At 31.9% G+C, this 70,633-nt stretch overlaps 9 protein-coding genes across 13 annotated transcripts in view; 4 read left to right on the top strand and 5 right to left on the bottom strand.

Moving 5' to 3' along the window:
- Nucleotides 1–2,409, bottom strand: part of LOC145951887 (cationic amino acid transporter 5-like) — a 2,873-nt gene extending 464 nt beyond the window's left edge. The window contains exon 1 of the mRNA XM_083064061.1: nt 1–2,409. This exon is cut by the window's left edge and continues 464 nt beyond it. Within this exon, the coding sequence (XP_082920187.1) occupies nt 1–1,413 (1,413 nt within the window). The 5' untranslated portion in view covers nt 1,414–2,409.
- Nucleotides 2,410–3,517: 1,108 nt separating this feature from the next.
- LOC145951825 (uncharacterized) lies at nt 3,518–6,494 on the bottom strand. The gene is made up of 5 exons (XM_083063911.1): nt 5,250–6,494; nt 5,104–5,168; nt 4,855–4,957; nt 4,337–4,447; nt 3,518–4,259 (listed from the first exon to the last, which is right to left on the bottom strand). The coding sequence occupies exons 1-5, from the start codon at nt 5,355–5,357 to the stop codon at nt 4,128–4,130; spliced, it is 519 nt and encodes a 172-aa protein (XP_082920037.1). The 5' UTR covers nt 5,358–6,494; the 3' UTR covers nt 3,518–4,127.
- A 3,631-nt stretch (nt 6,495–10,125) lies between these two features.
- On the top strand, nt 10,126–12,910 carry LOC109794948 (pentatricopeptide repeat-containing protein At3g57430, chloroplastic). Its single transcript, XM_020354363.2, has one exon. It carries the CDS (start codon nt 10,213–10,215, stop codon nt 12,847–12,849), a length of 2,637 nt encoding a protein of 878 aa, XP_020209952.2. The 5' UTR covers nt 10,126–10,212; the 3' UTR covers nt 12,850–12,910.
- Nucleotides 12,911–14,531: 1,621 nt separating this feature from the next.
- Nucleotides 14,532–18,637, bottom strand: LOC109794930 (protein PLASTID TRANSCRIPTIONALLY ACTIVE 14-like). 4 transcript variants are annotated; one of them, XM_083063912.1, is made up of 5 exons: nt 17,376–18,618; nt 17,119–17,224; nt 16,820–17,042; nt 14,856–14,898; nt 14,532–14,747 (listed from the first exon to the last, which is right to left on the bottom strand). In XM_083063912.1, exons 1-5 carry the CDS (start codon nt 17,405–17,407, stop codon nt 14,669–14,671), a joined length of 483 nt encoding a protein of 160 aa, XP_082920038.1. In that variant the 5' UTR covers nt 17,408–18,618; the 3' UTR covers nt 14,532–14,668. The 4 variants fall into 4 exon arrangements, 2 of the variants coding, with proteins under 2 accessions (XP_082920038.1, XP_082920039.1); XR_014429763.1 differs by having other exon boundaries at nt 14,534–14,747; nt 16,820–17,017; nt 17,376–18,637; XM_083063913.1 differs by having other exon boundaries at nt 14,534–14,747; nt 17,298–18,610.
- A 3,610-nt stretch (nt 18,638–22,247) lies between these two features.
- On the bottom strand, nt 22,248–24,634 carry LOC109816032 (zinc transporter 6, chloroplastic). The gene is made up of 2 exons (XM_083063910.1): nt 23,842–24,634; nt 22,248–22,672 (listed from the first exon to the last, which is right to left on the bottom strand). Exons 1-2 carry the CDS (start codon nt 24,496–24,498, stop codon nt 22,358–22,360), a joined length of 972 nt encoding a protein of 323 aa, XP_082920036.1. The 5' UTR covers nt 24,499–24,634; the 3' UTR covers nt 22,248–22,357.
- A 9,028-nt stretch (nt 24,635–33,662) lies between these two features.
- On the top strand, nt 33,663–36,244 carry LOC109816031 (BAG family molecular chaperone regulator 4). The gene is made up of 5 exons (XM_020380890.3): nt 33,663–33,694; nt 34,048–34,232; nt 34,757–35,013; nt 35,094–35,240; nt 35,881–36,244. Exons 1-5 carry the CDS (start codon nt 33,678–33,680, stop codon nt 36,073–36,075), a joined length of 801 nt encoding a protein of 266 aa, XP_020236479.2. The 5' UTR covers nt 33,663–33,677; the 3' UTR covers nt 36,076–36,244.
- A 1,903-nt stretch (nt 36,245–38,147) lies between these two features.
- On the top strand, nt 38,148–41,585 carry LOC109816036 (uncharacterized). Its single transcript, XM_020380896.3, has 4 exons — nt 38,148–39,432; nt 39,608–39,698; nt 40,734–40,860; nt 41,089–41,585. Exons 1-4 carry the CDS (start codon nt 39,149–39,151, stop codon nt 41,253–41,255), a joined length of 669 nt encoding a protein of 222 aa, XP_020236485.1. The 5' UTR covers nt 38,148–39,148; the 3' UTR covers nt 41,256–41,585.
- Nucleotides 41,586–51,107: 9,522 nt separating this feature from the next.
- On the top strand, nt 51,108–56,065 carry LOC109816024 (ethylene-overproduction protein 1). Of its 2 annotated transcripts, XM_020380876.3 has the most exons (4): nt 51,112–53,314; nt 53,576–53,867; nt 53,949–54,258; nt 55,483–56,065. In XM_020380876.3, the coding sequence occupies exons 1-4, from the start codon at nt 51,384–51,386 to the stop codon at nt 55,701–55,703; spliced, it is 2,754 nt and encodes a 917-aa protein (XP_020236465.1). In that variant the 5' UTR covers nt 51,112–51,383; the 3' UTR covers nt 55,704–56,065. The 2 variants fall into 2 exon arrangements, with proteins under 2 accessions (XP_029130745.1, XP_020236465.1); XM_029274912.2 differs by lacking the exon at nt 55,483–56,065 and having other exon boundaries at nt 51,108–53,314; nt 53,980–54,205.
- A 236-nt stretch (nt 56,066–56,301) lies between these two features.
- Nucleotides 56,302–62,211, bottom strand: LOC109816015 (putative inactive receptor-like protein kinase At3g56050). The gene is made up of 8 exons (XM_020380863.3): nt 61,937–62,211; nt 59,178–59,249; nt 58,961–59,104; nt 58,748–58,879; nt 57,976–58,535; nt 57,623–57,813; nt 57,414–57,546; nt 56,302–57,167 (listed from the first exon to the last, which is right to left on the bottom strand). The coding sequence occupies exons 1-8, from the start codon at nt 62,146–62,148 to the stop codon at nt 56,569–56,571; spliced, it is 2,043 nt and encodes a 680-aa protein (XP_020236452.1). The 5' UTR covers nt 62,149–62,211; the 3' UTR covers nt 56,302–56,568.
- Between the last annotated feature and the right edge of the window lie 8,422 nt (nt 62,212–70,633).

Genomic DNA, 70,633 nt, shown 5'->3' with positions numbered 1-70,633 from the left:
CATTGAGGAAGCAATAATGAGCACCAAGAAGATAACTAGCTTTAACAGGTTCGCCCTTGGTGTGACCCCTCTCACATAGTACCTCCTCACTAAAAGGGCAACAACTATCATCATGAACACAAAGAGTGTGCTCACAGATATCAAGCTTGACAACACATCCAAGCCTGTGAAAAAGGCTATGACGGCACTTGCAATGGTAATCAAGATTGTAGCATTTATGGGGGTTCCTGTCTTAGGGTGCACAAGAGCAAACCATGGTGGGATCATGTGGCAACGTGCAATGTGGGTAATGTAACGTGTCTGTGCCAATCTCGCCACCAGAAGCACTGTGGTCATCCCCTTCAGTGCACCAAAAGCTACCACATACTTTGCCCACTTCATTCCCACATTCTGAAATGCAACTGAGAAAGCAGCACCAGTGTCTATATCTGTGTATTTCTGCATCATGCTAAGTGAGAGTGCCATCAAACAGTAAATCACTGTGATCATGGACATTGACCCAACCAAACCTATTGGTATGTCCCTTGACGGGTTCTTGGTTTCTTCAGCCAAGGTTGCAATGCTGTCAAACCCTCCATATGCAAAGTAAAGAATTGCTGCAGCCTGAAACACCCCCTTAGCTCCATAAGGTAAAAAGGGTGTCAAATTTGAAGTGTCGGCATGAGCAAACCCTGCAACAATCACAAATATAATAACAGCAGTGTTGATGGCAGATGCTATCCAATTAAGATATGAAGTTTTTCTTGTGCTGATCATTGTAACTACTGCAGCAATTACCAGAACCCCAGAAGCTATAGGGTCCAACAAGTTGTACCCCTCTTTGAGATCTGTTTTAATGCGCAATGAATTCTTGGGACGGTTCAAAAGGCTTGTGAAGTATGATGTCCATGATCTGGCCACTGCTGCACTTCCAATAACACTTTCAAGAAGAATGTTGGCAGCAGTTATGAAAGCAACAAAGTCTCCTAATTCAACTCTGAGGTAAGCAAATGAGCCTCCTGCTGATGGAACTTCTACAGCAAACTCAGTGTAGCAGAAAACAGAAAGCATTGCTGAGAAGCCTGAGGCAACATAGGATAAGACAATAGCTGATCCAGCATGCTCATGAGCCTCTTGACCAGTGAGCACAAAGATTCCTGCTCCAATCACTGCACCAAAACCGAACCATATGAGGTCCCACCAGTTGAGGCAACGCTTCATGTCATGCTCACTTTGTTTCTTGAGTTCTTCAGTCTCAGTGGCATCATCTGATCTGCTGAAGAGACGGTCCTTGAACCTTAGCCGTGTCTGTGAAAGGGCAGAAAAGTAGTTGTTCCAGCTTTGGAAGGACTCCTCTGGCAAGAAATCTTGCTTGCTCCATCTCCAATACCCTCTCTGAGGTTCAGCCTCATCATTGTCTCCTGTGGAAGCCATTCAAATATTGCTTCTTTTATAAAGTTATTGAGTAGATTTGAGAACGCAGGTGTGACAAGGAAAACAACCATAAGCAAATATCTTTGGTGTTTAGAATTGAGTTTGAGTCCATTCCAACTGTCTTAAATTATTTTGTCAGTTTGTGCGAAAATTCAGCTCTTCCACTGCCCTGTATTCTGCATTAAATTGAAGGGTATTGCTATGACAGGAGAAGATATTACAAATGTAAAAGTTTTTATTTTTATTTTTATTTATCATGTCATCAGAACAATATAATCGATTTTTTTTAATTTTTATTTTTTTATAATAATTATTTAAAGTTGTATTTAGGATTTTTTTAACTAATTGATAGAGAATTTTTTTCTTTATCAAAATAAATTCTTCTGATATATATATGATAATAATTAGTATTTTAGTTTGTGCAATACATAAATTAAATATTTATTATATATAATTAAAATTTAAAATAAATTATACGTATAAATAAATATCAAATCTATAAATTATATTTAAAATTTATATAAATAGATATTTTTAAATATATTAATAATTTTTACATTTGTATATTTGTTAATTTTGTTTGTTAATAATTTATTTTAAAAGATTGAAATTTAATTTTTATATAATTATAATAAATATTAATTAAATTATATAAAATATTAAAATAATTTTTAAATTTTTTTGTTTAAAAAAAATTCAAAGTTGATTAAAGAATAATTGATATTAGAAGAGGAAGTAGAGAGTGTGGAAGAGTGGGCATACTAGAGCCAAGTTGGGATTCTCGCCACCGCGTTTGGAAAAACAATTGAAGTTGTCACATTATGCCGACTAAGGTGATTCCAAGATTCATCATTATTTTAATTAACAGCACATGAACTTAGGCCTATAAGTGTACCAGATGCATAATTTGATATAGGTGTTCATCCGGATTAATTCAATTAACTTCATCATTAAAACCAAATCAATCAATTTGGTTTGGATTGATTCAGCTTTTTTTTTTTTTTTCTCATTTTAAATTTGAACTAACCAGATGACCCTATCAACATTTTTTTAACTTCCGCCGTAATAGATTTTATATTTTAATACTTATTTTTTCTTCTAATTTTGTGTTGTATTTCTTTTTCATTCATTTTTATTTATTTATTTTCTTATGATCTTATATAACGTTTTCAAGTGTCTTAATTTCGTCATATTTATGATGTAAATTTTGTTTTATATTTTAGGTAAAAGAATTAATGAGATTTATAACATGTCAATTATAGATAAATTAAATTAAGATAAAACATGGTTTTATGTAAGTTCTAATCATGAATCTCTTTAAAAAAAATTAGTATAAAATAATATAAAATACAAGAAAAAATTGAATTCAATCCAAAGTCATAATTAGTAAGAGAAAAAGATTTAATCAAATGTGTTCCACTTATAAAGTAGTTTCATTTAGTTGACTATTTATATATTTTTTTCAAATCTCAAATCAAATCAATTAAATATGATTGGTTCTAATTTGATATTATCTTGGCTGAAACTCATTGAGAGAGTACTGTGGAATGTGGATGCTGTCAAATTGTCAATGTAAGTGAGGTCCATTTACAGCCATCTAATTTGAAAATTCTAATCATTCACTCTTCAATCCATGTACCTTGCAGCATGTCTTGGTTGGATGGTAGAACAACTGACCCTTTTGGGACTACGATACATAAGTTACAAAATATTAATTTTTTGGATAGACAAAAGCAAGAGGTTTAAACAACTGCACTATACTTGTCACATGTTTGGCTCACACCAAAATCTCAAAGCAGAACAAATGAAATTAGGAAAGGAAAATTCCATATCTGACATGTATCATTGTATCTGCCTTTTGAAAGTTCTAAGCCATATGCGTGAGGACCGTGATCAAGAACCCTGTATCCAGAGTTCCTATGTTTCAAGGAATTTGTAATTGAAAACATGTCTTACAAGATATCTGTCTCTGCCTGCTCCAACATTCACTGGTGGCTTTTAGAGCATAATCACCAAGTTAAAACTGACTGCATTTGGGTGTATGCAGCTGATTATGTTATTTTACCAGCCCATGCAACTCTGATGTTTTTTTTTTCTAATGAAAATTATCGAGAAAACATTTTCATGATGGGATTATTTTATTAATTTATTAGAGTTATTTTTATAAGAATATTACACATGTATACTCCATAGTGAGGAGATATGTGTATGCTTTATAAATTGTTATTTTTTCTCTTATTTTATCGATGTAGAACTTGTTTACATCCCAACATTTCAAAACTTGTTTGTTAGTGGAGTTAAACGATAGAATCCACTCAGTCATCAACTAATCGACAATAATGCCAACTCATTCAGTGATTTTTTTTTCTGAGAATTTTATATGTGTTTTTGTTAACCAGTGCTTTATACACGGGTGGATTCATGAAACTAGAAAGTAACCCATCAGGCAATTACAATTCACATCAACTAGTTCGTGCATGCAACTATCTTTCGAACCATTCATGATTCACCATTATTGAAATAGAAAAAAATAAACCTCTTATTTATTGCAAGCCTTATTATCACAAGTCTCAACTTGTAATTATCTGCATTTCTAGTTACAACAACGCAAAGCAAACTTCATAGGTATTGGTAATATTGTTTGAGAAAGTTTATTTCATGTTAGCCTTTTAATTTATGATATAGCATATCGATACAGATTTCAGATACACAGTTCAAGCAGCTGCTTCGGCAGCAGAAGACACCTTTTGAAGCACATAAACAGGATCTCCTACTTCAATGATTTTTCCATCCCCTTTACCAGGAAATTCCATCCAGTTCCAGGTCATATTCTGACCAAAGTAGACCTGTAGAAGCAGTTCACATGTCATTTCACATCATAAAAACTATAGTGGGATTCATTGAAATCTTGATAACGTCTCACCCTTTTTTTATTTTTATCATTTGGTCTTATGATTTCCCCAGACCTAGTTTTCATAAGAGTTTCATTTGGTTCAGGTTCAACTTTTGCAGTCTCTTGATTGATGGTAGGTATCTGATCACACAAATAAAATCAATCAAGCCAGTTGGATATGCAAGAAGCTAAGAACAGGAAAAAGTAGATTGACAATTGGCATGTGTATATGGAATCTAGCTTTTCTAAAGTGAACAATTATGTTAAGTTAAAAAATATATGGGTGTATCTGCCATTGGTTTGAAGTTAATGAAGTTTACAAAGTACTTTAATTCAAATCAAAGGTCAATTTACCCTTACTTTGTTTGCTTTATACATTTGCACATATATTATCCATGTGATAGATATCTTATTTAAGGTATACAGGCAATTACAGTATAGTGAGTAGAAAAAAGAGATTGATAGATACAATGTTAGGGAAAGTCATCTGGTACATGTTCTTTTGGAGCATAATGATGGATAGGAAATTATAAAGTAGAAGTCTTCACCTTACAACGGTAGCACAGTTTGACACCGAAAAAGGAAAACCTGCTTATCTTGATGTCAGTCCATAAGTCCTCAGAAAATGGTTCACAACCTTCAACCAGGATACTGCACAATCAAGCACCCAAATCTCAGTTATGTGAGTTACTAATCCGTTTTAATCAATTCAGCACCTTCCTGGTCTAAATAAATAACAGATATTATGAAACAATACAATTGCAGTCATAAAGCAAACCACATTGAAAAATCAATACTTGGGTCTAAAACGATTAATAGAAACAGGCTCCTTCAGATCCTTGTTTAGTGCATCCAATGATTCCTGAAAGACATAAATAAAAAATACTGAGTAATGATTCAGCAAATAAGTAAAAATTAGACTTCATTTCCCAGCTGGAGTGACCTGAGATGTAAGTAAAAATGGATAGCCATCAGTGAACAAGGTCTGATGTTGTCCTTTGACATAATCAGGATCCACTTGTCTAACTTCAGAAGCTGCATTTGGAAACATTAAAGAGGTTTTGTAAATCTAAAAGAGCAAACACATCAAATTCTGGATGCATTACTAGAAATAATCTGGTTTTTAAGCCAACTTTGCCTTGCAAGATATACACTTGTTACACAAGGTTTCTCCTTAGCAGGGAGTTTCCTCCTTTAAACATTAAAGCTACCCAAAGGACAACAACCTTTCATATCGTATACATATAACTGTTACACAAATCCATAACTTCCCAAATAATTGCCTAAAGACATATACTAAAACACTGATAACTTCAGGCATAGTGCAGGTCTCAGTCTGCTTCTTGTTCCTCCTACTTTCCGAAGCCTATTAAGGTTCATCATAATAACACAGATTGGAAATATTGCAATGTACTGATGAAACAATGGTTTCATGGGACTGTTAATGCACAGGGTAACATTATAATATCCGAATATATTAAACACAAAACACAACATTAAACAATTTTACGCCATAAAAAGCCAAAGTTGGAAAGGAATTAGGAATAAGAAGTCAGAACTTTTAGTCTTACTATAACTCGGGAATTAGTGACTACAAATGCAATAGTCAAGTTTTGATCTTTGGTCCATCATAAAGGAGCTAGTTTTATTTTTATACAACTCTCCCGAGAACATAACAGAACAACACCACACACAACGAGTCACATCACAGTTCCAGCACTGGCAAAAACACGTTTATCTTGATCAACTAAATGAAAGCATGTCACATTTGACTTATTTAAATAACAATTAACATTTTTTTTACAAAAAATGTTAATAACATGTTTACTAGTTACAGAAATATTAATATTTTTTTTTTGGTGTTGTATATTAATAACATATTTACTAGTCATGTACTGTGTTAAACACTTAATTGTGTGCTCGGTTGAGGAGAATAATATTAGAGCTGTCAAAGTGGGCCGGGACCCGTGGGTCAACCCGGCCCACCTTGACTTGGCCTACTCGGGCTAAATCCATGGTGGGCCGGGTGGCCCATCAACCCACCATTTTTTTTACAATAAAAATTTAATTATGATTTGTAGTTAATTTTGTATGATGGTATATTGAAAATTTTTATTTTAGTCTTTTATCATGATTTGTATTTAATTTTCTATGATGAATTATGACTTATGACTATTAATGATGTTAATTTTATGAGTATTATGTTAATTTATAATTAATTTAAAATTTTGAATTTTGTTGATAATTTTTTTTTTAATCTTTGGTGGGCTGTATGACCCATATAACCCACCAACTCGTAGTGGGCCAGGCCAGACCAATTTTTTTCTGAGAAAATCACAAGTGGGTCGGGTTGGGTTGGCTCGTTTTTAAAGTGGGTCAAGGTGGGCCGGCCCATATGGGCCGGATTGGCCCGTTTTGACAGCCATAGAGAATATTTGATAAGAAATAAGGTGGAGAGAATGAAAAAAAGAGAGAAATAAGTGAATAGAAATGAGTAAGAAAAATTGTGAAAATGAGTTTGTTTAATTTAAGATAATTATATAAAAAATAGAAGAGAAATAATATTATAATTTTTTTATTTAAATGGATACAAAAAGATCATAATTAAAGAAAAATTATTACTTTACTCTTTCCTATTACATACTACAAGTTTATTTATTTGGTTGTATTCAAATGCAAGATATGGTTATTTGAATGAAATATTAAGTCCATGCATTCATTTGAATACAACTAGGGATGGCAACGGGGAGGGTCGGGTACGAGTTTTATAATACCCGTCCCCATTCCCGCGACATAAACTCATCCCCGTACCCGTACCTGTACTCGCTGGGTATGGGATTTTTATCCCCATCCCCATCTCCGTCGAGTTCGGGTATACCCGTACCCGTACCCGTGTCCGTAAAAAATTGTTTTTTTTTTACAAAAAAAAATATAATATTTTTAAATTATTTTTCTATTATATTATAATTATAATAAGATTATTTCTTTATCTCATATTTTAATCAAGAATTTTTTTAATAATTATACAACTATAAATATTTCATATTATAATAAATAATTATATATAATAAAATGTTAAATTTTTTTAATATAATTAAATCGGGTACGGGTACGGGTATGGTGTCATACCCGTACCCGTACCCGTACCCAGTTTAATTTATCGGGTTTTACCCATACCCGTCCCCGTATCCGGTCAAACCGAGTATTCTCCGTCAAAGTCGGGACGGGTTCGGGTATTACCCACGGATACGGGTTTATTTGCCATCCCTAAATACAACACCCAAGCATTCAAATACAAAATCCATCATTCGAATAAAGATCACACTCATTCAAATACAAAATTCACCATTCGAATACAATTTTGAAAGTCTACATACACCTTCGAATAAAATATACCAATTATATTTGAATAAATGAAACCTCCTTCAAATAAAACATCAACCATAGTCAAATAAACAAAATCTCATTCAAATAAAATATCAAAGAAATGGAAATCATTCGAATAAAACACAAAGAAGTAAAAGTGTATTCGAATAAATTTTTAATAAGTAGCACAATTCGATAGTGTATTCAAATGAAAAAAAAAATTGACGATATTAAGAAACGCGATCCATTGTGACTTGTGAGGTTAAATAAATAGCCCAATTCAAGTGGAAAAACTTTATTCTAATAAAAGATCCATGTGACCCACTCTATTTGAAGTTTTGAATGGATAAAAGCATAAGAAGACACTTTATTCTCTACTTCTCTTTCAATATATCAAGAAGTATCCAATTGAATTGAACCACAATATATTATTTTTGTGCACAGCTATTTCCTTTGGTCATTAGTGTGGAAGTAGTTGACAAGGAAAAATATACAATACATCTATCTTCCAATGTCTATTAGCCAATTATTGGCATTTGGCTAGTAAATGATAAATAACCACAATTGTCTAAGGTGTCTATGTTTTCATATGCTTATTCTACTTGTTGTAAACGGGTAGGTACCATTTGGACCTATATTAATTTTACTATATATTTATGTTGTTATTAAATGTATAATTAAATTGACTCATATTATTGTAGTAACTATGTTTAATTAAATTCATTATGTTTGTATTAATTTTTTTGATCCTTGAAGGATTAAATATATTTTTATGATTTAAAATTTAAGTCTAATTAGTGTTTTAATATTTAGGTTCATCTTTCTGTTTTTTTTTCTTAAATATCTAAGATTATGAAAAATGGTGACCAAATATTTTACATATATAGAACAATAAGAATTAAAATCAAGAGGAGAAACTAAACAAGAACACAAAAATATTTTAATTATACATCAATAAAGGTTAACGGATAGGCCTCAATCCTAAAATAAGACAAGGAAGAGAAACATTCAAACCAACGACAAATGAAAAAGAGAAGAGGAAAAATTGTCTCAAATCCTCTACCTAGAACTATCGCCTCTCCTAGGATTTTCCTTGATTGGGTACTTGTCAAAATAAACTTTCAAAGGTTTTTTTAGCCTAAAAATCAAACGGGCTAAAACTCATTAAAATTAAAACATAATCACAAGTGTTAAAGATCATTGTATCATTATATTTTGACTCCAAAGTCACAAACTTAGTCACTCCCATTTGCAGTTAGTCTACATAAAGTGATAGAAGAACATAAGGCAATAAAGTACTATTTTCATATAGTTCATGGGTGAACCACTATATTATTATCGTTGGATGTGATGAAGATGTAAATTTTCCTATTATTTGAATAATATAATAATTAAAAAATATATTAAAAGTGGACAAGTCATTTTTATCCTTTCGCATGAACACCACCAATCTCCTTTCTACACTTTCATTGCTCCTCTTCCTTTGACTTTCGTGGTAGCCATTGACACCATGTACTCAAACCCATCCAGCAACAACAACCCTACCACTCCCATCGAAATTTGCATGTACCCCACCAACACTTTGCAACATTACCCCAAAATGACCTTGTAGTCAAACCTCTCTAGCAACCGCCCCATCGTTCACTACATTGTCACAGCCCACCAGCAGTCCCCTAGCTGCTATTCTAGTGCGTAGGGCAACATGGTGTGTCAACGATGGAGGCCTTAATGTCCTCATCTTCCTTGGAGGCAATCGAGGATTCAAGAAGGGTTGGTTTGGGAGAGGGAAGGGAAAAGAAGGGTTTGGAATGACATAATTGAAGTCACATGCTTTGGTGGAGGAACACAAGGATTGGTTGAGGCCAAATAAGCTAATGAAGCAAATGAAGGAGGTGATGAAGGAGAAGATGACTACGATCTCAACGAGGGTAACAATGTGGAGAGGGTGGAGGAGTAGACCTAATCATGCAAGCAATGGAGGAAGGTTGAATAACGAAAGAATTTTTCAATAATTTTAAATAAATAAAAATTTAAAAAATAAGTTACTATTCACTTACTAACTATAGTAATCACTTATTTATATTTTATCTCCATTAGACCCAAAATACTTATATGAATTATTAGTTCTCCAATTTTCATTTAACAGATTTCAATTTATGTAGGTCAATATTTTTAATGAAAAATTCTAGTTATAGATAACATTTTGTTGAAAATTTTTTAAATAAAAAATTACGATTATAAAATTTTATAACTTTTAATAAATTTTTAAATAAGGAAAAAATATGTTAAAAGAATTTATATTATTTTTATTAATTTTAACTTATTCTTTTTATAATCATGATATTAATATAAAATAGAAATATTTATTATAAAAAGTAATAACTAGTTTTCACGTACACATTAAGAATCTTTATAATAGCTAGCATACAAAAGACATTGATCTATACTTGGATGAATTATTTTGGTGTAAGAAAACGTAGAGAAAGATAAGGTGTAGTTAAAGTTTGGAGAAAAATGTGAGTTTAGAATGTCTGTTGAAAATGCATTCGTATCTTAGCCTTACCCAACCGCCACTCCCTTATCCCTCTTCCCTCCAAACCCACACTCCCAAAAACCCTCCTCCGCCCTCCGCCACCTCCACCGCCGTCGAACTCCGTTCCCCGTCGCAATGGATAGACCTCCTCCGCTCCCAAACCCAATCCTCCTCCTTCCGCGCCGCCATCTCCACCTACGCCGCCATGCTCGCCGCCGCCGCACCCCCGGACAACTTCGCCTTCCCCGCCGTCCTCAAGTCCGCCGCCGCCGTTCACGACCTCAGCCTCGGCAGGCAAGTCCACGCGCACGTCTTCAAGTTCGGCCACGCGCCCTCCGTCGCCGTCGCCAACACCCTCGTCAACATGTACGGCAAGTGCGGCGACCTCGCCGCCGCGCGCCGCGTGTTCGACGGAATCTCCGACCGAGACGACGTGTCGTGGAACTCCATGATCGCCACGCTGTGTCGTTTCGAGGAGTGGGAACTGTCGCTGAAGTTGTTTCGGTTAATGTTGTCGGAAAACGCGGACCCCACGTCGTTCACGCTTGTCAGCGTGGCGCACGCGTGCTCGCACGTGCGTGGCGGCGTGCGGTTGGGGAAGCAAGTGCACGCTTTCACTTTGAGGAACGGGGATTGGAGAACGTACACCAACAATGCGTTGGTGACAATGTATGCGAAGTTGGGTTACATTAACGATGCTAAGGCATTGTTTGAGGTTTTTGATGATAAGGACATGGTGTCTTGGAACACCGTTATTAGTTCGCTTTCTCAGAATGATAGGTTTGAGGAAGCATTGATGTATATGTATCTTATGATTGTTGATGGGGTTAGGCCTGACGGGGTTACATTGGCTAGTGTTTTGCCTGCTTGTTCACAATTGGAGAGGTTGAGGATTGGGAGGGAAATTCATTGCTATGCATTGAGGAATGAGGATTTGATTGAGAATTCTTTTGTTGGGACTGCTTTGATTGACATGTATTGTAATTGCAAGCAGGCTGAGAAGGGTAGGTTGGTTTTTGATAGGGTGATGAAGAGAACGGTGGCAGTTTGGAATGCTATGATTGCTGGTTATGCAAGGAATGAGTTTGATGATGAAGCCTTGAGGCTGTTTGTTGAGATGGTTTCTGAGGAGTTTTTTCCCAATGCCACCACTTTGTCGAGTGTTTTGCCTGCCTGTGTCCGTTGCGAGGCGTTTTTGGATGAAGAAGGGATCCATGGTTACACTGTGAAGAGGGGGTTTGGGAGGGATAAGTATGTGCAAAATGCGCTGATGGATATGTATGCCAGGATGGGAAGGATTGAAATTTCGAAGATGATATTTGGTAGGATGGATAGAAGAGATGTTGTGTCTTGGAACACCATGATCACTGGCTGTGTTGTTTGTGGGTGCCATGATGATGCGCTTAATCTTCTGCATGAGATGCAGAGTGGTCAGGAAAAAGATGGAAGTGAGACATTTGTTGGTTTTGAGGATGAGGAGAGAATTCCCCTGAAGCCGAATTCAGTGACTCTGATGACGGTGCTTCCTGGTTGTGCTGCTTTGGCGGCGTTAGGTAAGGGAAAGGAGATTCATGCTTATGCTGTTAAACAAATGCTGGCAATAGATGTTGCTTTGGGAAGTGCATTGGTTGACATGTATGCAAAATGTGGTTGCCTTAGGTTGGCTAGGATTGTCTTTGATCAAATGCCTGTAAGAAATGTTATTACTTGGAATGTTCTGATCATGGCTTATGGGATGCATGGGAAAGGGGAAGAAGCTTTGGAGCTTTTTAGAAGAATGACAGCCGAAGAGGGCAGCAATAGGAAAGTAATAAGGCCAAATGAAGTGACCTATATTGCTGTTTTTGCTGCTTGTAGTCACTCTGGGATGGTGGATGAAGGCCTTCATTTGTTCCATACAATGAAAGCTAGCCATGACATTGAACCCAGATCTGACCATTATGCTTGTCTTGTGGACTTGCTTGGCCGATCTGGTCAGGTCAAAGAGGCCTATGAACTGATCAAAACTATGCCACCCAATGTGAACAAGGTAGATGCATGGAGTAGCTTGCTTGGTGCATGTAGGATTCACCAGAGTGTAGAAATTGGTGAAATTGCAGCGAACCACTTGTTTGACTTGGAGCCAAATGTAGCTAGCCATTATGTTCTAATGTCTAACATATACTCCTCAGCTGGACTCTGGGACCAGGCCATGGGAGTGCGGAAGAAAATGAAGGAAATGGGAGTAAGAAAAGAACCTGGTTGTAGTTGGATTGAGCATGGTGATGAGGTTCATAAATTTTTGGCAGGGGATGGTTCACACCCACAAAGTAAAGAACTCCACGAGTATCTTGAAAATCTGTCCCTAAGAATGAGAAAGGAGGGCTATGTGCCAGATACTTCATGTGTCCTTCACAATGTTGATGACGAAGAGAAAGAAACTATGCTCTGTGGGCACAGTGAGAGACTGGCAATAGCTTTTGGCCTTTTAAATACTCCTCCAGGAACTACCATCAGAGTAGCCAAAAACCTTAGGGTTTGCAATGACTGCCATGTTGCCACTAAAATCATATCAAAGATTGTGGACAGGGAAATCATTCTTAGAGATGTTAGAAGGTTCCATCATTTCAGAAATGGAACTTGTTCTTGTGGGGATTATTGGTAGTAGAAAGTGAATTGTAAAAAATTGATTCTTTCTAATTAATTCTTTTCAACCCTCCTCCCTATTTCTCTCTATTTTTCTTCCTTTCCACTCCCTTTTTTCTTCTCTTTTCATAGGAGAGAAATTCAGTTGAGATCATGTATCATTGCGACTTCATAGTTAAATAATTTGGATAACTTACAATCTAAAATTCTGAATAGATATTGTTGTATTTGAATCCCTGATATTTTCTTCATATAAAGCATTAACTACAATCTTGTCGTTCTTTATTACTAAATACTAACGCTTAATTTTCCATATTGTATTACTACTAGTTATATCTGAAATAATCTAAAACCATCTTTTACACCACATTTTTGGACGTGACTAAGCAGTATGTTTAGTGCGTGTTTGATTGCACATTAACTACGCGTGTTTTTCCATTTTTTCACAATACACTAAATATAAAGATCTGCTTCAACTTGACGTGGATAAAATTAGATAATTCAAACCAAACATGCATTAACGTGTTAGGTATTACCTTTTTTAAAGCCGCTGCTAATTTCTCGAGTTAGAAAAGACGACTTGGCCACCAATAGAGATCATCCTATAGATTGCTCTGACATGTAGTGATCTAATATGTAATTTTAGAGTTCTTATGCATCTTTGAACTTTGTTTCCATTTGGTGTTAGAGCTTACCTTGAATGAATTTAGTGCTTACCTTAATTCTTTTATTTGCAGTTGTTTTTATCGGTTTGTTTCGATGTTGGGTCTCGAAATATGAAACCATATTGGGTAGGTATGTATACTTCCACATGATTCTAAATTTTTCTTCTTGTTATGTGCCTTTGAAAACTTTGTCATTTCTTTTGTATAAAATTTAGGTCTTTATACTTTTCATGGAAGGGAAATGAGTTTATGTTTTTTTTTTCCGATTGAATTGTCTAACTCATGATCAGACAACTTAATTGACAACTCAATCCTTTGATCGATTTGATTTTCGGTTTAGATTATATAATTATGATTGTCAAAATCAAGTTTTAACTCGTAAAAACTTTCAAGTTTAAGAATTTGTACACTCTAACCTACTTAACTCATTTTCAATTAAACTTGAGCGAACTTATCCAAACTCAGACTAAATCGCGAGTCTGCCGTGATTGAACGTATGTACACAAATCACTTAAAACATAGTGCTTCTAGTGCATTGGCATATCACTAGTTCTGTTCGTCGGAGCTTGTTCGTTGAGATCCCTATTCTATGGTTGACATCCCCTATTCTCTGGTCAGCGTCAAGGTCACATCCTCATTGGCTGGATTCCAAGGTCATTCCCATTGTGGCATCGTGTTTCCACAATTCTCATAATTTGGGTTTGAGATACTCAATTTTACAGATTTATTGAATTCTTAAAGGTTTTCATGACTTGTATCTTGTATGAAATTATACATGATTTGCTACTAAACTTTCTTGCTCTATTATTGTAATTTTCTACTTTATTTTAATATGGAGTTAAAATATTGAATTATTATATTACTTATAGGTATTTTAATATATTTCTTATATTAAGTAAACTCTTCACAATTTTGAGTTTACAGAACCTTAATGAATTTACATAAACTTTTGATTTTGACAACTTTGTATATACCTATGCTTTTACACTACTTTCTTTTCTAACTTGCTTAGAACTTCATCAAGGATCGGCAAAAAAAAAAAAATGTAAAGCATGATAAAATGAAGAACCTGCATTTCATAGATAATGAGCATTTGTTTTCGGTGATACATGATTACAGGTAAATAGCAGCGTTACAAAATTTTCGTGACTAATCTCCAGTATGTAGATTGGATCAGAACAGTATTTGCTCTTGATAAATCTCCAATGCTTGGATAACTTTATCCATGAACAATTTCCTATGCAATCTATACCTGTGCATGTAGCAATCACAGTGAAATTGTAATTAGAGGGTTTAAAATGTCCCTGAAAATAAAATTTAGAAAACTTTTGAACTGGTAGATAATGTAAATTTGACATACTTTATTGCAGCTTCAAGTGTCCTGGTAGCATCTGTCATGGAATCTGCGGTCATGATGTGTAAGCTAACCATTAGCTTTTATCATAAAATCTATAAGTCAATAAGAGCCAAAATAGTCACAATCCTGGAAGTTTTGGTAAATTTTGATCTTAGTTTTATAAGGTTGAGTCCATCCTTGAGGATGGATCACCTGACTAAACCTTAAGAGTACTTTTAACTTTGAAGAGCTTCACTACACAAGTGATTGAGCCTTTGCTCATTTGATTTCTTTAAACTGATTCAAGATGCATTCCTACAAAAGTAGAGTTGATGATAAACCTTATTTGGCAGGTATAGGGTTTGTTTAGGTAAACTTTTTCAGAAAAACTTCTAGGAAAGAAAAATAGAAAGAAAAAATAACATAAGCTTCTAAATAAGTTAAAATTAACTTATACACAAACTAATTTGTAGAAGTTATCCCTTACTAGTTTCTCTAAAATCTTATTTTTTAACTTGTACAAGTTAGTTTTAACTTGCAGGGAGACTTATTTTAGTTTTTCTTCTTATTTTTCTCTCCTGTAAGTGCTTTTAAAGAAGCTTATCCAAGTAAACTCATAATTATAATCATGTAGAGTCATGGTAGTTGAATCGAGATACAAATAATGTATCGGAAGGCTTATTTTTTGAATCGTGAATCGAATCGTATCGTGAATCGTAAGATTCATGATCAATAAAAACATAATGTATATATATGCATACAAGACATATATAAATGAAGTCATACATAAATATATAGTAATTAGTAACATATAAACTTCAATACAAACAAAGATACAATTATACAAATAAAAACAGTCTCAAAGCCAAAAGAAATGACTGCACAGTTCAATAACAAAGCCTCCAAAAAAAACCATTGTTGTTGCTAAATATATGCATATACAAGGGACTGTTTGCTACTCTAATTCAACAATATAGCTACCCAAAAAAAATATTAGTGTTGTTGCAGCATAAACTCAGCAACAAGTGGTGCTACTGCCACACAAATTCTGCCACACAAATTCTGCCACACAAATAGAAACTTAGACAACAGCAAGAGAGGGAAGTTGTAGAGGGAATAACAAAGAAAAAAAGAGAGAACAAGTGAAGGAATGGACCACAAACAGCAACCCAAACAGCAACAAGAAGGAATCCCTTACCTTGGACCACGAACAGCAACCCAAGCAGCAACAAGAAGGAAGCCCTTACCTTGGACCACAAACAGCAACCCAAACAAACGAAGCAACCCAAACAAACGAAGCAGAGAAGTTGAATCACGCAAATGGACCACAAAAAGTGAAACCCACTAAGTGGGTCATGTACAGGGAGTCTAAGCGGGAGTTTCTGTCTCATTTCGTTTTTTTTTTTTAAAAAAAATCATTTTTTTAGGGTTTTTAGAACCGGATCATACATGACCCGACCCGGTTTCGGAGGTGACCCGCAAATGTCCAGAATCGTGCGATTTCTCCTATGAATCGCGATTTTCCGATTCCGAACACGATACAAGCGATTCGCATACGATTCGTAATCAAAAACGATTCCACATGCGATTCGAATCGCGGAGGCTCCGTATCGTATCGTATCGTGCGATACGTATCGCGTATCGTGCGATTCTTACTACCATAGACTTGGAGCCTCAAGTCAGAATGTAACTTGTTTTGGTGACAACACACCGACTCCAGGTCAACAAGAATATCTCCCAAAACATTTTAAGGGCCAGATATTAGTAGGGAGGACCCTTCCGTGATACAGTAACACTAGCCCACAAATGTGTATTACTGATATAAAAGGTTTACAGACTTAGTTAAAACAAAAGAATGAACGCGCTATACCATTTTCAGGATGATGTATATTCTAACAAAGCAATAATATTGCAAAATAAAAATTATGACCAGTAGTTCTGTGTTTCTACTTTCTAATCTAGTGTAAGGATACGAACTTAAAATTTACCTAGCAACTTTTGGTCTTGCTTAGAGGTTGTAGCGAATCCGGCAAGCATTTTTTGGCATTCATCTTGCAGCTCCTTTGCGGCCTTTCTTTCAACACTAGGGATAGGTGGCACATCCCTGTCTGACCAAGTTGGCAATGTTCTTGCTGCAGCTATAACAGCTCCATCAACAAACATATCTCCGGGATTTGATAGACAGTCTGCCATAAATTTCATATTGATATCCTAAATAATGGCAATTTGAATATAGACAGAAGGATAATAAAACAGATTCCAGAAAGCAAATTCATATTGTCCATACTGTTATGGTAATACTCTTCAGGAAGGCCAGATATATTGAAGATTGACAAGAAGGAATCCAAATGAATACGTGCATTGCCTGAGAATTTGATCTCGTCCCAAGGATTCTGCAATTTTAAGCAACTCTCAGAACTACATTTCAAAATTCAGTATCTAAAAACCAAACATGTACAAGTTTACCTGAATTGTTCGTTACAAGAACAATTAAATAACAATCATAATATAAATATTTCAAAGAAGCACCAGCACATGGCATACTTTATAGTGACCATGGACAAGTCTTGCAACATAATACACAGGTTTTCTTATGTGAATTAGGTTGGATCTCTGGTGGACAAGTGATCAACTTTAGAATACTTTCCTCGTGGGAAGAATTTTAGTGTGAATTTGGTTTGCTTTTCAGTTGATATGTTTTCATTATAGTTACAAAATTGCCACCTTGTTTTAATTATTTTTCCCGTTTTCTTCCTGAAGAAGCAAAATGCAGCGTCTGAATTGAATGCAAAGTCAGTACTGAGCAATGATTCAAACTGTTTGTGAACAGGTGTTGTGGAAATTGACAAACAATTATTATCCAATGAGGCTGACTTCAAGACTACCAACTGCCTGAGAATTTGTGAGAATCTAGGTGCCCCGCCCCCCGCATTGCATCAAACCATTGTTCCATGAGAGTGCAAAACATAAAAAGATTGTTTGTCACTTAATTCATTAAGAGTTGTATCAAGGACTCATTTATACCTGTGCTGCAGATAAAGCAGTGTGACTAGCTGATATATCTATGAAGTCATTCCCTTGTAATAAAGTCAAACATGTCTATAACAAGTTATAACATCTGTGCTCCAGCTTGTGCCAGTTGTTAGAAAATAGTAGTATATGGGCTCGTCTGATTGAGTTATAATTGGTATAAAGCCGTGGGCTAGACTCGTGTGTACAAACCCTGTACAGCTGTACTTACCAAAACAGGAACACCCCCTCCCCTCACACACCACACATACACTCAATAGTTGGGAGCCTAACGACTATTATTAGCTGCACACAGCCACACATCCCATTTTTCAGAACTCTCTCTTAAGATCACTAAAACAATGAAAAAAATTAAGCCTGATCACCTGGACTGGATGGAAGTAAAAGCCACTGCTTCAACTATGAGAACTATGTAAAATGGGCAGGTAATCAAGACAGTCGGGAAAGAAGAATAGCTAAATGGGTCAAAGCAAGGAGAAATAATTCCCGGAGTCCATAATGTGTTTCTGGAAAGGATATTAATGCCTAACCAAAAACTCACGTTCATGGATTTTTAAAAAAATTTGCATTTCCAACATCAACATGAAAACTCAGGCCTTTAGTATGATTTAGAAAAATTTAGTCTTAGAATTTCGATTTAGGGTCTCAACCCCACACAAGGAACTTGTAAAGTGAGGACTGTCTGAGTCTTATTAGCACTACTTAGTTCATATTTCTAGTGACGTAAAATCTCAATCACGTAAAAGTTGATAACATGAATATTAAATAAATTTATCTTTATTTAATATTTTTTATTAAAAATAAGAAATGAAAAAATTGTCTATAAAATAGATTAATTAGCACATAAAATAAGTTTGTTTATAGAATGAATTAAAATAAGTTTTTAATAGTTGAATTTATTATATTTTGTAAAAAATTTGGTCATGGGCTAGTCTTAGGGGTGGGTATATGGACTTGGGTCCGCGGACTGGTCTGTAAGTCTGCGGACTTCACGGATAACGGACCCATTTTTTTTAATTTGCATAATTATACGGACTTTTTAGGTCCGACCCGTTTAATCCGCGGATTTTACGGATTTAATCCGCGAGTCCGCGGATTACCCGTTTAAATGTGGACTCAAATTTTATTATTGGAGATGTTTGATTATATTTGATAGATGTAATTGGATTTACAAATATTTTATGTTTGTTTTTAAGATATTAATTAAGACTTTGATGTTTTAAGGTATTTAGACTTTGATGTACTTGGACTTACAAATGTTTTATATTTGTTTAGTTGTATATTAAGACTTTTAAAGTTTTAAGATAGTAAGACTTTCATATTTGGTTAATAGTTGGTATGCTTAGACTTTAAATTTTAAAGGCATTGAGACTTAAATATTTCTATTAGAAATTTAGAATGTGTAAACTTTGTTATTTAAGACTTTGATTTATTATTTACAATATTTAATGTTATTATTATAAATATATTTATATCATTTTATATTTTTTTTTCTCATGTTTTCATAGGTTAAATAAAGGAAAAAAATTCAAAATCTGAGTCAATATTCATTTAAACAATTTAGATTTAATTAGCCCCGCGAACTTATCTGTCTATTCGCAGGCTGGATACAGACTTGAAGATTTAAGTCCATTTATTTCACGGACCGGATTTATCCAACCCGTTAAAATGTGAACTTCGCAGATCGGGCCTTAAACGGGCCAGACCGGTCCGCATTCCCACCCCTACCTAGCCCTAGCTCGCAAGACTTTGTGGACATTTTTTTTTAGCCAATAGCCATAGCCAATGTCACTAATTTCCTCTATTAACTGTGCAACCATCAGAATTTCATCGGTAGAATGAGTAGAATTTGACCTCGTCCCTCATTTTAGAGCATCTCCAATGGGAGTTGCTTATAAGCAACTCCCAATCATTTTAAATGGGTCCTACTATGCCATGTCACTCATAAGCAACTCATACTATACTTTTACAATTTTTGCTCTAATGGAAATTTCTTATAAGCACTCTTACTTTTTTACAACTCATACTACACTTTTTGACACCTCACACTACATTTTATGATAAATTTTTATAAAATTAATTATTATAAATAATATATAAATATAAATAATTAACAAAAACAAATTACATAATTAAAAAATTACAATAATAAAATAATATTAAAAATTACAATAATAAAATTATAATAATAAAATTACAATAATAAAAAAATTGCAACTCTTCCTCATTTTTCTTTCTCGGCTCATTTTTTTCTTCCCCGTCTCTCTTTCTCTCAAACTCTCTCTCTTTCTCTCTATTTGCTGAGCCACGCACGCGGGGGAGGGGGTTCCGGTCGACAGCCGCGCGCAGGGGGAGGGGGTCTGGTGGGAGCTGCTCGCACGAGGGAAGGAGGTCCAATCGGGAGCTGCGCACGGGGTGGGGTTCCGCTCGGAGCCGCGCGCGACCTGCACGCGGGGAGGGGGTTCTGTCGCGCGACCTGCACGGCGGGTCTGGTTGTGTGGAGCTGCTAGCACGTGGCGGAGGGGTCTGGTCAGACGGATCCACGCACCGGCCACACGGAAGGAGAAGAGGTGAAGGATGTTTTTCCTTGTTTTTTTGATTTTCCAAGTTTCTGTCCATATTCCACCTGGATCAGTTTTAACCAATCAAACTTCTCTTCTTCAAATTTGTCAGTGCTAAGCACCGTCCTTTTTACAAGTAACTGAGAAAAAAATTTAAGCAACTGAGAAAAAAATTTAAGCAACAGGTTTGCCACGTAAGACTACTCAAATGAGAGTTTGCTATAAGCTCCTTACCTTATTCATAAGCAACGCAATAAGCACCTCCCGTTGGAGGTGCTCTTATTAAGTAGGAGTGAAAGGTGAAGAAGCAATAAAATATATATTATTTAAACGGTTTATCCTTTTTGTTATTATGTTTCCCGAAAGTAACACGCAGTCACAAGGTCAGCCACATGCTCTTAAGGTCAAGCTATACGTTTCCAATTTGCGGTCGTCACTTTCTAGTTTCTTCGTCACAATACAAATCACATACAAAGCCAATGGTAAAAAAAAAAAAAAAAAGAGATTATAGAATAATACTTTTTTAAAAAGCTTTCATTCAAATAATTATTTTAATTTATAGAAAAAGAGATGATGCTCTATATATTTATGTGAAGATAATTAAAATCATGAATTCACCTTCTGAATCTTTGTGTAAACTGTTGAAGACACACAGTACCATATTAATTATTAAAAAATAAATAAAACTATTTAAGACACACAGTTGAGTCTGTATTTTTATTGTCTTTTATAAGCTACTACTGATTCAGACTCCTATCTTTATTGATTGTAGAACGAGACCTGTTAAACCAAAGTGGGTTGATGAACAAAGAGACGTGTACTATTTTCTGAGAAAAAGAACGAAAATAGTTAACTTTATAAAGATAAAGAAGTGCAGCACTAGGAATCAAAATCATAGGATCCCAAATTCCACCAAAATTGAAAAGAACACTTGGTGGAATCCCTGTATATACTTTGAACAGAACTTCCAAAGATGCAAATTGTGAAAATAATAATACTAATAACAAAGTAATGTGATACTTTAAATTGCAATGGCAAATAGTGGCACCCGCATTACTCCACTAGGCTACCATTCAATTACATTTGCTCTAACTAATGTTCCTTAACTATTATCTTTATGAATTTTTATTGTACTAACCAAAGCAGAGTGCCTACTCACTACTCACTCTGCATTTTTTATTTTACACCAACTTTCCTGTCTCCTAATTTATTCAGCTATTATTTTTTTAATAAGTGCATGTCACGTCTAAAATTCACATTAAAGGAGAGGTTATATATATTAGCTTCTGATTTTACGTCATGTATCCACTTCTTATGATTCTATTTCACAAAACTAAACACACTAAGATTATCTGTTGTACTCTTGAACATGTCATTTTGGATATTAACTAATTTAGACAGAATTGAATATGATTTATTACGGTGGCAAAATTTTCTTTATTTTTCAACTTTAAGATAAATTAATTTGGCTAATTTAAAAAATTATTTTAAATTTAAAATAAAATAAAATAAGGCAAATGACTATATCTTAAGAAGGCCACTCCTGCTAGGAGTGTTAATTAATTTAAATTCATTATTTGCTAGACCTATTAATTTATTTTCTCCTATCTATATTAGAAGCTTCGTCTAGGATACATCAGAAGTGGATTTTCTGCAGTGTGACTGCATGAAATCTTGATATTAAAAAGCAAATTATATATATAATTACATGTTATATATTATTAGAAAAAGAATATAACTTAAAAACGCTTGGGTTATTAGATGTCAACTGAAAGACCTATAATTACTTTTTAACTACAGGAAACAGAGGCCTTTTCCTAACAAATTTGTTATTTACATAACTACATCTTATATTATTGAACATTAATTAGTCTATGTTCTTTACATCTTACATTATTGAATATTAAAATTTTAAAACTGCAAGGTACAAAAGTTTCAAGCCCAAAGGGCGAGAATAGACATTGAAGCAGAACCAAGGGTTAAGGCAACAAAAGACAGTTTCTTCAACCGTGGGCTGGAGTTCATAAGCTTGTTGTGAAAGAAGTCAACTGCTATGAGGTCAACAAGAGCCATGTAAATTAATATTCCTGATGAAATTGAACCCAATAATCCTTCCAAGATTAAGGCATTTGGGCTACTGTCATCGTAGCCTGTAAGTGAGAATAATGCCATTCCCAAAATTATTCCCATTGGTGTTGTCACTGCGAACATGAAGCACATGTATGCAATTGTTCCGATGCTAAATCCTGCCTGTAATAATCATCATACAAAGGTACGGATTGAATTAGAATCTTCTAGCTAAAAAAAAGAAAGATTAAAACAATTGTATCCACAATAAAATCTTTCACGAATGCTAGTATCTTTTCTTTATGTAGGAGATATGAAATAGGATATCACACCTAGCTTAGCTAGTATGAAGAAAGGAAATGTAATCTAGAGCACTAAAACGAAAAATGGTTCAGATTTAATCACTCTCCAGAGATTTGATATTGAACTACATTATGTTTTAGGTTGAATACAAGTATTTTTAAATTTTTATGTTAAAAACGATGGGTTGGCGGTGGTAGTAAGTAGTTAGGTATTATGTATTTATAAGTTGTGAGTAAGATTTATTAAGTTCGATCTCTACTTGATTTGTGTGACAGTTATAGTATTGTGAGAGATTAGCTTTTGGTCTAGTGGATCAAAGATAGATAAAAAAATATATATATTATGTTGATTTACCAAGGTAATGTTTACCCCAATTTATTTTGATTTATTTTTCCTCTTTTTAAGAGACACGTTGAACCAAATAAAATTTTTAAGAAAAAGGATATTTTTTTGGGAAAAAACACACATTTTTTAATGCAGAATATTTTGATAAATAAAAAAAAGAGGCACTTCAATAAACTAGTTTTAGCAAAAGCATGTTTTTAGACTTTAACCCTCCAACACACACACCTGAGAGGTAGAAGGTAACTTGGTGTTAGTTTATTAACAATTCGACTAATAAAAAAAATGAACAATTCCCTCTGAATCAGACATGAATACTTAATTCTGTTCAGAATGGCTTTCTAAAGACTTGAAACATTGTTATTAAGTAGGAGCGAAAGGTGAAGAAGCAATAAAATATATATTATTTAAACGGTTATTATGTTTCCCGAAAGTAACAGGCAGTCACAAGGTCAGCCACATGCTCTTAAGGTCAAGCTATACGTTTCCAATTTGCGATCGTCACTTTCTAGTTTCTTCGTCACAATACAAACCACATACAAAGCCAATAGTAAAAAAAAAAAAAAAAAAAAAAAAAAAAACCCTAAACTTGGGTGTTAAGAGAATTATATGTAATTAAGTTTTATGGTAATAGAAATTATGTAAAGAGAGAGCATAGATGAAAATATTGAGGTGAGAAGTAGAAGAAAGAAATAGAAGAAAGGTACCTGAGCGACGCAGCCACCGAGACCCATGCCTTCGAAAATCTGATGAAAAGCCAAAGCAGTGACGAGAGGGCGAATAGTGCAAACGTTCTGAGACATCCCCATAGTCACCCCAATGATGACAGAGTGAAAAATAATCCCAATCTCAAGCACCTGCGAGACCAGCCTCTGCTTAAGTTTCACCACCTCGTCACCCCTCTCCCCCTCGCCGCCGCCGCCGCCGCCGAGCTCCACCGCCGCCTCCTTCTCCTGCGCCACCACGGGCGCGTACTGCGCGTGCTCCACGTGCGAGCTGGCGGCGAGGTCCACGAGGAGAGCGAGGAGCGCCCCCACGAGCGTGACCAGACCGGCGAAGGGGAAGTCCCTCCAGGGATGGCGCGACGCCACGTGGCAGTCGGCGAGTGCGGCGTACGCGTCGGGGAGCACGTGGACGAGCGAGGTGGAGAGGATGACGCCCGCCGCGAAACACTTTATGACCACCAAGGCCTTGTCGTAGACCGCCTTTCCCCTGAAGACTCCCGCCAGCAGCACCGGCGACGACATCCCCGCCACGCTCGTCACGAAGATGACCAAGATTGAGATCGTTTTGAGGTGAGACGCCGCCGCCCCGTCCCTGCAGGCGGCCGCGCGGGCAGCGTCCGTGACGCAGGGCGACGCCATGCACGGTGTGAAGTATGAGAGGTGAAATAATTGGTAAGTGAGAGTTTTGTTGTTGTTAATGGAGAATTGAAGTTGGAAGAGGATGGTATGAGTGATAAATGATGTGGACCAGGTAATGGAATATCACTCATTTTTCTCTCTCTCTCTATATATATATATAAATTTTGCCTTTTAATTCAAAAGTAAAACAGGAAACAAGGAAGCCTCTCTCTTTGTTTTTATAGCTACAAAACAAAAATAATGTTTGGAATTATCACTTTGAAGAGTGTATTGATTTGAAATTTTAATGGATTTTTTAAAATATTATTATAATTTCTTTTTTTATATTTAGTTAAGATTTTTTTTAAAGATCATCTTATTATATTTAATTAAGATAGTCAAAAAAATTAAATTCATTAAAATCTAGTAATATTTTATTAAATATTTTATTAATATTTAAAAATATAAAAATTTAAATAAATTATTTTGAATATTAAATTTTATGAGACTTTTTAGTATAGTTTATATGTAATTCATCCATCAAACAATTTTATCAAAATTTTTAAGGTTTTATATGATTTTTTTTCTTCTATTTTTTGTTTTTTTCTTCTCATGTTTTTTTAATCTCATTTTCTCTCATTATTTTTGCATCTCTTTTCTTTTTTTTCTCTATCTTATTTTTTATTTATTTATTCATTTATTCCTTCTTCTTCTTCTTATTTTTTGATTTTTTTTTTCTCTATTGTCCTTCTTACTTCTTTTTCTCTTTCTCTCTTTTTCTTCTCTATCTCATTTTTTCTTTCTCTTTTTATTCATATCTTTCATTTATCTCTTCTTTTTCTTATGTATTTTTTTTATCTATTAGTTGATTTATAATTTATTAATATTTATTTTTAATGATTAAATATTTAAAATAATTTATATTATTAAATATTATTTATTGTTAAATTTTTTAATTATTAAATTTTAACCGTTTATATTTAATAAAATATAAAATTTTAAAATATATATTAAAAATATTTTGTGGGTCATGCTACTAAACTTCAAAATGAAAATGAAATTTTTAATTCACGTCATGCATCTTTAAAAAGTGTAATAGAGAAAATATTTTGTATTTTTAAATCATGATTTACAATTTTTAAGTCTAAATCTCTATTTCTATTTAAGAAATAAGTTGAACTTATATTAATATGTAACAGTAACACTACATAACTTTTTTTCCCAAAAGATGTTATTCTAATAAATTAATAAATCATCATCTTCAATACTATCGGTTAATCAATATTATAATTTTAAACACATTATTCATACTTAAGTGCATGAAATAGAAATTATAAAATGTGTTAATACATAGAGGGTTAGTATAACTTCAAATATGTGAATAAATATTAGTTAAGAGGATATTATAATCAAATATTTATCAAAAGATAGAAGAATTATGTTGATTTTACTTTTCTTTATTATTTATATTTTTTTTTATTGAATCTTGTAATATTGCAAATTCATGTTTTCTTGTCAAATTCATAAAATTCTTTAAAATCTTATAATATAAATTCATCAAAATCGATTAAAATTTATTAAAATATGAATTACAAAGTCTTGATTAAAACCTAAGTTTTAAAGGTCCTTTAAAAAAATCCTCAAAGTCATGACATTCCTACAAAGTCATTTAAAATCTATTAAAATTCACAAGACTTTTTCTTGTTAAAATTGTCTTTTGAAAACTCAATCCTATACACCCCTCAATTTATTTTGGTAAAAAGAACAAAGTGAGAAGTAGAGCTAAAGAAAGAAAAGTTCAAGAGTCATATGAGGGCAAGGATTTTGAGTTTATATTTCCTTTTTTATACTTTCTTTGTATATGAAGATTGCTCTCAATACCATGAATAGCTAATCTTCTTTTGTTGGAATTGAATGTAATCTATCAAACTCTTATGTATTCTTTTTGATTTATATATATGATCGTCCATTATTCAAGTGTTAGTGATTTGATTTTATTCTTATTGCTTGTGGTGAATTGATCATTCATTTTTTGATCTTTAATTTAAATTTTGATCGAAAAATGTTTTTGAAATTTGTTTTGAATTGAATCACCAACTGATTTAAAGGTTAAGAATAGACTTTGATTTGGTAAACTAAAGAATTGCTTATTAAATTAGAATCCTTAGAATTTCTAAAGACAGAAAATTGATTTAGAATGATCTTAGAGAATTTAACAATATTAAGTGATAGAAATCATTTATAGGTAATCTTAGAAGAGTAAATGAGTAAGATAACTGAAATGAAAAACATGTTCATATTCAACATTTAATCTTTCTATTACAAGTTTTAATTAGGATATTATAAATTATAAAATATTTTCTAAGTCTTTGTGGATCGAAAATTCGAACTTCAATTTTATATAATAACATACTTGGTTTGCTTGTCACAAAATTTCAACACCAACCTCTTAGTGTTGATATAATGAAATATCGAGTTAAAACATATATTATATGTAAGTTTTGGCAATCCCTAGCATTCAAAAAGTATGCACTAAAATTATGTCTCAAAATTTTCTACACTATGTGTAAATGAATATTAATGGTCATAAAAATTTTCATGATGTTATTGTGTTGGAGTGAATGCAAATGAATGACGACATTATTCCTCATATTCATTTTGCATAATGTCATCAACATGAGATGTATGGGATAGCTTGTGGAGACATATTTTATCGTTGTACAAATTGTTATGTTGCATAGGATGTGTTGTCAATATGGGTGATCATGAATCAAATTTTATAAAAGTATATCGGTTAGTTGATATGTTTTTTATAAAGTAGATTGATTTTATTTTTAGAAAAATATGGATTGATTTTTTCAAAACTAAATTAGTTCAATATGATATAATCCTTTATATATGTGTGTGTGTGGATCATTTTAAAAAAAATTGAATAAAACTAAATCAATCATTTTGTAAAAATGGATAAGATAATTGATCCGATTTTACAAAGTGAATCAGTTCATATTTTTTTTTTAAATAGATCAAATTTTTTTAATATGAATCTGATCAAATTATGAATCCATTTAGATTTTTTTGCACACCTCTAACTGTCAACATATGTACTATGTGCATTGTCTCGGACTTGTAATTGAGCAACAAATATTGAATATTTTGTAATATTTCAAAATTTAATTTAATTGGGAGATTATTTTTGTACTAAATTTTATTTAAAAATATCTCTAAAAAATTATTTTATTAATCACTAGTCTTTAAAGTTTAATTCATTCCAATTTTAATTAAATATAATAATATGATTGTTGTAATTTTAATTACTTTTAAATTATCAATATTTTATTTTAAATTAATTATTTTAATACTCGTGTTTAATAAATTGCTACAAATTAAAGTCACTACTTTCATTCTATAAATACCGAACATCTAAAGAAGTCTGAGGCACTCAAAATACAGATCTCTTCTTTACCTCCTCTCTTTATTTTCTCTTCTCTGAGTTAAAAACTTTTCATATAATTTATTTTAGTATACTGATCTTAAATATAATATTTATACTGAAAATAAATTCTCTGATATCTATTTTGTTTTTAAAACATAAATATTGAACTTACTTTAAATTTAAAACTTTGCTTTTATATATAACTAAAAGTATTTAATCAATGAAAAACTAAGTTATCTACAAGCTCAAGTACTTTTCTATCCTTACCTATCTTGTTGATAATACACATGTACAAAAGTTTTAGAAAAATGAAGGGTGACTTCCTCTAGGTTTGGGTTATGGTCTTGTGGGGTATGAGAGTCAGATTCGAAAATGGCTTTGGAAATGGTTAGCACTTAGATGTGGTCCATAATTAGTATATCACATTCCCAGGTTAGTGATGCAGACTTGGAATATTCAATTCAATCACCCCTTGCCAAAGAATGCTTCATCATTTGACAACACTTTTGTTCATTCAGAATCTTGTTCATCCCCACTGTCTCTTGATTTATTTCTCATCCATAAAAAGAAAAATCAAATTTTTATTGTCTTTTTATAAACTTTTTTTTTTAAGATAAAACAAAAATATATGTATAAAGATTAAAAAAATATTATTTAATTATAAAAATTAAAAGGTGAAATTCATAAAATTATAGTTTATAAAAGGAAAAAATAAAAAATAAAAATAAAGTTCGTAACAGATATATTGGGTAAGGGTTCTTTGCTTTCTTATTCACGTTAAATTTTTATCCTTATTTCTTTACTTTTAAGACATGATTAGTTCTTAATAAATTTATTAATGACTCAAATTGATTTCTTAAAAAAAAAAAATGATTTCTTATAATGCTAACTTAAATGAAAAAAAAAAAAAAAAAAGCTCATCAATCACATGTTTGGTCTTTATAGTAGCAACTTTTTTTTTATTTTTAATCTTCATATTTTGAAACTATCCATTTGAATTTTTACACAAACACTTTCAATTTCTTTTTAGTCTTTGGCGTTAAAAAATGTTAATGCCGTTAAAAGTATATAATGTGATGTTGATATGTTGCTAATGTGATATTAACACGTCTTAGACGTAGCGTATCTAATGTTTTACGTTTTAACCCTTATACTTTTATTATTTATACATTTTACTCCTTATACTTTGCACAACTTTTACTTTTCTTTGTTACATTTCGAAACTATTCTTTTTTTTTTTCTTTCTTATAAATAGGAACTAAGTTCAAAAGGACACACTGCATAATAATATATCTGTTGAGTCAACCTTACTACTATTAGAGAAGCCTTTAATACTATTGACAAATAAACAACTTGATAATCTTAACAGCAATAATTAAATTTTCATTGTAGCCATTTTAATCACCTCATAGACCGCCCACAACTCAACTAGCTATGAATTAGATCTTCCAGCTTCCTTTTCCCTATACAAATTATTTTTTTAACACTTTAGAACATTCCCTTTCTTCTTCCTTGTCCTTCTTCTCCTCACCCTCTCTATTTTCTTTTGTTCTTTTTGCTTGTCAATATCTCCCTCATCCTTTTTATTTTGTGAGTTTTCTTTCTTTTATATCATTTTACATCAATTAATTCTTATTGACTTTAGATCGGAGCTTCAATGTTGTAAAGTTCATACACATTTCTAGTATAAGCATTATTTTAATCTTTCAACATAAAACACTTCGGTATATAATATATTAAGCACTTGTTGCATTGTTTTAATCATTTTAATCTTTTTCATCAAATGTTTGGGTATTTGTATCATTGTTATATAAGCAAATTTTTTTTCTTTATTTATTATTATCGATTAACATGTAATTTTGTTATTTATGTGTTCTCCACTATAACAAGATTCGAAAGTGTTGATATAAAATTGTTAAAATTTGTTTGACAAATGTTAAATTGGAAAAAATTTAATTTTTTTTTCCTTCACAAATCATCCTATAGACATTTTTTGGCGTCAATGCATAGTAAAAACATTATGTGATCTAGAAAACTATTCAAGTTCTTGTTACTATAAAAAAAAAAGTATCAATACAAGTTGTTACCCATAATAAAGTTATTTTGTCTTAACTAAGAAGTGCATTTGAACTCTATAATCCTAAGACTAGGGTGTAGAATAAATGAAAATAGTTAATGCAAGAGGATTTAAAAGAAAATAGAAGTTGTAAAATAAAAGGTGATAACAAGGAGAAAGAAGAAAGAAAACAGAGAAGGAAGAAGAAAAGAAAAATATCTTAATAGGGATTAAAATATATATAATTTTTTTAGGAGAGATCATTAATATATAAATAAATATACCATAAACAATTGTAAGAGAAAAAAATAAGAAGGTAAAATAAATTATATATTTTTCATAAATTAAAATTAATTTATGTACTTTAATTTTTGAAAAAATTAAATGTAAAACTAAAAAAAAGAAAGAGATAAATTATAGTTTTGATTTATGACATGAACATGTGGAATACTTATACAACCGAGTTCTCATCTTTTGGATGAGCATTTTTTTTAATGTAGACCGTTAACATGTACAAATTTAACCATTTGACTAGAATTGTATTTTTTTTTAAATTGAAGAACTAAAATTGTATAATTAAAAATAAAAAATAAAATAAAATTATAAATTAAGTATTAAAGTGTGACGAAATATAATTTAACCTAAAAATTAAGTGTATAAGTTGATTTTAATTTACAAAATAAAAATTTATTTTTTTTCTAAAAATATGTATAGATAAATTTATCTAAAAATAATAATAACAATTAACATAGATAAAAAAAAATATAGATATACATAATTACATTTACACTACAAAAAATATTGTCATATAATGATATACACTCTATAAAGACTCAATAAATACAATATATATTGATATATATATTTTTAAAAAGTATATGTATATAGGATATGATAACAAATAATATATGTTGAATTTTATTTAAAATTAACACTAAAATATTATGTAACATATATTGTATCTATAGTAACATTTTTTATATATCACTACATTTAATATTTTTTGTGGTGTTATTTGAGTAATTACCATTACTAAGGACATGGGTTGCACACCTTTTTTACTTTACTACGTTCAAGTTCGAAAGGAATGGGGTTTGTGGAAACGAATCCATTCCATGATTGCTTGTTGGGTGTTTTGGCCCAGTTTGACAATATGGATAAGGCAGATGATAAACACACCTCCATTCTCGTATAAACAGACCCCCTTTTTAAAAAAATATATATAAAATGTCTAAATTACCCTTAAAAAAAATAAAATTCTTAAATTTACACCCCCTTCCCGGCACCCCACACCCCCTTCCCCGCACCCCACACCCCACACACCCCTAAAGTGACAAACATTGTAGTCCGTAATTGCACTCCCAGTTTCTCTACAGTGGTCAGGTCTCTATTGTTCCCCAGAAGCATGAGGCCCGCCCCAATTGCGGTGAGCGTGGCTGCTGGCACACGAATTGCACAGAAAAAGTTAATCCGGAAAAAAAACACCAGTTTCCGGCGCCGGCTTCACGGATCTAGCATCACCGTCTAACATTCCGGAAAAATGCACACCAAATCGCGCGCAGTCATCATTTCGAGATCCAACGCACGAATTCCAGAGCATTGCGGAGAGGCTGAAGCAGACAGTACCAGCACCAAATGGACAAAGCAGTAGCTCATCCAGATTCAAGAAACAGCGATCCGCGATCGCAAATCAATCAGAGTTCAATAAAAGAGCTTCCAAGGTCGGCTTCGGGATTCACCAAACGTCTCAGAAACTTGCCAAGCTCGCCAAGTGTAAGCGAATTACAAACCTATTTGAATTGATTTTTAGAATCATACGATATTGAACTTTTAATTCGTTTTGATCTCGCAGTGGCTAAGAGGACTTCGATTTTTGACGACCCTACCATGGAAATCCAAGAGCTTACGGCGGTTATTAAGCAAGACATTACCGCACTGAACTCCGCGGTTGTGGATCTTCAGTTACTCTGCAACTCTCGGAATGAGAGTGGGAACGCTTCCACCGACACCACTAGCTTCTGAGTCACGAGGCTCGCCGCAATTGAGGGGCCTCATGCTTCTGGGAACAATAGAGACTGGCCACTGTAGAAAATTTGAGGGCGCAATTGTGAATTGCGGACTACAAAGAAGGGGGGCTTTAGGAAGAAGGGGGTGTGGGATGTGGGGGTACGGGGAAGGGGGCTGTGGAGTGCGGGAAGGAGGGTGTAAATTTAGAAAATTTATTTTTTTTAAGGATAATTTAGACATTTTATATATTTTTTTTAAAAAGGGGGTATATTTATACGAAAGTGGAGGTGTGTTTATCATCTGCCTATGGATAATTTTGGGTTGACCCAGTCCAATCCAATATCCAATCCTGACGATACTTTACTATTTCTCAAGTGTTGGGCTCCTTTCTTCACTATTTTTCAAGTGTTGGGCTCCTTTCTTCGGATAAATCCATAGTAGGGTCACCTAATTTGTTGTAGTCATGCATCTCAAGACTTTCTTTTTATCAACACATCAAGTTATTTTAAGTGAATTACGTATAAATAAAACATATAACAAAGAAGAAAATGAATGAATCAGAAGTAAACTTGTAACAATAATAAATTCCATGCATGTCATGTTAAAAAAAAAAAAAAAAGTAATTTAAGATGAAGATATAAAGTAAAAGTCAAATTATGAATTTTTGTCTGCATATTTTAGTCACTAAAATGTATATTTATAATTAACATTCATTTAATATATTTATATCCTGTCTATATATTTATATTTATGTATAAATATATTAATATATACTGATTTATATTTATTAAATTGTCAGTTATCTAAAAATATACTAATAATGCTATCAATAATATATATATATATGCACACACATTTTTATTTAATAATAATAAATATATGTAAATTTTTTATTTCCATTTAAAGTATACATTATCACTTTTTTTATATTTATCAAAAAAAATTGTTGACTTAATGAAATCATTGTTGGAGTTAAGAGTTAGATGTAAAAATATAATTTTTAACATTTTTAATATGTTTTGTCATCATTGTATATCAGCAACACATTTACATTATTTGTTACATTATCGCTATATCGTGATTGCCATACCAACAAATTCCGAAACCTAAAAGTTAAGAAGTGAGTAAGGACTAAGGAGGTGTGACAAGAGTGACATTATAAAATTCAAAATGCTGAGTGACGTAAATTCCTTTACGAGTACATGTTTGCATGTGCATGATGTTCCTCCAAAGTTTGGTTCCACCGCACACGCGAATTGGCGTGTAGTAATAATGTTCCATATCAGTTGATTTTTACGGAAAGTTCGCCTTAAAAGGCTTAATAAAAAAACTGTGACGTGGTATATTCTTTTTATTTGCACCAAAATATCTAGAAACTAATTCTTTTGAACAATATAAATTAGAAGTGATTTATGTCTCTTGTAACAAAATCTTCTGTATACACTTATCAGAATCTCTAATAACATAGTCAACTCTCTTGTCTTGACAATTGCAAGGTTTGTACTGGATACGAGAAATTAACATGATGTTGGATCAATTTCATTAATATTAAAATAATATTTAATCAACATAAATCATGTTTTGTGAGCTCGATTTAGTTCTTCAATGTTAATCTTAGATTATTGATATTGTAATTAAAACTTGCAGTTAAGATCAATTGAATTAGAAGCACATATATTGTTTTTCCTGTCTCTATCAGCTCCTATGTGCACGCCTCAAAGGTACAACCCTACTGTTTGTTCCAAGCTATGATTCAACAAGAAGAAATAAGGATCATGACTCTAATTAGGACTAAATATGTTGAAATGATTCTTGCATGTGTTACTAGGCTGTGTACGGTATACTTTTGTACCAATTCTACTTTTTTTTTTCTTCTTTCTGTTTTGTGTTTTAACCGAGCAACCGGTGTTTTTGCAAAAGACAGTTGAGGTGTCCCTGTTCTGAACCACTTTTGTTTGCTTACTCCATCGTCTTCTTTTGTTATTCTCATACTTCTCTCAGTTAGCTCCACCTTCCTCTTTCTTTATCACCCTATTGCTATATTTTACCAATTTTTACTGTTGATAATGAAAAGATTAGCTTCAAAAGGTGAAGCCAGTGATGGGGTTAAGCGAAGTATAGATTGGGAGCTCAGACCTGGTGGCATGCTTGTACAGAAGAGACAACCCCTTGAGTCTTCTTCTAGTCCCATGATCAAAATCAAGGTTTCTCATGGTTCCTATCACCATGATGTCACTGTTCCTGCACAATCCACTTTTGGTAAGCTTATGATATGATCATTTGCAATTGTGGGGATTCACTCCTTTCCTCATTTACCTCCTGCTGTTTCTGGCATGAAAAGGGTAAAAATTGTTGTAACCCGTTTTCAAATAATCAAAAGTTCACTTTATAGTTGTTTTATCTCATGAGAAGTATCAAGTGGGAAATTTCTTTTATGGTCCATTTGGTGATGCTGGAATTGGTACTTCAGGTGTGATAACTCTTGTGGACAATTTCGTAATTACCATTGATCTTGAGAATATTTCATCAACCCCCTTCTTCCCTTTTATGTTAAATCTTTATTTGACATTGACCTTGCTGAAAGCATACATTTTGGCCAACACAATTCATCATTTCCTCATGTATTATTGTTGTTGTGGTACTATTTATTGTTAGGTTGATAAAAGTTGTTTAATTTGGCTTCATTATTTGGGGCATTTGAGAATTGGCATGTTGTTCCAATATATGTAGTTAGCTAGATTCTGAAATTGAAGCCTAAGTGTTCTGTTTTGGCTCAATGGAAGGGCATCTAAAAAGGGTGCTTACATCCGAGACTGGTCTTGAGCCTAAGGAGCAAAGGTTACTATTTAGAGGGAAAGAGAAGGAGGACGAGGAATGCTTGCATATGGTGGGAGTGAAGGACATGTCTAAGGTTATATTGTTAGAGGATCCAGCCAGCAAAGAGAGGAAGCTTGAGGAGATGCAGAAGAGAGAAGATATCTTAAAGGCATGTGTAGCCATCTCCAGTGTCAGAACAGAAGTAGACAAGCTATATCAAAAGGTGGGACTCCTTGTCATCAAAATTGGAACACTTCACTGAAATTTTGAAAATAAGGCCAACTAATATTTGATGATTGTTAGGTGGTTGCTTTGGAGACAAGTGTGTGTGGTGGTACAAAGGTTGAAGACAAAGAATTTGCTATCTTAACGGAGTTGCTAATGGTTCAGTTGCTTAAACTAGACTCCATTTCTGCTGAGGGAGAAGCCAAAGTACAGAGAAGAGTTGAGGTTAGCGATAACTTAGCTACTTTGTTAGAAGCAATACTTGTATTAATCACAGTTTCTATTCAAAAATAATAATCAAAAACTCAACATGTACTTAAATAATAAGATAAAAAGTTCACCTTTCAGTAAATTTTATCACCCATCTTTTAAAATTTTATATATTTTTTTTATTTTGTTAATCGATCATATACGTTGTTAATTATTTATTAATATGATGTTAATATAATATAATATATTATATTAATAATTAATATATTATATCAATAATTAATATGTCACATTAATGATCAAATAATGATGTGATGTAGTTGATTAACAATAATAAAATGTACGAAATTTCGATAATTGAGTAACAAAATTTACAAAAATTATAAAATAAGATGAAAAAAAATGCAACTATTTAATTAAAAAAAATGCAACTAAACTTTAATAATAATAAAATATCAAAAGGTGTGATTGTTATTTTAATATTATCTTAGCTTTGGATTAGTTATTGTGTCTGCTGATACTGTTTTCATACAAGAACTTCTCTTTTATTAATGAGTAGTAGATGATAGTACAAAAATAGTTGCCACCACTTAGTTATTTAATGCAGTTCCAAAGTGATGGTGAAAGGTGCTCACATTTAAGTCGTTGCACACAGGTTCGTCGTGTACAGAGTTATGTGGACACAATTGACAACCTGAAGGCAAGAAACTGTGCTGCATTTAGCAATTCCTCTAACAATGCAGTACCTGTGATTTGGGAGGCCTTTGAATCAGGAGTTGGAAGCTTAAAGTCACCAACTTCATTTCCAACTTCAACAGTGATTACTCAAAATTGGGAGCACTTTGAATAAATGGAATTTCAGTAAACCTGAATTTGTTTATTTTTAGAAGAGGCTTGTGTGTCACTTTTGTAATGCCAGGTTGTTTCCAGTAGGGAAGGGTTATGCTTGTACAAATTATTACCTGTACGTACATGTTACTTCTCTATGTATGTCAAAATAAACACTTGATTTTGCCTTATGTGTTCCATCAATGATGAACCTAAATAATAATAATAATAACACCCGAAATTAAAACAAATGATTGAGACTAGAGAAGCACAAAAATTAAAAAGATAAAAAGATAAGTGTGTTCTAGAGAAACAAAATTGTGATGAATTTAATGAAACTATGAAAGGGACTTTGGCGATAACACGTGGAGATTGTTGCCATCCCATCGTCACTTCACGCGGAAAACAAAATACTGTTTTGAACAATCTGTCGGTGTGTTTGCTTCCTTTTTTACTTGCCTTTTCTACGACATCTCTTCTTTGTAACTTTGTAAGCACCAAGTAATTTATGTACCCAGGATTTTAAGATTGACCATCTTTCAAAATTTATAATCATATTAATAACTTTGTTATGTATTGTTTCACATTGTTAAAATTAAATAAAACTTATAAGCAAAAAATCTGAAACTCAATTTAAATGTATATAAAAAAAAGTCATGGTTAAGAAATTCAAGTATACAGATAAACATAAAGCATACAAGAGTGATTAAAGTAACTGAGACAAAAATATATATTTTTGTCGGTTGTGGATGATGAAATACACATGTAGAGAACACAATAAAAATATATAATTAAAAGGTGAGAAAAGTCAAAATTTTACTCTCTAAATTATATATTCTAATTTATAATATTGGGGTAGATATTTTATTTTATTAAATACCAATAAACTAAATAAATAAACTCTTAAAATTAAAAATATGAAAATAAAGTATTAAATTAAGACAATATCACTTGAATGGTATGGTGTTTTAAGAGTTAAATTTAAATTGGTTGATATTACATTAATATTAATACTCAATTCATTTTTAAAAAAATTAATTAATATAATATACCACATTCAAAATTTAAATTTAAAATCACATTTTAAAAATAAATAACTTTAATTAATACAATTGAAAAGATTAAAAAGTTGTCGATAAATAATAAAATTAAATATTTAATATAAGAGAAGACATAATTAATGAAATAAAGAATTTAGACACATACTATAAATCTTATTTTAGGGTTTCTCTCTATCCTAGAACTCAAAAATATATACAATAACGTGTATATATATATATATATATATATATATATATATATATATAACATTTTATAGTAAAATTAACTGACATTCAAGGACAAAACATAATTTTAATTTATTAATATTGTTAAAATGAGCCACACAATCTAACTTTATAAGAAAAATTATATCAAAGTCAAATAAGATTGATAAATTTTTAGCTAACTTTTTAACAATTTCATTTATGCTATGATTTTTTTATAGACATGATGTACATAAAATGACAATTAAAATTTAGTATGTATTCACAAAGCATGATTGGTCAAATTCATCTTAGTCTTTTTTTTTTTCTTTAAGAACTCTATTTTTTAAAGGATTATAACTTTTTTCTTTTATATGTAATTATTTAAAAAAATATATTATTTTCTTCATTTCAAAAAAATATTTTAGCATACATTTTTTTTATATTAAATAATTTTAAAGCCTTTTAACCGGGTGCTTAATCTTTTCCAATTTATGTAATTAGATTACTGAACATAATAAGTTTAAACGGATCATTATTTTTATGAACTTATTAAAAATACTAAAAGATCAAAAACTTAATTATAAATTTTTATAACCTTAGGATTTATTTAAAAAAGTTGAAAAATTCGGAAACTAATAAATATATTAAACCTAAATTAAATACTCTCTGTTGGTTGAAATGGTCAATTGAAATTTAGGTAAATTTTATGATATTTATTTTAATTACACTAGCCTTCTATGTTGTTAAAAATTAAATATTCTTCTATGTTTTTCCAATTGTGCGTAGGTTGTCATATAATTGTTTAAGTAATGAATGGTTCAAGATCAGCACGAAATGTCAAATTAGTTGGCAATGCCTTATCATCGTAAAACCAAAGAGACTCAAGACATGTGAAACAACTAGTGACATGGTTGCATGTTGGTCTTAGTTCACGAATGAAAGTGCATCAAATTAAACCAAAGGAGCTACATGCATATATATTGCCTTTATCATCTTAATTTAATTGTTTCAACCTCCAGATTTGGTACATAATCGAATGTTAGATATTTTAGGCTTGAAACATGTACACCTGCCAACCTCATCACTGTAGAATTCATCATCATCAAATTAGGAATGATTAGCTTGCCATAAATTCTCAATAAAGTGTACTGGTCAATAGTCATAGCTAGATATGCATGTATTCATATCTGGATAAAGGATCCTCATTTTTTAATTTCCTAACTTGTTAGTGCCTTAATTACTCTTTTGAGATAAGAAGTAAATCATCAAGTTTCCTAGTTCATCCATCTACAAAATAAAATATTCCCAACAAAGCCACGTAAAATTGACCAAATGGCCCTAATTCAAAGACTCAAAATACCATCTTCTCCTCACATAATTAGGGAAAGAAATCTCCTTCAAAGGTATATTTGGTAAATACATGTATATGATCTTCTTTATGCTAAAGTCATAAATATATTAAACTCACCAAAAGTTTTGATATTCTTTTTTCACATTAATATTTTTACATCCATTTAATATCTTTTTTTTCTTTCCTCACTCTCAATTCGACACATTAATTATAAAGGGTGTAAAGTAAAAAATGTGACAAAAAAATTTATTTGTTGCCACGTATAAAGAAACGTACTATGGGTAGTTGGGTACTATGGGTCAGAGTGAGTTTCCTATTACTCTATATACAACAAGATGTGCATATATACAAGTCTTTTTTTTTTTCTATAAAAGATTATGTGTGCTTTATTCAAATCTAAGTCTATATATATATTCATGCAAATTAACACATCTCAATTAGTCATTCCTCCTTGATCTTTTTTCCTTCATTTTAGTAGAGAGAAAAAGAATAGAGGAATGGGAGAGCTTAGGATCAGAAGCGATTTAGTAGAAAATGAATTATGGCCAAAGAAACCGACTCTAATTAAGCCTATTCCTATGAGAGCTCAAAGTAATGTGTCTATAGGGTATGGTTCATCCTTTCAACCATGGCAAAAACCCTCCAATCCAGTTAATGAGCTTGTCACCATTCCAGAAAACGACAATCATCTTACAGAGGAAAACGCTTCAATTAATGATCATAACACAGCCAATGAAGCCCAACCAAACATTGAGCATGAAACCAAGAAGAAGCTCAAGAGGTATATATGTTTTTCTTTGCTTGCATGCATAATCAATGTTTTTTTTTAAAGATCATGTACATTTTTAATTGAAAGCAATCATATTCGGGACAAAAAAAATCTTTAATATATATGCAACTATGGAAATTACTTCATAATGTGTATAATTTTGAATACTTTCTTGTGGTGACCACAGAATCATTTCAAACCGACATTCTGCTCGAAGATCGAGATTGAAGAAACTTGCATACATGGAGGATTTGGAAAACATCGTGAAATCTCACAAGGTGATTAGGATCAATCATCGAAACAATTCGACCATATTTGTGAAAAACTATTTCTTACAATTTCACTTTTTTTTTTTTTTTTTAAGTATATATCTGAAATAATTTAATTTTCATATTTGTGTCAAATATGTTTTTCACTTTTGGTTTTTTCTTACCTGTATTTTACTATTTGCGTAGTGATATTCGGTAAAAGGATTTAATTTCCGTCGTCAAGAATAATCCAGTTTAAAGAGAAACACATCAGTAAAGTAACATAGGAAAGTTAAATTTTATAAGTATGTTTGTGTCAAGTCATTTTTGTTAATGAAAAATTCTAAAGTCATTTTTGAGAATATAAATTTGAGAATCGATTTGAGAAAATATTTTCTGTTTTTATTTTTATATGAAAATATGACCTTATGTTTATTTTATTTTCTATTTTTAAAAGTTTATATATGAAACAATAAAAGTAAAAATGGAAAAGAAAGAAAAAGGTTTTTAATTCCTGATTTCCTATTTTTAAAACAGGAGTTTTGTAGACCCTCTCAATTTGTACACGTCATCACTTGTGCTTCTTTGTTGTGATGGTTCATCGATCATAAGTTTTACACATAAAGAATGTAAATTGCAAAAATGAAATGTATGAATGATTAAGAATTATAAAAACAAAATGAAAGTAGAAAATGTTGTTTTTTGTTCTCAATTTTGGATTTGTTTTGAAAATGCTTTCAAACAAAAAATTTAAAAAATAAATAAAATCTGTATGACTATTTTTAAGAAAATACCACAAGCTATTTTTTTAAGTCAATCATTAAACTTTGATTTCATATATATTCTCACTTTTCATTTTATCATTTGAATTTTAGAAAAAGATTTCCAAGAGTATTAAAACAAAACCCAACGCACTTTAGAGTTTATCCAAGAATATTATTTCTGATTATACATACCTAAAATAAATGTCACCTAATTAACAGATTGATTAAGCACGAAATAACAATTTTAGTTTCATGAATAATTGAAATTTTTTACTTTATCTAAGGAGTTATTGGTGTGCAGAAGAAAATAGAGTTCCTGAATGAACAAATTGCAGAGCAAGAAAAGGAGCAGCTATTGTTGCAAATTGAGCATCATACATTGAAATACCATATGGCTGCTCGTGAAAAGCACAGAATACTTCAAGAAGGTAACATGTCTCCTACCCTTTTATCACGTTAAAATTTTAAAACGAATTTCATGCAATAACCAAGGTTTTAGAATTAAGAATTTAAGATCATGAATTTAACTAAGATTTAGAAAATAAAAATTGTCCTACTTATATAGTCATTAATTGTCTTACACTTCTAATAGAGTGAAATTTGAATTTTTTCTAATATAGGGTTTATAATGGTGCAATTATGTTTTGATTTTATAGTTGAGATTGAAAAGAAGAGAGCAGAAGAGAGTAGGCTGAGAGAAGTAGAAAGGAAATTAACAGCTGAAGCTCAGGCAAGGAAAATGCTTAATTTCACTTCTTTGCAGATCATGTCCAATTCCAACTTTAACCCTTCAGCCTTGCCAGGATTGAATCATAGAAACTGAGATCACCCAAATGTCTTTGGTTTTAGAAATTTTAGAACTTAACAGTTGTGGTCTTAGAAAATGTAAGAATCGAACTTAATATAGAGAAGATTTATGATAACTCACGCATTTTGTTCGATTCAACGGAAGACCCACTGAATTAGACTCATTCATAATTTTTATTTTAAATAGTATTACTAATGTAAAAGAGACATTTTATATTTCTGTACTTATTTAAAAATTAGTGAGCAATTAGAAATATGTAAGCAGTTGAGCAGTTGGTTACAGAAGATGTATTATTAATAAATCATAAAAAAGTTTTAAATAAATATGTACACCAAATAATGATTTTTTTATTTATTAATACAGGTAAGGGAGAGATACTTTGTGTCTTTAATTATTATTGATTAATTAAAGATTTATTGAAAGTAGAAAAAAATATAAATTAAATAAAAAATAGTGGAAGAGAGATAGTGAGAGGGAGTAATTTGGAAGTTGATATAAGAACAAAATTGTCTAATAAATTATGTAGACCAAATCAAATTATTGACATCATATGTTATAAATTATATATTATTTGGGAGACATGATGGAAATGTAATGCTTTTTTCTTTGGTTCAGAACTCTGGATTGAAATGCTCAAACTCAAATTCATCCGAATGTTAGCCCAATGATAGCCCATCTTAGTGGTTTTGAGGCCCATCGTAGTTTATATACACCACATTTTTATATTGTGAGTCTTCTCAGGGTGTATGAATTTTCCAAATAAATGTCATTATTAATTTTTACAAGCTTTTAATAGTATAAAAGTCACCACAATTCAATTACTGCATTAATAATTACCCTTATTATTTGGTCTATGAAAACCAATCCTGATTACAAGAAAATTTGTCTAAATAAATATTCCCTACAAGTCTAGACTTTAGTTGTTCAATGTTTTTATACACCAAACAAATATACTAAAATGTTTTTTTAGTTATAATATGTTCACATTTAGTCCCCTATTTCATCATAAAATGTGATTTTGTGTAGACTTAATAGTTAGTATGAGTTTGATTTTTTTTAAAGCTAACACGTCAATTAAATATCTCCCTAATTCAATATTTGTTAAACATGTACATCAAAGTAAAGTGAATTCTCACAATGTTAACCAAGTTAGTTTTTCATTTGATAAGTCATTCACTTACCATCAATCCATTGAAATAGGCTAGTCGTTAATGGTTTGCCAAGTTGTCTTCCTCTCTTCAATCTATTGGATTTACTCACTCAAAATATGATCATTCTCTATTCATTAAGAAAATACGGACTAATTTTACAATACTTATTATCCATGTTGATGATCTAATCCTTGCTGGAAACTCTGCATCTAAAATTGCTTTTGTCAAACATCATCTACACTTTACTTTCTGCATGAAAGATTTGGGTCCTTAAATATTTTCTTGGCTAATTAAAGGTCTCATGTTCTCATTAAGGGACCAATCTTTGCCAACGGAAATATGCTCTTGACATCATTTCAGATTCTATTTTATTGGCTACTAAGCCTTGCAACACTCCCATGATGAAAAATAATAAATTGCTTTATGATTCTCAGGCACCTCCTTAGGATCCTACATCTTATAGACGATTAATTAGTCATCTTATATAACTCACTATTATTAGGCTTGATATTAGCTTTGTTGTTTAGACCTTGAGTCAATCTTTGCAGGCACCCACTATCCATCACCATGAGGCAGCTACTCGCATCCTCAAGTACATCAAGAATGTTCTAAGTCAAGGTTTATTTTTTTCAGCTAATTCCTCCCTCCATTTGAAGGATTTTAGTGACTCTGATTGGCCAAATGTACTCATCGCTCCATTGTTGGCTTTTTGTATCTTCCTTGGTTCCTCCCTCTTCTCTTGGTGATCGAAGAAACATACCACAATCTCATGTTCTTATACTGAGGCTAAATATTATACCTTAGCATTGACCATGTATGAACTACAATGGCTTACATATCTATTATAGGATGTTATGGTGTCATTCATTAGTCTAGCCTTGTATTATGATAGTCAATTTGTTTGTCATATTTCTAACCCAAGCTTCTATGAATGCACCAAACACATTGAAATTGATTATCACATTGTTTAGGAAAAGCTTGAATCTTAGTTCTTTGATCTACTCTCAATTTCATCTATTAATTAGATTGCTTACTTCTTCATAAAGTTCCTGGATGTTTCTTTCCATTTTTTGTTCCCCAAGTTGGGTGTGTCCTCCATCCACCGTCTAACTTTAGGGGATGTTATACAATAATTAATGTTATAAGTTGTTATAGTTATTTATTATGTTATATCATAGAGCATCAATTTAGTAATTAGACATCTATATAAATACCACTTCATATCACACTGTAGCTAATTTTTCATTCATGCAATAATACACTGTTTTTCAATCTTCTCTGAGTTCTTGCAATATATTTTTTCCAATCTTCTCTGCACTTTTGCAATATATTAGGTTAACTTTCAAATATAAAATTTTGAGAATTTAATTAAAAAAAATAAACTATAAACACCTTGTTAAAAATATAATAAAATTATAAAGATTTACATGTTGGTTTTACAAAATAAGCCATCACGACCTTGACAGTGTGCTACCATGAAAGTATTTTAATTCATGATTATAACAATATTTTCTTTTTACAATTTCAGTGTTAAAAAGTCGTATATTATTTAAGAATTAAGAATAATAATTTATAAAGATGTTTTTTCTTAACTTATTGAAATATTTTTTTAATAATAAAATCGTGATGGATAATACTTAATTTAAATACAATCATCCTAATGATATCAATAAATTTGATATCCGAAACAATACTTTCTGACCTACAAATTTACAGATAAATCGTTAGAAACATTTTAGCTTAGACACTGTAGAAAAAATAAGAGAGACGAGGTAATACTAATGTTGTGGGTGAACGTAGTAACTCACTGTATTTTTTATTGAATAAGAGATGACCTTTAAATAGCCATTTTACAACGTAATAAGAGAGACAAGGTAATACTAATGTTGTGGGTGAACGTAGCAACTCACTGTATTTTTTATTGAATAAGAGATGGTCTTTAAATAGTCATTTTACAACGTACTGAACTAACAAGAAGATAATAAAATATCTTATCAAATCAAAACTTATCAAAAAACTATCTTATCTAATCTGAAACAAAATAACTCAAAAGATAAATCAAATAATTTCAGATAACTTAAATCGGATATCTCGGATATCTCGGAATCTCTAGAAATTTAAGATTTTCCAACAAAACTCCCCCATAATCTTAAATTTCTCCTTCTTCTTTCATTCCGAGTAACTTTCTTAACTTCTGAAATGTTGTTGTCGGCAATGGTTTTGTAAAGATATCGGCTACCTGCTCTTTACTTCCTACGAGTTCGAGCTCCACGCTTCCTTCTTTCACCTTTTCCCTGATGAAATGAAATCGGACGTCGATGTGCTTGCTTCTTTCGTGATTGATTGGATTCTTGGCTAGCTCGATTGTCGCCACCCGCCAAAACGGACATTGGCATTCGCGACGATGGTCGGACTCTTTTTAGTTTTGAAAAATGATGGATTGTTAGAACGACTTATTCTCAAACTGAGACCTCATCGAACTAACAATTTTGTTAAATGATTCTCACCAATCCATGTTAATCCCAAACGGGACCCTCCATGGATTAGTGGTTTTCGCAAAAAGGGGTTCTTGGAGTCGCCACCAATGTTTTACTCAAAACATTGAAAAAAGACATAAGGCAATTGATTTTCGCAAATCAACTTTGGCCATTACAACCACAGTTGGGTAAGGGAGTCGATTACGTGCGGGGAAGGTGTTAGCACCCCACAACGCCCCTTTCGGGTTCCCTATGACGGATTATTTCATAAATAATAGCGTAAAATTACTAAACTACCCCTATTTATTGGAACGATTATAAGTAAACTATCTACATGATGAAAGCTTTAAACGTGCAATGCAACAATCAAAAAAGCGGTAAAAGAAAGGATTTGGAAAGAAACCTTCGAAGCGTGCTTTTATATATTCAAAAAGGAATCTAGGAGGCTTTTTGGCGCTCCTTCCCACTACATGTTCGCTCGCTCCTTTCCCTAAAAATAATGTTTACTATGGAAATCAAAGAGATTTCCCTTCGACTTGTTCGAGTCTCAAGCTAATGGCTCGTGAACTCAAGAACTTAGTCGGATCGGCTCCCGGAGAGATTTCTAGGGCAGAGAATAGCTCAAAAACCCAAGAATACTCAGCCAGAGGGTGGAGGAATGCTCCAAAAGTGTGGAAGGATGAGCCAATGACGTCCTATTTATAGGATTGAGGCGCAGTACGGCCTAGGGGGTCAATACGGCCCGTACTGAGTTTTTGAACTACAGTACGGCCGTATTGAATTTGGTACGGCCGTACTGAAGTTCAAAAACTTCAGTACGGCCGTATTGATTTCACTACGGCCGTATTGTAGTTCAAATGGCTCAGTACGGCCGTACTGAACCTCTAGGAGGGTGTATTGAGCTCCAATCCTCGCACACCCTTATTCTAAGCTACTCTAAGACTTCTAGACCTACAAAGAATCATCCTAGGGTCTTCCAGGAGTCCTTCCGGCTGACTTTCCTTCGGTCTTCGAGAGTCTTTGAGTCTTATTTCCGACCCGGACAATTTTAGGGGTCTACATCGATTGCCGACCTATTGTCTACTCGGATCAACACTTTCTCAGCTTTCATAATTTCCAGTTTGCTTAGCAAGTTTCTAAGCCAAACTGCATGTTGGACACTCCAAGATGCTGCTACATACTCGGCTTCACACGTTGATAGAGCTACAATTGGTTGTTTCTTTGATAGCCAAGTGAAAGTCGAGTTTCCCATGAAGAATACGTACCCAGCTGTGCTTTTCCGATCATCCACATCCATTGCTTTCTTCCATCTCTCATCAAGTACGACCTCTTCAAATTTTATATCTTTTGTTCCTGTCAATAGACATACTACATGTAACTCGTCAGTGGAGTTGTAGATGTCTTGCAAGCTCCGAGTTCTAAGCTGCTCAGGTTCATCATCTTCCTCGGAATGCTCATTGGTCCTATCCGAGCTTCTCCCTATTATCTCCGATCTCTCCCTCTCAGAGTTCGAGCTCCCCGAAGTCTCTTCAGAGTTACTCCAGCTCCACTCGCTTTCCTCATCTACCTGGACATCTCGGCTTACCAGAATTTTTCCTGTAACAGGGTTGTACAATTTGTAGGCTTTTGCCTTTTCATCATACCCGATCAAGATATACTTCTTGCTCCTATCATCAAGCTTCGTTCTGAGCTGAGCTGGAACATGACCGTAAGCAAGGCTTCCGAAAATCTTGAAGTGATGTATACTCGGTTTTTGTCCACTCCATGCTTCTTGAGGTGTCACATCATCCAATTTTGAATGTGGGCACCTGTTCTGTATATATATAGCACACTGCACTGCCTCTGCCCAAAACTTCTCAGGCATATCCTTCCCTTTAAGCATAGCTCGGACCATATCAAGAATAGTCCGATTCTTTCTTTCAGCTACTCCATTTTGTTGTGGTGAATATGGAGCTGTGAGAAAACGTTTTATACCTTGCTCTTCACAGTATTCCATAAACTCTGCCGATGTGAATTCTCCACCTCTGTCCGACCTCAAAGCTTTAATTTGCTTGTTAGTCTCTTTCTCTACCATGACTTTAAACTTTTTAAAAGCTTCAAATGCCTTTGATTTTTCTTGCAAGAAATATACTCAGGTATTTCGAGAGAAATCATCTATGAAAGAGATGAAATATTTCTTACCACTGAAGGATGCAGGAGAGATTGGTCCACACAAGTCAGTGTGTATCAGGCCAAGTTGCTCCTTTACTTTGTACTCGGACGAGTTCGGAAAACTTGTTCTTGTATGCTTTCCGAGTACACATGCTTCACAAAACGTTTTGTCAAACTCAACACCACGTAGTCCGTGCACCAACTCCTTCTTTGATAGCTCGACCAAACCTCCAAAGTTTAAATGCCCAAGACGAGAATGCCTCATTATTGCTTCATCCTTCACGTCCAGCTTTAAACACTTATTTTGAATGATGTTCAGCTTCAGTTTATACATCCGATTCTTTTTCATCTCCACTCGGGCTATTAAACGATCATGCTTGTCCTTCAAATAAAGCACTCGATCCTTCATCAGAATTGAGTTGCCTTTCTCCATCATCTGCCCCATGCTTAAGATGTTGCTCTTAAGTTCGGGAACGTAGTAGACATTTCTTATTTCTCCAACTCGTCCATCCTTCTGCATAAACTTGATGGTTCCATGCCCTTTTACCGCAACCTTGGAATCATCTCCAAATGACACGAATCCAGCCTTCAACTTGATGAGTTCGTTGAAGAAACTCTCTTCTCCACACATATGATTGCTCGCCCCAGTGTCCAAATACCAGACCGAGTTGTTTAAGCAACTCGAATCAAGCTCGGCTTCTGACTTCTCATCTGAGCTTGGAAGCTCAACTACTGATCTCTCCACGCAACTCAAGTTTAGCTCATCCTCGGAGGCACAACTCGGACGTAGCTTGGTCTCCGAGCTCTGCGTCATCATCAAAATTCCTGCTTCCTCGTCCTCTTCTTCTGTGAGAAGATTCTTCTCTTTCTCTTCACTTCGGCTTTTAGCTCGGCAATACTTTGCTATGTGACCGTATTTGCCACAGTTGTAGCAATTTGCCGATCTGCATTCTTTTGCGTAGTGGCCGAGTTTGCCACACTTATAACATTCCACCTCGGACCTCGGCTGACTTCCTTGGCTACGATCACCTCGTCCTTGTCCACCTCCATGATCAGCTCGTCCTCTACCTCGTCCTTGATCACCTCGTCCTTTGCCTCGTCCTCCATGATCACCTCGTCCTTTGCCTCCTAATGTTCGGCCCTGGGTGTTCCGAGTTTCATTCAAATTAAGTTGCGCCTGTAATGCTTGATCAAGTGTATTCTTCATCTTCCTCCTCCTTTGTTCGTGGGCTTCGAGTGACCCAGCGAGCTCTTCCACTGAGAGGACTGACAAGTCCTTTGACTCCTCAATTACGCATGCGATACTCTCGAAATCATCTGTTAATGATCTCAAGATTTTCTCCACAATTCTACTTGCTGGCATTGACTCCCCATTCCTTCCGAGTTGGTTAGCCACCTTCTCCACCTGAGTTATGTACTCGGATACTTGTTCCTTATCCTCCATCTTCAAACACTCAAACTCTCCTCGGAGAGTTTGATGTCGGATCTGTCTGACACGGTGGTTACCTCTGTGCGCAACCTCCAAGATCTTCCATGCTTCCTTTGAAGATGCAGCGTTTGCAATCTTCTCGAAGCCTGACTCATCCACGGCATTGTACAAAAAATACAAAGCCGATTTGTCCTTCACTCGTGTCTTTTCCAATGCGGCAATCTGAGCCACAGATTGGTCTTCGTCCTCCTCGGGTTCTTGAAACCCCTTCTCTACTATGTCCCATAGACTTTGGGAACCCAATAGGGTCTTCATCTGTAAATACCAATTATCATAATTGGTTTTCTTTGACAGTTGTGGTACGGTCATTCCATTCACAACCTTTGCCATTACTCTCTCTTTCTTCTTTCTTCCTCCTTCACAGGCGCACACTGTTTTCCTCTCACACTCGGCACTCAGAGCATAAAGCTCTGATACCAATTTGTAGAAAAATAAGAGAGACGAGGTAATACTAATGTTGTGGGTGAACGTAGCAACTCACTGTATTTTTTATTGAATAAGAGATGGCCTTTAAATAGTCATTTTACAACGTACTGAACTAACAAGAAGATAATAAAATATCTTATCAAATCAAAACTTATCAAAAAACTATCTTATCTAATCTGAAACAAAATAACTCAAAAGATAAATCAAATAATTTCAGATAACTTAAATCGGATATCTCGGATATCTCGGAATCTCTAAAAATTTAATATTTTCCAACAGACACATCGTACAATACCATCCGGAGAATTCACCCAGAAATATACCGCACACAAACTTGTGTTTAGTGCCTCACCTTTTTAATTTTGTGTGTATTATATGAAATCAGAAGCAAGTAAAAATGAAGCATCCACACTTGCATGGACTTGAGGAATCGTTTTCTAAAAGCCAGTTTGAGTCATTTCGCACAAGCTGGATAAGTATGCATGGTGGGGCATGACGATAGAAAGAACATGCTTTAGTGGTGTCACATGGTGATTGTAGGACATGAACATGATCCTTTTTCTTGTCATTTTCTTATCTCTAGATGGGTATATATTCACGATCGTCTTGTTCCTTTGACATAAACTCCAACTTGTGTTGATGCGCATAAATTAATTATTCTTTTTTATGTACATCTAATTATGTTCTACAAGTGCACTTTACGTGGCTCACGATGCTTCAAAACTATAAACAAATGGTTAATAATTAAAAGGAATTGTTAGATCTAATTGCTTTCTTGCTCCCCAATAATTAGGTTGAATTAATGTCGAGATTTTATTTGTTTTTAGCACTTTATTAGGGATGGTCAAGCACACCCAGGCAAATTCACGTGCTATGGAGACGTCGTGGACTCTTTTAATCGATTCTGCACGTATTCTTATATTATATTAAGCTTAAACGGATCACTTACTTTACATGAATATATAAAAAGAAAAATCAATTCATATTTTGTTCCATTGCTTTATTTTGATGTATAGATTCATATTTGAAATCTAAGTAAATTACACTGTGGGAGTTCATGTTAAGAATTTATAAATTATTTAAAATTATAATCAATTTATCTTGAAACTATAATAAATATAACCTATAATAATTACGTATTGAATTTATCAAAGGAAATGACGTGCCCCGTTAGTTATCATATACTATTCCCTCCACCAAAAGCGAAAAATGAAAAATGAAAAATGAAAAATGAAAAATGAAAAAAGGGGTCATTTATGATATAGACCCTCAACCAATATTCACAAATTCATTTATTACAGTATTATCGATCGCCACAAGAAGAAAAAGTTGACTTCACAATTGCTTTCATTGGAGAAAATATTAATAAAAGAAAGTGGGAATTTTCAAATGCCCTTATTTTATTTGATGAGCGGAGCATACTTTTAAATGTTATGACCTGTTTGGTACTGATAAGACCGCTTAACCTTATAATAATTGGAATGCTGAGTCCTAATCTTCAATCCCACGGTTACTAATTTACTATAAAAATTCAAATTATATTTTTTAAGTCTGAATATAATATATTGCGATTTTGGTGAATTAAGTTAGCAAAAACTCTTCGAATTAAGGACACACACGTCGCTGCCGATTGGATTAGTATGTGATCTATGAAGCTAAAATTATGTTTACAAAAATTAGTTTTCTCACTTTTAACTATTTTTTTAGAAAAAAAATATTTATAAATTGTAAATAGATTTTTTATTTAAAAAATGAACTGTTTAAATAACTTAAAAACTTGAAATTTATGTTTACTTCTCAACTTCATTTTCTTAAAGTTAATTTGTTTTGTCCATAACCATAATTCACATATTATTTTTAAGTTGAGAATTAATTATTAATTTATATTCACAAGACATATTATTTTAATATTAATTTTTTGTTGTTATATCTAAATAAAAATAAACATCTTAAAATTATTTTTTAGTAAATTTAATCAAATAAAATTTTATTTCAATTATAATTGATTATAATAATAATAATTATTATTAATCATATAATTAATTATTAAAATAATTTAATTTTCATCACTATTTCAAACACACTTTAATTTTATTTTTTGGTCTTAATCTCCTTCGCTCGTGACATATATAGCCAATTTAACACCTTTTAAGATGCAAAGTTTTGTTTAGGTCACTTTTCTCTTCCCTGCACTACAAAACAAACAACAATGTAAAAGTAGAACACTAGTACTAAAAAAAAAAAACTTTCTTTTTCAGCTATAAGCTTCATTGTATTGAGTGCTGCAAACTCCTCTATGAGATGGGTTTTGGAAGCAAGTACGAGGAACATCTTTTACTCAAAGCCCTAAAGGTCTTAGCTGAAGGGCATGTCAAAGTTAAGCTCTTTATCTCAAGGGCTTAAACTTGAACACAGCGTGTGCATCTTCTGAAACACAACGGAAGAAGAAATGCGTGGCCTGAAGCTCACTGAACGCTTCAAGAGCACTCAAGTTCACGCCCTTAGTTCCTCGGAGAGCCATGGGAGGAAAAACAAGGCCATGGAGGGAGCCATCACAATCAGATCACTGGTTTCAAAGTCCAAATCCAACACCCCAACAACCTCAGCAGTTGCAAACCTTGTTGTTCCTCTTCAGCTCCCTTCTGCTGACACTCTAGAACCTTCCATAGAGCCTTATCTGAAACCCATCAACCTCGTGGAGGCCTTGGCCGAACTTTACTACAGGGTAGAGTGTTGTCTTCAGTCTGAGAAAGCATCACTGTGTGTGGAGCAGTTCACGCTTTTGCGCAGCCTCGGAGACCAGAAGCTTCTTAGGAGATGTCTCAGGACAGCACGCCAGAACGCTGAGGATGTGCTTTCCAAGGTTGTGCTTTCTGCTTGGTTGAGGTATGAGAGGAGGGTTGATGAGCTTGAGGGTGTGTCTTCAATGGATTGTGGTGGATGTGTTCTTGAATGTCCAAAGGTGAATTTGGTCCATGGGTTTAGTCCTTGTTTGATTAATGATAGGTGCCAGTGTCAGTGTCCCCAACAAAGTAGAACCGAAGAAAGTGTGTGTTTGTGTTTGCCTGATGAGGAAAAGGATGTTTCTTTTTGCGTTGGGAATGAGGAAATTGATTGTGTTAGGTGGAGAATTGCAGCCCTATCTGACCCTTTTAAGGCTATGCTATATGGTGGCTTTGCTGAGTCCAAGATGAGGAAGATTGATTTCAGCCAAAATGGGATGTGTCCAGAGGGTATGAGGGCAGTGGAGTTGTACAGCAGGGCTAAGAGGTTGGATTTTTTCTGTCCCACCACTGTTTTGGAGCTTCTTTCTTTTTCCAATAGGTTTTGTTGTGAGGAGATGAAGGGTTCTTGTGATGCTCATTTGGCTTCAATTGTTGGAAGTGTTGATGATGCATTGGTACTTATTGAATATGGGTTGGAAGAGAGAGCACCCCTGCTTGTGGCTTCCTGCTTACAAGTTTTGCTCAGGGAGCTTCCAAATTCATTGTGTAATTCTAAGGTGATGAATTTCTTTTGTAGTTCTGATGGAAAGAGAAGGTTGGCCATGGTGGGGTTTGATTCTTTCTTATTATACTATTTCCTGAGTCAGGTTGCTATGGAGGAAAGCATGGTGTCAAAAACTACAATGATGTTACTGGAAAGGTTAGGGGAGTGTGCTAGTGAAAGGTGGCAGAAGGCCCTTGCATTCCATCAATTGGGGTGTGTGCTGCTTGAACGGAAAGAGTATAACGATGCTCAACATTGTTTTGAGATAGCAGCTGAAGCAGGTCATATGTATTCTGTGGCTGGTGTGGCCAGAACAAAGTACAAGCAGGGTCAACCATATTCAGCCTATAAGTTAATTAGTTCTCTCATATTTGAGCACAAACCTGCTGGGTGGATGTATCAGGAGCGTGCTCTTTACAACATGGGAAGGGAAAAAAGTTTTGATTTGGATGTTGCCACTGAATTGGACCCCTCCCTTTCATTTCCCTATAAATATAGAGCCCTGGCGAAGGTGGAGGAGAAGCAGATAAAGGCCGGAATCTTAGAGCTTGATAAGATTATTGGATTTAAGCTCTCTCCTGATTGCTTAGAATTGCGGGCTAGGATGTTTATTACACTTAAGGATTATGACAGCGCCATAAGAGATATCAGGGCATTGTTAACTTTGGAACCAAATTATATAACTTCAAATGAAAAGATCACAGGGAAATACTTGGTTCATCTCCTTAGTCATGTGGTGCAGCAAAAGAGTCAGGCAGAATGTTGGATGCAATTATATGAACAATGGTCTTCTGTAGATGATGTTGGTTCCTTGGCTATTATACATCAAATGCTGGAGAATGAACCCAGAAAGAGTCTGCTAGAGTTTCGTCAGTCCTTACTTCTTTTGAGGTAAGCATATCTGTAAATCAAAACTGTAGGTAGTATCTCAATTCTTCAACTTTGAATTGATATGGTATTTATTGTACATTGTTCTGGAGGCTTTTAGTCAGTGCTTGATATGTTTATCGCATTATTTGTTGTTCATAATACTGAGATTTGATTTAATTTGAACTTGTCAATGTTTCCTGGTCCGTCCATGCAATTCAATTCAGTTAGTAAAATACTAAAATACAAAATGAAGAGAATTCCTCACATTTATGAATTTCATAGGTTAAACTGTCAAAAGGCTGCGATGCACAGTTTGAGGATGGCCAGAAACCATTCCAGCTCAATGCAAGAAAGGTTAATTTATGAAGGATGGATTCTATATGATACTGGCTATCGGGATGAAGCTCTGGCTAGGGCTGATAGGTCAATTACAATTCAAAGATCATTTGAAGCCTATTTTCTAAAAGCATATGTGTTGGCAGATACAAGCCTAGATCCTGAATCTGCTTCTTACGTTATTGAACTTCTGGAAGAAGCACTTAAATGCCCTTCAGATGGTCTTCGCAAAGGACAAGTTAGTGATCTCTTCCAATATCTGTTATTGATTAAGTCTTTGTTTTCCAGTCATTTGATTGTCTTCTGCAATATCTTGTAGGCACTAAATAACTTGGGGAGTATTTATGTAGATCGTGGTAAGCTTGATCTTGCAAAAGCATGCTATGAGAATGCCCTTGCAATTAGGCACACAAGAGCTCATCAAGGTCTAGCACGAGTTTATCATCAGAAAAGTCAACGAAAAGCTGCATATGATGAGATGACCAAGCTAATTAATAAGGCAGAGAACAATGCCTCAGCATATGAGAAACGATCTGAATACTGTGACCGTGAGATGGCAAAGGTTGATCTTGTCGTAGCAACCCAACTGGATCCATTAAGAACATATCCATATAGATACAGGGCAGCAGGTGCTTTCCTAATCTTTCATTCTTTACCATTTGCCATGTGCTTTTTTAACTAGAGACAGAGATTTAGTGATATGTTTGTTATGAGTTTTGATATACTAATCTACAGTTAGTTATCAGACTTGCTTTCATGATTACTGAAAACATTTTTTTATGAATGATTGCAGATAAAACTATTTTTATTATGATGAAGTAATTTTACATTTTACATTCTGATTCAGTAATTCGTAGACCAATTACCTCTGTTACTAACAACCTAACATTTGTCGCTTATTGGATTTCTTGGCACAACCATGTCATGAAGCACAAAAATGTGACTAAGTTTTGTCTTAGTGCGATTTCTACTTTAAATTCTAAGTTGGCCATCTATATTTACATTAATAAGTTGATTGGATTGTATTTTGGAATCACAGTTATTTAAGCATTTATCCCTATTTTGGTGGTCCTTCATCTTTGAAGTTGTCATGATCACATACTGATTTACTAAGTTAGTAAGTTATTGTGGTTCAATATAGATTGAGACCCTTAGCATGTTTTGGGATAGAGTATAATTTTCAACAGAAAAATATATAAATACATACTGCATGGTTAAACCTTGTTTTTATTTTTGATAAATTTAATGGTGTGATTTTTTCTTCATTAAGTATGGTTTTGTTAGATTTTACACACATTAATAAGTTTGTTATGGCACCACGTGTAAGTTATTGATATATGCACACTATTCCTCTTTTTGATGCTTGCATCTTGATGGATCCTAGCTACTTATCATTATTGAATTATGAAATGTTTTACAAAGTTTTAAATAACTCAAATAGCTACACATGACACAATGAAGTAGAAACTGAAAAAACTTGTTAACAAATTTGTTTCCAAAAGTATTACCTTTATGCAATTTTTCAACTTGTAGCACCAAGATTTTTGGTCACTGTCTTTATGGTGAGTTATTTTGTATGTAGTATGCATAATATATGCAAAAGCAAAAACAGGTTAGTAAACATAATAGGGATAGATTTTATTCCCTCCTTAGTTTCCAACTTCACAACAGTTTTATAGGGCATTTTTTCCTACAAAGACGGAAAGAAGCAAAAGAGGATAATTAATGTATGGCTTTAAATTTACCAACATTTAACCTGCATTTCAAAAGTTTACTTTAGTGCCTAGATTAGAGACACGCATCACTTTGTTAAATCAGGGATTTTACTCACATAAAGTGTTACATATAAGCAGTGATGATGGATGAGCAAAAGGAAACTGAAGCTGTAGAAGAGCTCACCAAGGCCATAAATTTCAAACCTGACTTGCAAATGCTTCATCTCCGAGCAGCATTTTATGAGGCAATGGGGGACCTATCTTCAGCTCTTCAAGATTGTCAGGCAGCTCTATGCTTAGACCCTAACCATACAGACACACTTGATCTATATCAAAGGACACGGAAACCCAGCTTTTAGTTTTAATCATAAACAACATGCACATCAAAAGGCTTAAATGTGAATATGTTGGTTAGTAAACTGCTAGGGCATCCCAACTTTGATAAGATATACAAGGGGAAGACAGATTGTCCAACTGTTGAAAAAATGCAACCCCCCCCCCCCCCCCCCCAAGAAGCAATACTTGGTAGGATGATTCGAGGAAAAGATGAGGTCATCTGTTTTACATGATCAAATAGGAGGATGATTCAAGTGTACATCAGAATATGTGAGTAGTAACACCATTGATATAATATAGATTCTTGCCTTTTGGACGTAATTTATCTCACACATTTGTACAGTGACAGGATTATGATTTATAAAGAGATTCATACGTTTGTTTCCTACAATGTGTAATTTATAATGTGCTTCAGTTTAAGTATTCATGTGTCTATCAAGCACCAAAAGAAAGTAGAGCTTGTAAATAAGCATTCATGTGTCCCAGTGTTTTGAAGTTTTACATTTAGATTGTGTAGGCATCACGTGCATTTCCATGTCAACTAAGCATTCACAGTACAAAATGATTTTTGTTTCCTTGTAGTAGGCAAACATTACACTGCCTGCCACCAAAAAAAGAACATAACACGGCCAACAATTGTTTCCCAAATATTATTCAAAAGGGTGTGCACCCTCTTTCACTCCAAACATCAACAAAAATCAATCCCTCTACAATGAGATAAAAGTTATTTGTTCTCTCTACATGCAATTTTTTTAAGCTTGAAAAGAATAGTCTAGAAAACATTAGTATAAACATAAATATATCAAAAGTGCATGAATTCCAAATTTTGAGTAACTGTACAATACAACATTTCACTTTTATTTGGGTTAAAATTATAATAGTAATGTCTCAGCTTGAATCAGTTGATGTAATTGCCATTTCTGCCCACCAAAGTGGTGATGCTTTTGGATTTGCTCCATCAGGCCCCATAGCTGTGATTTCCTTGAGTCTAGTTGTAACTTCTTTCATAGTTGGCCTTTTCTCTGGATCTGTATGTACACAATTTCTTATCACTTTAGACCATTCCTCAATCTCTTGTTCTTGCAAAGAGTTCAGTCTTGGATCCACAACATCTCTTAAGGATTTCCCCCACCTTACATATTCTGCTGCCCAGTCTTCCAGAAGATCATTGTCCCCAGCATGAGGAATTCTCCCTGTAATCAACTCAAACAATATTATTCCAAAGCTGTAAACATTGTCCTTGGTGTCTGCTGATGATGTTTCCAAGAGTTGTGTGGTTGCAGACCCATTCTTTGTAGCACACATATCATTCCATAAACTAAGATCTGATATTTTAGCAGCATAATCTTCAGTAAGGTATATAAAGGAAGAATGCAGGTTTCTATGGGCAATGGATGGTTTCAACCCATGCATATACTCTAGGCAATAGGCTATTCCCATAGCTATCCTCATTCTCATTGTCCAATTTAGTCCTTCTGCTTCTCTAACTGCAGCATATGCAAGAATAAAGTCAACTCAAAACAACTTTTTATGTGCATGTTGCAAACAACTTTCAAGATGTCAAATCAAGGAACTAATCAATAAGTTTTAGCTACAAAATACAAGCCCTCCTCATCATAGCCTGGTTGGGAAAAAAAGTTAGGTTGTTATGAGCCTATAATAATCAAAGGATATGGCTGTGGATGTAAATATGGCTGTGGATGTAAGTAAATTTTGAACAAAATGTCACTCACTGTGTAGATGCTCAAAGAGTGTTCCATTTGGTGCGTATTCAAACACCATCATTCTTGAGAATGGCTTATTCTCTTCACAATACCCAATAAGATTCACAAAATTTTTGTGGTTCACTCTAGACAATGTCGCTATCTGCAATCATGCAAAGATAAGAAGTAGGACCACGATGATAAATTTGGTGCATTTTATACATTGGTTGCTAGCATACCTTCTTTCGGAATTGAGCTTCCATACTTTTTGACCAGTTTTGAGCTGTGATCACTGCAGAGGATGCTACAGCTATCTCAACTCCACTGGAGAGTGTCCCCTTATACACAGTTCCATCAGGCAGAGAACCAATGATGTTGCTGAAATATTCGCAAGCTGCTTCAAGTTCTCCTCGTTTAAGACTTGGCACACCTAAATCACACATAAAGAAATACTTGTGAAGGGTGGAAGGCCTAGAAAACTAACTTCATTCTTTTTATTTACAATTACAATGCATTTTAGAATTTGAGTATATTGCTAATCTTCAGCGTGAAGTAGATAAGATCAAAATGACTTATTGCATTCATAAATCACCTTTTACAAAAGCTTTTTGCAGTTGGCCACTCAACCCTGTGGACCAAGGTTTAACAGCCACAACCTTCCTAGTTTGGAAGCAAGCAAAAATAATGGCTGACACCAAAACCAATAAGGAGAAGCCCCCTACTGCAGACCACATTATTGCTGAATGATGCATTGGATTGGAACTATATGTGTTCCCTTGGTTAGAAAATGGAGAAGGGCTAGGTGCTGGAATCCAATTAATCTCTGGTGGTGTAGACACAGCGAGAGGTGTGCTTGCTGTGGGTGATATATCTGGAGTTGGTGACACTACAGGTGAAGGAGTGAAAAAAATATTGGAGGGAGATGGCGATGGTGAATATGATATTGGAGCTGATCCTGGAGAATATGAAGGGCTTTCTGATGGGGATGATGAGAAAGGCTCAAAATCTGGTGGTAATGAAGAAGGAAAATGTGATGCTGATTGTTTAAGCTTCCCTTGGTTGACATCCCCTTGGATTCTAGGTGTATTGGCAGCATTTGCTGGCATGAGAAGTTGCCTCCTGTATGCAATATCCCCATGTTGGCCAGTGTGCCTGAGACAAATGTCACAAGCAAATAATTTCAAACTTGATATGATAATAAACTTCACCATGAGTAATATTGGACTGTATTATTTTCATGTTAGAAATATGGCATGTTATAAAAATGATGTCATTCAACTATTTAATAAGAACTGTTCATCAAATTTGAATTTTAATATTGATGAACTCAGAAATCTTCGTGCAATCCATCATCATATGCTTACCGTAAATTGCATCTGCCAACAAATAATTCTCTGGTGGTGGCGTCGGTTAGATGGTTTTCATTGCCATCAAATTCAGAAACCATCCGAAGTTCTGGAGTTAAGTTGGCTAGATGGTAATTGTTGTCCAATAAACTGCAGTGTAAATTTGATGACATTAGTCCACCAAAGAACAAGATAGGAAAAAAAATATTTGGCATGAAAGGATTAAGTTACAGAGTGGTGAGGGATGGCATATTGGCATGGTCAAATGGAAGTGATCCACTAAAGTTGTTGTATCCCAAGTCAAGGACTTCCAACTCCTTCAAGTGTAGTATCTCTTTGGGAATTTCTCCAAAGAAAGAATTATTGCGCAAAATGCTGAACAGCATACAAAGTTTGTTAAGGAATATTTATTTCTAAAACATATGCATTGGCATGTTCGTCATCTTACATTGATTTTATGTGAGCTAGGTTTCCAATTTCTGGTGGCAGTGTTCCTTCGAGACAAAGGTCTTTTAAATTCCTGCAGGATGAATATTCATATCAAGTGTCCATTGTATATTTTATGCTCTAACATACAAAAATGTCAATAAGACCACCCCGCCACTTGGTATAATACACAATTCAGTGTAATGTTTTTCTAAAATTAAACTTTTATTATAAAATTTCATTGCCGATGAATTTTTTTTAAAAAAAATTCATCACAAAACATTTTAATTATTATATTAAATAAAATCTTGCTAACTAGTGTCCTTAGGATCCATTAAAAAATCAATACGTATAAAGTTTAAATTAAAAATTAAAATAAAGCTAGACGGAATAATGTGTCAATACACTTTTCAATTGAAATTTTTTATTTTTATTCCTTATCCGACGTGCTAAGGATACTAATTAGTTTTTCTCTGAAAAAAAATAAATTATTATTTTTTATCATTTTTATCATCAAATTTACGATGCAATAATATGATTCAAACTTAATACTCTACATATTGTTCTAAATTCTTTTATTTGGTCTATCCTAATGGAAATTATTTTGTCATATCGACTGAGTTTCATAATTTGTAATATAAAATTTATAGCATTTTAATTTATTTATCTAAAATAATAGAGAAAAAATATTTAAACAGTATTTCACATTTATTAAACATGATCGGTGGTGGTAGATACGAAAAAAAAATTATTGAACATGATTAAGTAAACCTCCGCTTTTTTCCTTTGATATGGTATTCATTCTGATTTCACAAACATTTCCGCTTTTTACGTTTAATAAATCTCAGAAATTGTGTTCAAGACTGTATAATTAATTAAAGAGCGTTATGCTAGCAAATTTTATATATACAAAAAAAAAATGTACATGAACCAATTCGAAAAAGAAAAAACACATACTTCAATAAACATAATGATAATGAAGATAGTAATCAGTAATCACAATTACCAACAAAAATAATAATAATAATAATTATTATTATTATTATGGTAATAATAGTTGTAACAATAATTGTAATAATTATAATCATATAAATTACAATATGGTAATTTTGTATGTAATATTTTAATTTAAGTTATTTATTTTAATCAAAATTATTATTAATTATTTTTGTATTTTAATATAAATATGGTTGGTTTTCTCTCTATATATATTAATACTAATTTTCATTTATAATATTAAAAATAACTAGACTTAAATATATATTTAATATTTTAAATTTAGGATATATTTTTTTATTTTTTTAAATTTAAAATTATCATTTTTATTTATATAATTTTTAAAAAAATTAATTTAATATTTTAAGTTACTAATAACATATATAAAAATGATAGATTTTGATAGTATCAATTAGATTTAGTGTAATATTTTTATTAATAAAAATGTTAATAAGTACATTTTATTTTATGCAATAATAATTGAAAGATTTTCTAAAAAACTTAACACAAAGACTAAAATATTTTTTAAAAATAAAAATTAAAAAAATAATTTTAAATTTGAAAGATTAAAAATAAATTTAACTTAAATTTTAAAAAATTAAAACAATTAAGAAAAAGAAAACTAAAGGCGTCGGGACTGGTGAGCAGTCAAAAACCGTTGAAACGTACAGTGGCAACAACGTCAAAACTATTGAATGGCATCTTTTAATTGAAACGCAAATGTAAGGTCACAGATGCGTCACATCTCCACTAATTAGCCTCACCAATTTCATTTATTATCTTTTGACCACATTTCTTTTCCCATACATAAAATCAAATTCTTGTATTTTATACCCACTGTTAGGATGGAATAATATGTAAAAAGTTTTAAATTCAAACACGTTGTCATCAATATAATTTTAATTCACAAACATATTTCAATAGTTAAATTTACCTTTTTTATCTTTATAATTTTATAAATTTTAAAATGTTTTATTTTAGTTTTTATTCATGTCATTTTTATTTCTTTTAATACATGTATTATATTTTTATAAGAACTAAAAGATAAGGTTAACAAAGTTATAAAACTAAAAAACCATGTATGTATAAAACTAAAATAAAATATTTTAAATTATTCAAACTAAAAGGCACGACTAAAAAAATAATTAAACATATTTTTTTTACTTCTTCTCTTGCTAATGTTGCCGAATGAAGTTAAAAAAATACACACTTGAATAAAAATTTTCACAAGTATTTTTAGAAGAAAAAGAAAAAGAAAATAATATTTTATAAACATAAGTTAAAAATATATTTCAAAAAGGTTATTGTAAAATAATTTCTACAGAAATCAAGAAAAGGAAAATGATACAAGTTATTCCAAAGACTAAAATTAACTAATTCATAATAAATTAATTAGTAAAATAAATTATAATATCAACTAAAATTGCATAATCGATAATTTTTAATTATGTAATAATTCATAATCAAGTATTACACTTTTAAGATTTAATTAAAGTTTGATTCTTATAATATAGCTAACAATATTACATTTTTAATCTTTTTTATTTTTCTTTTAGTAATCTAAAGTTTATGAAAGTAACAAAAACGATACATATAAAAACTAAAATGACAATTATTTTCTTTAAAATTGTGATTCATAAGAGACATAAAACACCATCATTTGTTTGAACTAATATTAGTAATTAAAATGGTAATTAAACATATTATTATGACATTGAGAGAGAGAGAGAGAGAAAAGTAGTATTAAGAGTGATGAGAAAAGAAAGAAGAGAAGAGTTTACTTACAAGGCAACAACATTACCGCGAGAGCAGTGGACACCGAAGCAGGAGCATGGATCATGGCCACTGCAACTCGATAAAGCCCCCAACGGGTCTCTGACCACCCTCTCTCTCAACGCTACCACCGCCAAGCCTTGGCTCTTCAGCGTCCAACACACGCTCAACGCTGAAAACAGACTCACCACCGCCACCAACAACTTTAACGCTGCCATCGCCATCGCCACTTCCGCTCATAAGGGGAACAAAGAGAAGCCACTTAGAGAGACAAATTCAGCGTCTTATCTCTCTCCCTCTATATATATATACTGCCATATCAAACATGTTTTGTCACAATTATTTAATACCCACTTTCAACTTTCAAGTAACACGTCCTATTCTGTCATTAACTGATTTAGTCATTGGCATTGTTCAAACAAATATATTTTCTTATTAAATTTCATAATTATCAAAAAAAACAAATGTTTATGGAATTAATTCTTTTTTACTAATTTTGTTTTATGGAATTAACATGTCGACCGATGTAGTCTTGATTATCTCACATTAATTTTTATTTTTTATTAAAATTTGTATTATATAGTTTTATATAATTTATTTTATTTGCATGTCAGCATCGTATTATATTTGTGTGTACTGTGTTTCGTAGCTCCAAACTAATGCCTAAAATTAATTACATAGATTGCTGGCTACAAAGTCTACCTAGGGTGAACTGATTAATGGGTTTAGTCACCGGTTTGTTAGTTCGACCAACTGTCTAATAAATAAAACTATTATTGTAGCAAAGGTAAGACAAAAAACAATTTAAGAAAATGTGTCATCCATGCTGCTTAACATAGAAAATGATTTCATAATTTTACTTGAGTACAAACTTTATAGAGTACAATCTAACAAGAATCTTTAACTTTTTATTTATTTAGAGATAAGGTAAGAAATGTAAGAAAAGAAGCAAGCAAACAACGAACTAGGAGCACAACAGGCTTTTCTCAACAACCCAAGCTATCAGAACAAACACAGGTGAAGAAGAAAGATATGTACCCGAGAAACACATACAAAGTTTATCTTATATTTATTAAAAATAGTCGCTTATTATTTATTTACATATCAAGTTTAATAGTGTTGGACGTGACAAAAAAAAAATCTAAATCCCACATGACCACATCAACTAGCAATAAAACTAAAATAAAATATTTAAGTGAAAGATAATTTTTATCTTATAAGTCATTTTTGTATAGTTGAGTCTCACTTAAACTCATATTTTAATTTTATTATTATTCTTTTTTGGATAAATTGCATTTTTATCTCTTTATAGTATAAAATCCGTAATTTTAATCTTTTTATTTTTAACTTTGTAATTTTAGTTTTTCAATTGTATGAAATCTGCAATTTTGGTCTCGCATTGAATGTTCATTTGTTAGTCCTTAAAATAATAACATTAGTCATGTTTTGACACTAATTAAATAGATAATATAACACTTGATATTTGATAATATTTAAATTGAATTTTACTTTTAATTATCAGTTTTATCTCATAAAAGTGATAAAATAATATGAAAATGAAATATATAAAAAAATAGAAATAAAAGTGCAACTTAACTTAAATATTGTTAAATATTAAATATCATGTCATTTATAAAATATTAGATCGTAACAAACATTATAATTTTAACGATTAACGGATGAACATTCAACAAAAAAAAAAGCCAAACTTATAAATTTTATAAAATTGAGGGACTATAAATTTGAAATTTTAAAAATAAAGTAACCAAAATTAAATATTTGATATTATAGAAAAATCAAAAATAAAATTTACCCTATTTTTTTTTATCCATACCCATCATAATCAAACTCAATACCACTACTAAAAGGTTGCAACAACTCATGCATTTTTGCTCAATTATCTAAATTAGACCCCTTCATAACAAAATTACAATGACAAACATAGGACATTCAACTTTATAATACTTCAATATAATATGAAAATGTTTAAATACTCTTTTGATTCTTCTAATTGTATAAATTTTAGCCTTTAGTCCATATAATTAAAATATTTTATTGTAGTCTCTCATCTTTATTTCCTTTTAATTTTTATAATAATAGACGACAAATATTAAAAAAAAATAATATGTATAAGAACTAAAATTCAACCTTTTTAACTGTAGAAATTAAAAATTAAGTTTATAATCAAATGAGTATTTAAATCATAAGAAAATTATAACTTAATTGTTAAGCTTAAATACATTCATCAAATATTTAATTGTTTTTAAATATAATTTTTATAAACTACAATTCTTATTTTATTAAAATAAATCAATTTTATAAGAATGTGTTAAACTCAAATTCATGATTTAAAATAATATTTTGAGTCTATCATGAATCAATTGAAAAGAGACACTCACCATTTATTCATGTACCAAATCTTATATCATTTATTTTATGGGGGTTACCATACAGATATACATGTGGTCACATTAGTGAGATATTGTCCGCTTTGAACCCAAACCCTCACGAATTTACTTTTGAACATCACCCAAAAGGCCTCTCAACTAATAGAGACAAGTGTGTGTATATAAACTCATATTCATCCTCTTGTTTGAATGATGTGGGACTTTGCTTGCATCCCAACAATATTCATATATATATATATATATATATATATATATATATATATATATATATATATATATATATATATATATATATATAAATTATGATTATTTTATGAAATGATTAGTGAATGATAATATTTTTTTTGAATTTTATTATCATGTATGTTTATTTTGAGTAAAAAAAAATAAAAAATTGTTATTTTTTAATTAGTAAAAAAATCAATTTATATATAAAAAAATTAATTTGACACCCTCAAAATTTTTATTAAAGTTTCGGCACTGGGTAGAGTGCTCTTTTGAGGAGTGATGAGTGAACTAGTCTTTGCAAGAGTTATTTCAAGTGAAAGAACCTCTAATTAGACTTGATATAGATCATTTACATGCTATAATATTTAACTTTTTGCTTGCATAAGTTCTATTAATTCCTTAGCCATTGAATTCCACGTATTTAATCTAAACATCATAGTGATCACTTGAGTTTAAATGAATTTTTAGGAATTGTGGTGCAAATAAGAATAAATGAAATAGTAAGATGAAGAAAAAAGAAGATTATGGAATAGACATATAGACAAAAGTGTCTAGACTTCATTAATGGAGGCGATGAAATAAGAAAAGGAGAAGTAGGAAGAAAAAGAAAAAATGAAATTATTTTTCTCTAAATGCTCCAATTTAATTTCTGGAAAATCCTCAAATGCTTCAATTTAATCACATAAAATGTGAAAACAATCTTTCTCTAACCCTTCCTCATAAAACTCAAATTCAATGAAGACCTTATTTGAAGAAATTAAACTTCCAAACCAACGATTTGTTGGTAATTGATAAATTACAAGTAGCCATCAAGTTATAACTCATAAAATTTTTTGTCAAGAGTATATTATATTGGGAAGAGAATATATATTTTATGTGTATTCATAATTTTCAATAGTATTAGTCACTATTTCTAACCAGAAATAATTCATATTAATATCATCATGATTAAAAAAAACTTTCCTTAGATATGTTCAATCTTATGTAATTCGTGTATGATGTTGGATGTAAATGTTTCGTAAATCAATTTCATTTAAACATTTAAAAGTAATTAAATTAAACAACTAATTAAAAAGACGTATAAAAGATCACATCGTCTGACTTTGCAATATTTCTCTAGTTAACAGTGATTGTCTTCATGTTCGCATAGTTCACCTGAATGTAATTTTTACCGTTGACTTTTGATTCGTACTGGCCATTGGCCAATTCCTAATCCAAAGCTTAAAAAAGAGTATACGTATAATCTTCCAAACATGTTATAAGCTTAAATTTGTAACGTCGCTATCCAATTTCCTATGTTCATATCTAGTTCCTTAAAGTAGAGGGAAACACTTGAACTTTGAACTGCTCCACACAACTCCAAATTTGTATCATTTAATTGGAGTATCTAATAAGACCCTTCTGATATATGTTTTTTTAATTTACCTAATTAATTAAGGCTAGGTCAAGACATAACCCCTATGCTGGCCTTCTATATAACAATCATTACAACAAAGATTATTAAACTCTGTGAGTTGGACTTGTATGAAGGCCATGTGGACAAAAGTTCCATGAATGTGTAATTAAGTTCAAAAAGATGAGGTTGGATTTGCTAATTTAGGGTTGAGATGATAGGATCTCAATCATTCTCATACAATGACGGAAACATGGGGAAATGAGAATGTCATTACTTGAAAAACAAGTACACAAGTTGGGTTGGAGATGTGAAGTGTAATATTCCATTTGGCAATTAGATGAGAGATTAAGATACCCAACCTTCTTCCACAGCGACACCAGTAATATAAGATCATTTCCACATTTTTTTATACAAATTTAGAATAAAACAAAATTGTAAACCAAAACTTGGGTAGAAAATCCTTGCTCTAACCATAAAATTCAGCATAATTTTTATTTTGTAGATAGTTATAAACCTTAGAGCATTTGTAATGGGAGTTGCTTATAAGCAACTCCATTGAAGATGCTCTTTGATATGTATTGACTGGCATCCTACATATGAGTGTTAAAAAGATGATGTTTTAAAAAAATTAGTCTGCAAAGAAAAATATTTCCTCAATCTCTAAATAATTTTGCACTTTAATTTGATATTTAATGGAGTTTCGATTTCTTTCCCAATTAATTATCGATTAGTACCAATATTATCACTGATCACATGCACTATTTCATTAGAGAAAAAATAATTATTTTATTTGATAATTTTTTACTGAAATTATTAATGTTTTTAGGGATAAATATTTTATATTATTATCATGATAATAAAAAATAATAATTTTCAAAAGCTAATTGTACTATCCGTATCGCAAGCTGAGTTCTAGCTCGGCATTACAGCACAGAACGACCTCGAACATGCGCTAGGCGACATCGACCAAGACGGGGCACGCTATCTAAATAGGTCATAACTAATCTCGGACCCAAGGCCCAACGAAATCCTAATTTATATAAAAGTACCTGCATTACTTATACGAGACTCCGACATCTACAAATATTAACTTTAACATCGGAGTCTCTTTTGCAGATATCACCCCCACTTTGAAGCAACAAGCATACCCAACGAAGAAAGCTCACCAATCCTACCCAGAAAATCGTCCTACGACTTATCTTCGGTGAGAACACTAATATATCATCGGACATTTATTAGCGCAATTAATGTTTATAACAAAAATAATGATAAACAAAAAAACAAAACAAGTTGTGCAACTGCATATTGGATGAATAAAATGAGTATCAGCCGTCCTTGGACCCCACACAACTCTTGGTATGGAACCCCACATTTTTAGAGTTCATACTAAATTATAATAAATGTCAAATTCAATAATATATAAAAGGTGTTTTTATACATAAAATATGTATATATTATATAAATTTATTTGTCATATACTTATAGATAATGTTAATTTTAATTTTGAATGAGGCTCAACATGTTTTATATGTCATTATAATTTATATATATATATATATATATTAATAATAAATTAACATATTATATATATAAATAATTTTTAATAATAAATATTATGTGACTCAAAACTTTTCATATTATTATTGGCATTGGATAGAAAACGTGTCTTTCCGAGTAGTGGTATGTTTGAATATAGGTTTAAAAGAGCTTTTTTAGATTTTTTTATTATAAATAACATTTATTTTTAGTAAAATATTTTAAATTTTTTTTGACAGATTATTTATTTATTTTATGATTTCTTATAGAAAAAATTCTTGAAATTTGTATTGGAGTAAACTGGATGTGAATATTAAAAATTATCTGCTGGCTTTAGCCTTGTCCTCTGAGTAATATTTTCCAACTTTGTATCCTAAAAACAAAAGGAGAAAAAGAAAGAAAGAAAGTTATTACATATAATTTTTGTTGCAGAGTCCAGCATGTGCTTTTAATTTGTGTCATAAACACGAACAACGACCAAGTCTTCATTGAATAATGATGACAAACAAGACAAATATTTTAACCTCTAATGGGTTTGGGTTAGTAACTCGACGTTTAAAACCGACTCAATCAAAATAAAAATAAAAAATTATATAATTTTATAAAATTAAAATTAAAATCATAAATTAACGTTTCTCATTTTTAAATTGTACGATTTGATTTAACTTTTAGATCGGAATCTGAAATCATTCCGAACTAAATTAAATTACACTTATTTATTAATATATTTTTAATATATATATATATATATATATATATGTAACACATAACATAACTTTTTTATTAAATTCAAAACTAATAAAATGTGTTTATATGTATATATATATATATATATATTAGTATTTAAAATATATTTTATAAAATTATAAGTAATTAACTGAATTTTAGAATGAAAAATGTTTAAAAATAATATTTTTTAAGTGATGAATTATATATATTAGAAAAATATATAATATGATAACTAAGATTATATTAAAGAATTTTTTTGCTAAAATAATAAGTTAAGAATTGGTGTTAAGTAAGTGACTAAAATATTATAATATTTATATATTGTAATTATATTTTTAATGTATAATAATAAACAAATGATATAATAATAAATATTTTAAGTTAATTTTTAAATAACAAGTTTTAAAAATTACAAAAATCTAACCTAACAAAACCATAAAAAATTGATTTGGTTTAATTTGAATTTCATAATTAATCCAAACAAATTAAATCATTCTTAAAAAAATTTTATTCAAATAACTTTTAAGATAAAAATCAACCTAGATATACTCCTATAACTTGGTATAAATACAGGATTTACATTCTTTTATCTGACATTTTTATTTAGGGAAATGATTAAAAAAAATAAGAAAGTTTAAATAACAAAAAAAAATTAAAGATATAAAATTTTGATGGTGAAACTTTTTCACATAAGAGAATCCAAATAAAAATTGCACATAAAATGACCCATTCTCATACGTCTAATGATATATTAAGAACTTGGTATAAGTAATCTAGCCTGGGCTATTTTTTTATTAAAAAAGTTATGTTTAAGTTTTAAAAAAAAATTACAAATATATTAAACTTAATAAATGAATCTATAAAAAATGCTAAAAGTTCTATCCAATTTTAATATTTTATCTAATATTAATTAAAAATTATAAATTTTAGTAAATTCTATTACTAGATTGGTAGAGACTCAATAAATGAAATGCGAGATTACAAATTTATATACTAAAAAGAATTATTAATAATAAAAAATATGATAAAAAAGAGAGTATCAAAGAAATTATCACTAACATTCCTCTTCTATTTATATACGTATATGATATTGATATAATATTATTACATTATAAATCATGTTACACTATACATATTCTTTTTATATATATAGTTATATATAATACATAATAATAATAATAATAATAATAATTAATAAGCCTTTTTAGGTTGATAAGTCTATTTAGGCGTAACAACCTACCATTCTTTTTATAAGTCTTGTGATAAAATAGGCTTCCAAGTTAGGCCTTTAAAAAAATGTCTAGTGAGATTTAGAATTTATATTTTACAAACATCATATTTAAGTTTACTACAATCTAACTTGACTTTATTTATTTTCGGTTTAAGGTTATTTCAGTTTAATTTTTAGGATTTAAGGTGATTTCAGTCAAAAAAGAGTAGCCAACTCAACACTTAAAATTAGGGATATATAATTTATTTCTAATTTAACTTATTTAGCTCGGTTATAATTTAATTATTCTTCTGTATTAAATATTTCCTATAATTATTTCCGTTTGTTTATTTAGAAGTATATATACATTTCTATTGTAACCAATAAATATATATATATATATATATATATATATATATATATATATATTGATTTTTTGTTTATTTAGAGGTATATATACATATTCTCATCTAAATTTTATGATTATGCACGTATAACTACTCGCAGTCAAACAAATTATTCATAAACAAATTAGATTGAGTTCATTATTAATTGAAAAATGAATAGTTAAGATTGTAATAAATAAAATACACATACAAATATATTAAGTTAAAACCTTGTTTTTTAGTTTTTACATAAGTTATCAGTCCACATTTTTTAAAGAGTTAATCACTTATATACTGTCAGTTTAAAGTTTTTTTACACTGACAACTAATCATATATTTTAATAGTAACATGTCAGTTACTTATTTAATGAAATAATAATAAAATAAGTAACTTTAAAAGATATGATTGGTTGTCAGTGTAAAAAATTTTATACTGACAGTGTATGAATGATTAATTCTTTTTTAAATGCACTCCACGATTTTTCCTTTAAAATAAATGGAATCAAAACTAGTAGTTTCAAAGTAATAAAATTTAAAGCTGATTCGTAAACTTTTCAAAAGTTGAGATTATTTATTTAATTAAATAAATAAATTTAACTAAACGTTTAATAATTCAAACTTAGTTGTATTTGAGAATAACTTATTATTTCTTTAAAATATTTTTCCTTTTTATAAGTTTTTAATAAAAATAAATCATTATTCCTTTAAACTAAATTAAAGTTGAGACGGTTAAAAAATAATAGAACTGATTTATGAATATATAGGTTAGTCTAGTTGATTATTATTAAGAAATAGACAATGCAACCTCTGTGTTGT

Source organism: Cajanus cajan, chromosome 9 (assembly GCF_000230855.2).
Source record: "Cajanus cajan strain Asha chromosome 9, NIPB_CcT2T_4, whole genome shotgun sequence".
In the NCBI taxonomy this organism is placed as follows: domain Eukaryota; kingdom Viridiplantae; phylum Streptophyta; class Magnoliopsida; order Fabales; family Fabaceae; genus Cajanus; species Cajanus cajan.
Note: the sequence above shows the minus strand (reverse complement) of the source record. Positions and strands in the feature narration are given on the sequence as shown.

Excerpts from the sequence above, each read along its gene's own strand:
- LOC109816031 (XM_020380890.3), top strand. Across the intron at positions 34,233-34,756 it reads TCCTGCACAATCCACTTTTG|GGCATCTAAAAAGGGTGCTT; the intron begins GTAAGCTTATGA and ends GCTCAATGGAAG. Across the intron at positions 35,241-35,880 it reads AAGTACAGAGAAGAGTTGAG|GTTCGTCGTGTACAGAGTTA; the intron begins GTTAGCGATAAC and ends CGTTGCACACAG.
- LOC109816036 (XM_020380896.3), top strand. The coding sequence starts at position 39,149 with ATGGGAGAGCTTAGGATCAGAAGCGATTTAGTAGAAAATGAATTATGG. Across the intron at positions 39,699-40,733 it reads ACATCGTGAAATCTCACAAG|AAGAAAATAGAGTTCCTGAA; the intron begins GTGATTAGGATC and ends ATTGGTGTGCAG. Across the intron at positions 40,861-41,088 it reads GCACAGAATACTTCAAGAAG|TTGAGATTGAAAAGAAGAGA; the intron begins GTAACATGTCTC and ends TTGATTTTATAG.
- LOC109816032 (XM_083063910.1), bottom strand. The coding sequence starts at position 24,498 with ATGGCGTCGCCCTGCGTCACGGACGCTGCCCGCGCGGCCGCCTGCAGG. Across the intron at positions 22,673-23,841 it reads TCGGTGGCTGCGTCGCTCAG|GCAGGATTTAGCATCGGAAC; the intron begins GTACCTTTCTTC and ends TGATTATTACAG.
- LOC109794948 (XM_020354363.2), top strand. The coding sequence starts at position 10,213 with ATGCATTCGTATCTTAGCCTTACCCAACCGCCACTCCCTTATCCCTCT.
- LOC109794930 (XM_083063912.1), bottom strand. The coding sequence starts at position 17,407 with ATGTTGCAAGACTTGTCCATGGTCACTATAAA. Across the intron at positions 14,899-16,819 it reads GCAAGACCAAAAGTTGCTAG|ATTCCATGACAGATGCTACC; the intron begins GTAAATTTTAAG and ends TCATGACCGCAG. Across the intron at positions 14,748-14,855 it reads ACACTTGAAGCTGCAATAAA|GTATAGATTGCATAGGAAAT; the intron begins GTATGTCAAATT and ends CTACATGCACAG.
- LOC109816015 (XM_020380863.3), bottom strand. The coding sequence starts at position 62,148 with ATGGCGATGGCAGCGTTAAAGTTGTTGGTGGCGGTGGTGAGTCTGTTT. Across the intron at positions 59,105-59,177 it reads CTAGCTCACATAAAATCAAT|CATTTTGCGCAATAATTCTT; the intron begins GTAAGATGACGA and ends TATGCTGTTCAG. Across the intron at positions 57,547-57,622 it reads AAGCTCAATTCCGAAAGAAG|ATAGCGACATTGTCTAGAGT; the intron begins GTATGCTAGCAA and ends GCATGATTGCAG.
- LOC109816024 (XM_020380876.3), top strand. The coding sequence starts at position 51,384 with ATGCGTGGCCTGAAGCTCACTGAACGCTTCAAGAGCACTCAAGTTCAC. Across the intron at positions 53,315-53,575 it reads CAGTCCTTACTTCTTTTGAG|GTTAAACTGTCAAAAGGCTG; the intron begins GTAAGCATATCT and ends TGAATTTCATAG. Across the intron at positions 53,868-53,948 it reads ATGGTCTTCGCAAAGGACAA|GCACTAAATAACTTGGGGAG; the intron begins GTTAGTGATCTC and ends AATATCTTGTAG.
- LOC145951825 (XM_083063911.1), bottom strand. The coding sequence starts at position 5,357 with ATGTTTCCAAATGCAGCTTCTGAAGTTAGACAAGTGGATCCTGATTAT. Across the intron at positions 4,958-5,103 it reads ATTAATCGTTTTAGACCCAA|TATCCTGGTTGAAGGTTGTG; the intron begins GTATTGATTTTT and ends TTGATTGTGCAG. Across the intron at positions 4,260-4,336 it reads ATGATAAAAATAAAAAAAGG|GTCTACTTTGGTCAGAATAT; the intron begins GTGAGACGTTAT and ends CTGCTTCTACAG.